At 33.2% G+C, this 72,089-nt stretch overlaps 1 long non-coding RNA gene and 1 pseudogene across 4 annotated transcripts in view; both read left to right on the top strand.

Annotated features, from left to right (window-relative positions):
- The first annotated feature begins 11,538 nt into the window (after nucleotides 1–11,538).
- Nucleotides 11,539–56,923, top strand: LOC143224804 (guanine nucleotide-binding protein G(q) subunit alpha-like; annotated as a pseudogene). The gene is made up of 8 exons (XR_013013452.1): nucleotides 11,539–12,673; nucleotides 20,791–20,974; nucleotides 28,314–28,468; nucleotides 41,277–41,405; nucleotides 48,216–48,345; nucleotides 48,854–49,007; nucleotides 51,358–51,465; nucleotides 53,888–56,923. The product of XR_013013452.1 is annotated as a guanine nucleotide-binding protein G(q) subunit alpha-like (transcript).
- A 12,869-nt stretch (nucleotides 56,924–69,792) lies between these two features.
- The window catches only part of LOC143224803 (uncharacterized), a 15,236-nt gene continuing 12,939 nt past the window's right edge, over nucleotides 69,793–72,089 (top strand). For 2 of the 3 annotated variants that reach the window (XR_013013449.1, XR_013013451.1), the window contains exon 1: nucleotides 70,003–70,152. This is a non-coding gene — a long non-coding RNA (uncharacterized LOC143224803). Of the gene's footprint in view, nucleotides 70,153–72,089 lie in introns of all 3 variants that reach the window. The other variant, XR_013013450.1, reaches the window with a different exon arrangement.

Genomic DNA, 72,089 nt, shown 5'->3' with positions numbered 1-72,089 from the left:
GCCTTAACCACCTGACCCTTGCTGGGCCTGAAAATATTGTATAAAAAGTCTTAAATTGCTCAGAATACCCGATTTTGCTTATTAATCTTTCAAAATTACTTCCGATTCTCCCCTATACCACACATGCGCTTATAGCTTAATTTCTCGCGTCTACTTGTCAACACAGAAATCAGCGTGTGTTGTCAAAAAGATTGAAAAATGTTGCCCTACCCAATGCACACTTTAGGATGGTGAATACAATCCCAGAACATAATCTGAGAAGAAAATTTTACCATTTATAATCAATGGAATAATTAACGCTGATACAGCGATTGGTAGAAGCAAATTTCAAAGTTTATATTCATTCGTCTGATGGTTACTATGGTTTCTAAACAGTAAACGTTATTTAATCCCGATGTTGACTTTTGTCTTGTAAATTTAAACTTACCCATGTTACCTCCTAAGCAGTGCAGTGTTTAGTTTTTGTTATTAGCATTTCATATACAAACGAGTGTCATGCTATTAGATTTAGGCCCGGCGTAGCAAGGTGGGTTAAGGCGTTCGACTCGTAATCTGAGGGTCGAGGGTTCGAATCCCCCTCACATCAAACATGTTTACCCTTTCAGCCGTGGGGACGTTATAATGTGACGGTCATTTCCACTATTCGTTGGTAAAAGAGTAGCCCAAAAGTTGACAGTGGGCAGCGATGACTAGCTGCCTTCCCTCTAGTCCTACACTGCTAAATTAGGGACGGCTAGCGCAGATAACCCTCGTGTAGCTTTGCGCGAAATTAAAGAAAAACAAAAGCTATTAGATTTAACTCAAGATACAGTAATACTTATATGAATTTTAAAATAATAATAACTCAAAAAATCCAGTTGTCTCAGATTTTCATCAATAGAATAAAAAATGTAAATGTTTCAGCCACGTCTCGTGTTTAAGTTTACGCAGAATTAAAATTCAAAATGACGATATCTTATACAAGAGCAACGAGCATTGTTTTGTTTTTTGTTTGTTTTTTGAATTTCGCACAAAGCTACTCGAGGGCTATCTGTGCTAGCTGTCCCTAATTTTGCAGTGTAAGACTAGAGGGAAGGCAGCTAGTCATCACCACCCACCGCCAACACTTGGGCTACTCTTTTACCAACGGATAGTGGGATTGACCGTCACATTATAACGCCCCCACGGCTGAAAGAGCGAGCATGTTTGGCGCGACGGGGATGCGAACCCGCGACCCTCAGATTACGAGTCGCACGCCTTAACGCGCTTGGCCATGCCGGGCCACTACAACGAGCAATAAGTTGTTTTCATTCAGCAAATATAAGAAATTGACTTTTTTATTTTAATAATAACAAATTGTACTTTACCAAATCCACTGCATATGTTTTTCTATCAATTTGAAACATCATGATACACTACTAGCGTCGTTATTCAAAAACTGTATCAGCGATTTTGATATGAGCTTTGTGCCTGACAAGATTCGTTCTCTTCTGGTAAGTGCAGGTAGAATAAATAATTGGATTTGCCTAAACATTCCAAGGATTTCTAACGAAACCTTACAGCAGACAGTAAAGTAATACTTCGCCTACGTACTGAAGTAAAAGCACTGATGTTTAAGAACTAGGGAATTACTGAGTGTTTACAGTGGATAAAATAAGTTAGGGACCAACAACTTATTTTGATACGTTTTACAGTTAGCAAAATTATAACTCGAAAACTTGATAGACGCAAAAAAAAATGATTGTTTTCTTGAAAGACACAATGTCTTTGGGTCAGTCTGTAAATATGTACTTATTGGAGACACGAGCTGGCCTGTACACAAAATGCTTGAAAGGGGGTTCTAATTTGTGATATCAAAAGCCTTCATATATTGTGCAAACTATAATCAGTATACAAAGTATGGTTGTGCTACAGAGTTGAGAGGCTTGCGACTAATTCGAGTCTAAAGAAGCAAAACTTCATTAAAATGAAATAGACGCTGAATAAAACATTGAACAACATAAGCAGCAACGTCATAACTATATGAACATAATTTTTACACCATAAAAACAGGGGCTTCTACTGAACCCCCCTTCCTACATGCGTGTATAACTTCCCTCCCCACCACCACTCCCTTTTCCAACGTCTAAAGTGAAAATAGAACTAGACGCCTCCTAGTTTAGAAATTTATTTACACTAACACTCTGAATTAAAGATATATCCAACATTTTGCTCCGGCGTGGCTAGGGGGTCAAGGCACTCTACTCGTAATCCGAGAGCGGCGGGTTTGAATCCATTTCAGCCGTGGAGGCGTTATAATGTGACGCTCAATCCCACTATTCGTTTGTAAAAGAGTAGTTCAGGAGTTGGCGGTGGGTGATGATGACTAGTTACATTTCTTCTAGTCTTACAGAGCCAAATTAGGAACGGCTAGCGCAGACAGCCCTCGTGTAGAGTTGCGCGAAATTCAAACCAAATCAAACATTCTAGCGAGTAAATCTAAAATCTACAAAACGTACATTAGACCAACAATAGAATATGCATCACCTGCCTGGATTAACATAGCACCCACACATGTACAGAAACTTCAACGTATACAAAATTCAGTACTAACTTCAGCATATAAAGTACCACGTAGCACCTCAACCACATTCATGCACAAGTATGCAAACATAGACACAATATCTGAAAGACTCTTGCATAATTCTCTAAAATATTTCAATAAGAATTGGCATAAAAATGACTTAATGTGTGATCTCGACAGATATCACGTACATGATGTAAATGGTCCTAAATACCTCTCCCCTTTTAACATATATTTAAGAAATGTAACACAAGCTGGCCACTATGCACTAGACACTTAGTCCTTGTTTCTTTTTTATTATTATAATTATTATTTTCTTTTTTTAATCATTATTATTTTTTTCTTCTCTCTTTTTGAATTATTATTCAAGTATTGTATAATAATAATTATTATTACTTTCTTTTGTGTGTGTGTGTGTGTGTTACTACAAGTAGTAGTAGCATTCTCTCTATCAGGAAAAAGGAGAAAAATACAAAAAAATATATATATATATGAAAATACAAAAAAAAATAAAAATGAAGAAAAAAAAACACAAGAGAAATAATAAAAGGAAAAAAAGAAAAAAAACTTCTTGTTCGTCCATGCATGGACTGAGCCCTGAAATGGGCCTGAGTATGATGTCATACTTTTACTCTGGCCCAAAGCTTAAAAAAAACAAAACAAAAAAAAACCTAAAGACAGACTCTATAATCGTTCGGGAGGGAGGAAGATGTCAAATGTACCTGACCCTCCTGGGTATTTAACATCAATACCCAAATACCGACACAGTGAGTAAATCTATCTCTATTGGCGGCTCAGTGTGGACATACGTGGTTGCTATTATGGCGAATATGAAAATCTCGAGAATGTGTAAATTCCCGAGTCATGATGTACTGCACAAAGATGCGAACTGCCAGAACACGGTTGAGGAAGAGCTCCTTTAGTGTTCTGTGGCTTTGTTTTACGCAGGAGATAAATTGGGGCTGATTTGAATGTTAAAGTGGATCACAGGTGGGAGTTCTACCTCTTTAAAAACCCAAATTTAAATATTTAAGTTTTATCTTCATTAATAGTTTTGTACAACAATTTAGCTGTTAAAAAAATCCAAATTATGTTGACCTTAAATTTCTTCTTATTTTAGTAATACGTAAATACATGTACTCATCAGAAGGAGTGCGTGTGTGTGTTTTCTTATAGCAAAGCCTCATCGGGCTATTTGCTGAGCTCACCGAGAAGAATCGAACCCCTTGTTTTAGGGTTGTAAATCCGTAGACTTACCACTGTACTAGCGGAGGGCTTGTCAGAAGGAAGTGGACTCTGTAGAAAACGTTAAGTATCATTAACAGCAGCATTATAACTATGTGACCATAATGTTTGGCATCATAAAAATAGGGGGTTCAACTGAACTTACCCTCCCGCATACCTCCATAACATTTCTCCTTCCCCACCACATAGATTTATGTTGCTATATCTAAATATGTATTTAAAGATGTGCGAAATTGCCTCAAAAATATCAACATGCCAAAACTGTTGCAGCTGAAGCGAAGAGCAACACATAACTATAAAAAGACACTATATATATGCATCATTTAATAAAGTTTGACAGCATGGACAAGGAACTATATTAACGTAAATGGTCGTGTGTAATGATGCTTATATAATTATACAGTGGGAAAAAAACGTTTCACCCTTCCCCTGATAATGCCTGATACCTATCCTGTAGGTACAAAGTTGATATCACATGATATACTTGCGTAATATAAACAAATATATAGTTAGCTGCGTGTAGCCAGTCCTAATTTGGCACTAGAGTGAAGGAATCTAGTCATCACCACCAACTGCCAACTCTTAGACTACTCTTTCACCAAGAAATAGTGGGATTGACCCTCACATTATAACGCTCCTACGGTTGAAAGGGCGAGCATGTTTGGCGTAATGGGGATTCGAACCCACGACCTCGGATTACAAGTCGAAAGCCTTAACGACCTGACCATGCTGGGCCTAATTTAGAAAGAACTACCTTTACACTTCAAATATACACTTTTTTAAAAAAAAAATCGATGTTTCGCCATTGCAGCTTCCTTAGGGTTAACGTACACAACTGTTAGATATATTTGTAGGGTAAAAGTCGTTTTTTTCTAAACGTATTACCAAAATCCAAGGTGATTGTCCATTAGGCCGTTTACAACTGTATTTTATCATTTCATGTGTTATTTCAATAAGTACAATGCATCACGTGTTTTAAAAGCAGAGTAGACTGACAGCAATGCACTGCTGACAAAAGTATTTGGGTTTCAATGCAATTGGTCATCCAGCTAATAGAGCTCTTATTTTCACCAATTAGCCGTGGGGATTTTTTTCGCTGGATGCCACCGTCATATTATTCAGTGCAAGAAAAGACTGCTATAGAAGTGAGCGTCTTTTGATAGCCGTCGTTTCTATAAGAAGTGACAGAAGGTAGATATCCAATTAAAATTAAATTAATGTATTCGATATAATACAAAAAATTATGTATGCATATACAACCAACATAAAAATATATATAAACCGAAACCGAACAACAGCAAATATATATATACTCAAAGACATTCCTCTCTTCGTGTGTTATTTCTGCTTATGTTAATATCTTCGCAATATTTCTTTTAATTAATTGATTTTGAAATCGTTATGGCAAAAAATAAGTAATATTCCTGTAACGTCTGCGTGTGTCTGTGTGTTTTGAGAATTGATAACAATGTTGCACGATGGACTATCTGTGTTCTCTTCCACTGGTATCGAAACACGATTCTAGTAGTGTAGTAGTGTGCAGGGGGTACCTATATCCGTAATGCTTTATTTAAAAGACGCATTTTGGTATATGGTTTGTTTTCTGCGATAAACTGCTCAGGAGATGGAAGTTGTGACAGAAACACATTTGGTTACTACGTGTGAGTGTGTGTACATATATATACACATAAATATTACTGAGTGTACGTTTTTCAGTATGTATACTTTGTATCAGTACTTTTACTCTACTGTTATTAGTTTCAATCATTTCTTTTCTTGTTCGTACGATATTGTAGTTCGAAGGAAAAAACAATCATGTGTATTATTGCCTTTACATTAGAAAATATGTTCATATATATGCGACCCCTGGCAGTTCAGTATAAAGCAGAGGGCTTGTAGCCCTGATAATCGGGTTTCGATACTCGTGTTGAGTAGCTTAATGTTAGACCACAAACAATCATTTATGTGAGTTTTTATTACCCTCATACTATGATGGGTTCGAATCCCCGTCACACAAAACATGCTTGCCCTTTCAGCCGTGGGGGCATTGTAATGTGACGGTCAATCCCACTATTCGTTGGTAAAAGAGTAGCCCAAGAGTTGGCGGTGGATGGTGGTGACTAGCTGCCTTTCCTTTAGTCTTAAAGTGCTAAATTAGGGAAGGCTAGCGCAGATAGCCCTTGTGTAGCTTTGCGCGAAATTCAAAACAAACCAAACGAAATTATACTATAGACCCCTCGCCGGCCATGAATAAAGTTGAAAAAAATTCAGTACCAAATTAGAATTATTTGAAATGATTACCCTACAACACCGATAAAATAAAACTACTGTCGTGAACAGAGGGTGTTTAAACCTTTACAAATACACGGATCGTCCATGTACAGTGAAGACAAATCATTTATGCGTATCAATGTTAATTTAGAGCAAACGTTTATTTTATCTGAACGTTCTAACGCAAAAACCTATTTGTTACAAAGACACAATGAATTTGCATACACATTAGCCTCCCTGGTGATTCAGGGTTAATCCTGAAGACTAATAACGCTAAAAACTAGGCTTTCGATACCCGTGGTGGGCAAAGCTCAGATAGCCCATTTTTTGTCTTTGCTCTTAATTGCAAACAAACCAATCAAATAAGAATCAAGATAATATATTTTATCAATTTATCGTAACTTTTGTTTTCTTCGGGATGAAATGAAAAATAAAATAAATAGCAAAATTAAAAATATTTATTATATGGTAATGTCCACTTCTCATTAGTAAAAGATCAGCTCAAGAATTGGTGTTTGTTTGTTTTGAATTTCGAGCAAAGCTACTCGAGGGCTATCTGCGCTAGCCTTCCCTAATTTAGCAGTGTAAGACTAGAGGGAAGGCAGCTAGTCATCACCACCCACCGCCAACTCTTGCGCTACTCTTTTGCCAACGAATAGTGGAAATGACCATCACATTATAACGTCCCCACGGCTGAAAGGGTGAACATGTTTGATGTGAGGGAGATTCGAACCCTCGACCCTCAGATTACGAAGCGCACGCCTTAACGCGCTAGGCCATGCCAGGCCCATTTACGAGGCTAGGTCATCTTCTTCTTTAAAATGTCTATGAATCGTTAAACATGCGTTACTGGCTTATTATTCGGTATTCATGTTATGTTTCATAACATGTTAAATCGCATGAGCAGTGGTCAAGTAGTTATAGTAAGTGACGAATCCGTGCAGTTTTTAATCAAGACCAAATAGGGCGGTGCTGGGAATAGTGCAAGTGATATGTTTGTGCAGGGCGCTGATCAGAAGAAAGCAACAATTATCCAGTTGACAAACAAAGCAAACGGTAATCTCCGTGTGCGCACGATAACATTTTTCAAAACGATTTTGTAACGGGTTTAACAATTTGCATAATGTATTGTAACTGTTTAGAATAATAATCTTTTTAGAGAGGTGGGTGACCCGAATGTATGTATTGCATAAGGCGCATCAAATATTGGTAAGACCGTGGGGCTAAAATTTGCCATTCTTTGTTCATAAGAAATGTAAACGTAAAATTCATATTCATCCAAGATATCCAACTTCCAGTCTAAGTCTTAACATTTCTTTTCAGTCAAGAAAATAACAACAACAAAACAATAAAAACAAAAGCGCATTCCACTATATCTTATACGATGCCCTAAACGTTTCGGGAATAATTTTGTTACCATTGAAAAGACTTAAATGCTACCATTATAGGAATTTATCATTAAGATTACTTCTATGTTTTCATACAATAAGTTTATTTTAATGTCAGAGACTTTCAGGCTAACCAGAAGGATGGTTTGGTTTGGTTTTTGGAATTTCGCACAAAGCTACTCGAGGTCTATCTGTGCTAGCCGTCCCTAATTTAGCAGTGTAAGACTAGAGGGAAGGCAGCTAGTCATCACCACCCACCGCCAACTCTTGGGCTTCTCTTTTACCAACGAATAGTGGGATTGACCGTCACATTATAACGCCCCCACGGCTGGGAGGGCGAGCATGTTTGGCGCGACTCGGGCGCGAACCCACGACCCTCGGATTACGAAGCGCACGCCTTAACGCGCTAGGCCATGCCAGGCCCAACCAGAAGGAATGAAGCCACCAGGCAGCACCCGCCACCAACCCTTAGGCCCGACGTGTTAAGGCGTGCGACTCGTAATATGAGGATCGCGGGTTCGAATCCCCATCACACCAAACATGCTCGCCCTTTCGGCCGTGGGGGCGTTATAATGTGACGGTCAATTCCACTATTCGTTGGTAAAAGAGTAGCCCAAGAGTTGGCGGTGGGTGGTGATGACTAGCTGCCTTCCCTCTAGTCTTACACTGGATTGATCGATAATACTCTCACATCGCGATTGGTCCAAAATAAATCTATAGTTGGTGGCTGTTAACATTTTAATCACAACAAAATGTCACCCGATTTCAATGAAAATTGTTAATTTATGTAATAGCGCATATAACGTTTTGTGAAAATTTTGTATGCGATGGAGACAAATGGATTTTCGAATTCAGCGTGTAGCAATTATCATAGAACATGTAAATATTTCAATACAATAAAACTATCGCAGGCCTGTGTAATGAAACCTTTATACATCTTGAGAAAGGTATTAAAGCTCAGACGAATATGGATCCAAGTCTCTTGTAGCTGAAAGCTTTTGCAGAAATTATGTAAAACATTTGTGAATAGAAATAAGAACGGTTTCAAGAACCGACTAAAGTTTGTTTTACTGAGTTTCGTTCAAAGTTAATTGAGTGATATCTATTTGTAGCCATCTCCCCACTTTTCAAGCAACAAACTAAAGAGAAAGCACCTAATTATTACAAACCACTGTTCACTCTTAGACCTTATTTACTCTCCACCAATGGATAATGCAATTAGTCGTTACATTACAACGCTCCTATGGCTGAAAGAACGAGCATATTTAGTAATGGGTTTCAATCCCGCGACTGAGAGAGTACAAAATGAGTACCTTAACTACCAAATTCCGATCAAAACAAAAAGAAGTCACAGAAGTATCCTCCAAATAACCTGGTAAAATATAATAGGCACTGGAAGCTGTAAGGTGCAAAAAAACTGTAAGTTGCTTCTTTCTCTATGGTTTTAACAAAGCTGGATGTGATGACATTTTGTTTAAGCATCTAAAAAAGAAATATTTTCAGAATACGAAATTCCTTTAATCATCCATATCCATAGTTCAAGGTTTCTTCAAGACAGTGGTCCAGCCGAGATAAAAGAAAGTCCATGAGCATAAATAAATGATGTATTTGTGATAGGTACATTTGTCTTGTTTTCCTTCAATTTCTTAAATCTTCTGTTTTTCAAGCGAGAAACGTATTGTGATCGTCAAATTGAGAATTACTTCTCAAAGCTACCGTTATAGAAGAGTACGCATATTCGTCACAAATAAAACAAAAAAGGTTAATAACAAATTTACCAATGACCACAAAAAAAAAGTTTAAAATACAAAACACAGACCTCTATCGATAGGAAATTAAGAACACGACACAGATATATTTAAGTCATTCAATGAAAGATTTATATAATTACATCTGTTTCTGAAGGATAGGTAATTTAATGTGAATAAAAGTAGTTAGTAACATCCGAGAGAAACTAAAAACGCAGTGAGAAGTTTACGTGCGTTTTACTGTGCAAGTTGTACAAAGAGATATAATGCAGAAAACCACTTTTGAAAACAAAATTATATAGTATTGCGAATATATTCATAGAAAAACAAATATATATATGTAATTACACCCGCAGCTAGTACAGAGGTAAGTCTACAGATTTACAACGCTTCAATCAGGGGTTCGATTCCCCTTGGTGGGCTCCGCAGATAGCCCGATGTCTCTTTTGCTATAAGAAAAACACAAAGTTAGATATAAAGAAAAATAAAATCCCCAAAACAAAACACCAGTTAAAAAACACAGAAAAAAAATCAATCAAGTCACGCTTATTATAGCAGATGTAGAAAAACACTTAAAGTATCGAAGGTATCAGATGTGGTGGGTCCGGCATGGCCAAGCGTGTTAAGACGTTCGACTCGTAATCACGGGTTCGAATCCCGGTCGCAACAAACATGCTCGTCCTTTCAGCCGTGGGGCGTTATAATGTGACGGTCAATCCCACTATTCGTTGGTAAAAGAGTAGCCCGAGAGTTGGCGGTGGATGTTGATGAATAGCTGCCTTCCCTCTAGTCTTACACTGCTAAATTAGGGACGGCTAGCACCGATAGCCCTCTAGTAGCTTTGCGCGAAATTCTACACAAACAAACTCAGAAGTGGCCTTGTTTGGACAAATACGTAATATCACTTTGGGAAACTTGTTAAAATAAAATAATTATTTAAAAGAAATAGAAAAATGTGAGTGAAATATAATTACAAATTTGAAAATTTGCTTACGGGTGTGTTACTGTAACTAATCAAAGCAGTGAGAGAAATTTCACTCGTTACTTTCATAAAGAATATATTGTTATAATTTCTTTTAAAATGTACACAGTAGGACAGCGTTAGCTTTATGGACTTGTAACGCTAAAATGCGGGGTTCAATTACTCATGATGGTTTGGTTTGTTTTGAATTTCGCACAAAGCTACCCGAGGGCTGTCTGCGCTAGCCATCCGTAATTTAGCAGTGTAAGACTAAAAGGAAGGCAACTCTTGGGCTACTCTTTTACCAATGAATAGTGTGATTAACCATCACATTGTAACGCCCCCACAGCTGAAAGGGCGAGCATGTTTGGTGCGATGGTGATTCGAACCCACGACCCTCAGATTACGAGCTCATGATGGAGACAGTAGATTGCCCAATGTAGCTTTGCTTTAAAAGAATCTTAATAAAAAAAGTTATTGCTATTATCAAACTTTAGCCTGACGGTAATTAATTATTGTTCTCACAAAACAATTGGCCTGGTTAAAAAGGTTCTTGCTCGTTTCTAGTTGGCTGGTATGTTTGATAAGCTCAAGGTTTGAATAGTATTAACTAAAGTAATGTTGAGAAAAATTGTTGGTTGGAATTTCGCGCAAAGCTACATGAGGACTATTGTGCTAGCCGTCCCTAATTTAGCAGTGTAAGACTAAAGAGAAGGCAGTTAGTCATCACCACCCACCGCCAACTCTTGGGCTACTCTTTTACCAGCGAATAGTGGAATTGACTGTCACTTATAACGCCCCCACTGCTGAAAGGACGAGCATGTTTGGTGGGACGAGGATTCGAACCCGTGACCCTCAGATTACGGATCGAGTGCCTTAACCACTTGGCCATGTCGGGCCGACGAAAAGAGTAAGACGTGAGTCAACATCTAAATATTTGTAAAAATTTAGATGAGCAGAAAATTAGTTTCAAAACAGAAATTTCAGTCTTTTAATTGCTATGAAATGTTGTAATTAATAATCACTTATTTTGTTTTTACAGAATTTTGAACAAAGTTGCCAACGAAATTAATTCGCAAATTAATGACTAATTTAAGTATTGTTCATTTACCGTTGGCGTTCACATATTGCATCATTTTGAGTAACTTCATGTGTTTTCCTGTTGCAACACGTACAGTAAAGAGTTGACAACAAAATTATGTGGACTCACTCATTTTCCTTGTAAAATACGTAGGAAACACTAACATTAAATTAGTGGTAACGTGTTTTAGTCACGATATTTTTGCGTCCCTCACATTTCATTAAAGATTCTGTAATCAATGAAGTTGAGGAATGACAAGCAAGCTCGCACATAATTAGTTTAGAAAACGTATCAATAAAAAGGTTTGATTTTTGTCCATGAACCACTTCGTTAACTTCATGGTAAAAACAAGCAGTATTAATAATAATTTAGTTATTTTCAGGAAATTCAAGTGCGACGAGTATTGACTAATAACGAAAACTGTAAACTTTTGACTGAAGATTAATATGATACATTTTCTCTGTATATCGTATACAGAACTGGACTTATACGTTATTTTTTTTCTGAAATATGTTTATGGTTCGTTGATGATGTTTAATCAGTAATTTTCATACTAAAAATAACTTTTCCCTCAGAAAACCGAGGTGCATAATATTACAAAAATGTGTTATTTTAACCGTCTCTTCACTTTTGTCAAAGTTTGATTGAAAAACAATAAACGTGTATTCTAGTTTCTTGAAAATATTTTATTTTCATGTAAACCTTAAGAACAAATGTGAAGTCGTATGCATTTTCGTGATTTCTTAGTTATAACTGATAAAACGTTCTGCTCTTAAGTTATCGCAGTATCACCACTACTTTTTCCTAAGTCTCGACAATCCCATAATAGCATGACAGAAGGAAGATTGCTGTTACATTTTTCAACGTAACTCCCACTTATATAAAATTTCGTTCGTCGTAATTGAATTAGGGTCGAAAGAACATGTCTATTCTTTGCACGATTTAACAAGAACTAAGGGCAGCTGTCGTACCCATCCTACTGAAGTAATAGGATTAGCTTTACCAATGTCTTGGCAAATGAATGCTTGACTAAAACTGCTTTACAACGAATTGTCATTACTCCCCATTCACCACACCCAGAGTATGAGGCTAAAACAGCAGTTGGCTCTAGTGAATTGATGTTTGCGTGTTTTTAAGCCTATAGACTGTTTGAGAGAAGAAACTTGAATATTGTTTGTGCGTTCGTCGTAAGATAGTAGTTAATACACAGTTGTAACCTATAGTATGATGTTATAATTTCTCTGCGTTGAATTTATGATTAAGGTATAAAAAACTTTCTCGATAAATTATTGTAACTCTCGCGCTATTCGCCGACCATCATGGCGTGTTGTTTAAGTCCGGAGGCGCAGGAACAGAAGCGAATCAATCAAGAAATTGAGAGGCAACTTCGTAAAGACAAACGAGATGCTAGAAGGGAACTTAAATTACTTTTACTAGGTGAGTTTATTCAGAAGTCAAATCAAATGATTCGTGCGAAACAATCGAAGTAAAGTAATAGATAACCTTATATTACGCTATTAATAGTTAGGGCCTAACTTGTAAAGTAATACGAGTTTTACCTACTTAAACTCTCACGGTATACTTACAAGATTACTATTCCACATCTGTCTTAATAATAGCAGTAGCAGTATAATCACAAGTATTATATTCACCTAAATCTTATGACTGTTATCTGTAAGCTTTCTAAATATTTGATAGGCTTAAAAGTAAAACTGAGTTTGGCTAACTTAATTTTAAAAAATAAACAATTTATGGTAAATGACAGTCAAATTTAGTTATTACAATTAAAATAATATATCTAAGTAACGTTTTGAAGTTTTTGGATCCAAGAAGTGTCTGAACTGTTAGTTCAGTGATAACATACTTAGTGAAATAGCACTTGGATACACATTAACTTATGCTGTTATGGTATAACACTAACAAATTCGAATTCAAAGCTGTTAATGGTTTACTAAGTAATTGTGCAGTAATGTATGGGATGCCCTTTTTAATTATCAAATATTTTGTATTATTAATAAAATTATTATTGTTATATCTATATTTGGTAAGTACAGTAACAGAGAGCTTGCTAATAATTTTGTTTACGATTACACTTAAAGGCAACAAAATTGTTGAGAGGTAAATTTCAAGCAAGTTCTTGAATTATAATTTATAATATAAGTATACAAACATTGAGACTTCATATGTAATGTTACTGTTAGACTATCAGTTCAGAGGTTTTGAAATATTACAGTAGTATCACAAATTAGTTACAGGTAAGCTTACTTTAAGAACAGTTCTTATCTTGTCATAAGTTCTTTTAGAAATTGATTAATATATGCTTTTAACAACAAAAATTTTTTTTTTCTACAATGAAACAAATTTACTGAACTGTTTTTAAAATGTTATGGGTTATTACTTAACATTTTATGATGTTCTGTACCCATCATTGGTTAGTTCTTGCTCATTTCTTATATTAGTTATTGGAGAAAGCTCAGAGAAAAGCTACTAGGATGATACAAGGTTTGGAAGGGGTTACGGATGGTATGTTAAACTGCTGTTCACGAAAAAGTACATGTGAATTTGGTACAAAGTCAGCAATTAGCTGAAAATATAATTACTACCATTTCATGGATGTTTGATACATTTTTGCATGTCGACACTACTAAAAATAATTGTTTTACGTATCTTATGTTGAAATTAGTAAACGTTCTTGTTGTACATGATAGATAATATATAATTCAGTGAAAATAAATTTACTCTAGTCAAAGAAAAACAAAGTATAATGTTAATTATTTGTTAAAAGAAACTTGTGGGGATACAATAATATCATTTTATAGAGATTAAAATGATTCGTAAGGTATACTCTGAAATATTAAAATCAGAGTAATATAAAAAAGATCGTTACAGATTTATCAACATTTTGTTTTCATAATTCTATCATCAGAGTATAAACTTGAAAAATAATTAACTTAATAAATCTAATGGAAGAAGAAATGGTAATTCTTCTTAAGATATGATTAGTTTTCAAGTGAGTTGTTGATTCTGAAGAATGTTTAGAAAGTACTTGTTAAAATGTTTTATCTATTTACATTGTAGTCTGTGAAATGCATACATTAAGTTGAATTAAAGAAAAAACTTGAATACCTATTATTAAGTACATTTGCCACATTAAAGCATTTGATTTCATTCTGAAAACAATTAATGTAAATATTTGAAAATAATCAGTAACCAGGATCCTGCTGAGAAATTCACAAATCAACTATAAAGCTCACAATACCAAGTAGTGTTTAAATCTTACATTTTTAATTTTTTATTGCTTCTTATCCATCTATAGCTAGTTGTAAATAAACAGGAATTTTGGTGATGTAAATAGATTAACATGTTACATGTTTTCAGACTGTTAATAATCTGTCTACTGATTTTACACAAAAACAGTTAAATAATTCGACAATAAACTTTGTGCACAAAAATAAAATACTAAATATTATCTTGCCTTGAGCTTTGTATTAAAGCAGTCATGGTAAAAATAACACTGGTTATGTGTGCATTTTTTATACAAATGAACAGTATTAAGTTACACTGTGATTTAATCCAAACAAAGTAAACATGAACAATGAACATCATGGGTTTTGATATTTTGATTGCTTTGACAGGTGGAATAATTATAGGAAGAAATCTAATTTGAGTTGTTGTTTTTTTAATCAGTTGTGATAATAATTGATTTTAGCTGAATGAAGTTGGATTTAATCTAGAATAATAAAGAGAAGTCACAAATGCAATATTTTGTAACTTGCATAGTTGGAATTGAAAACTAACTTTGATAAGTTGATTGACATTAATCACTTAAGCTAAACAAACTTGAGTTAATGAAAAATTCTTGACGTCAATTACTTGCATGACAGAAGTAATTAGAAACAATAATTTTGGTTAATATAATATTGCACGTCATCTATTAATGTAATTGATGCCCGTAGGTAATCATTTGCTTGATTATAGTTTCAATGGTATTATGTGTAAGTTATTAATGGTATGAAAGAAAAACGTTCAGTGTTTTTGACCACCTTCAGTTCCCTTTTCATTTGAGCTCTCTTGATTATCTAGTCTGGCACTTTGTTATAAACATTTTCTCTCTGTCTGTTTACTTGTGCAGGTAGCATGTTCAGCCACAACTGACACATTTTCACATGTTCAGCCTTTCACATTCACTTGTTTATCCAACAAAAATAAACTGATGGTACACAATGAAGTCTTAAAATGTTTTGAAAATATCAAGTGTTTTTTTTTAGCAGTTCTTTTGCAGGTGGATTATCTGAGCCTTTATAATTCAAAACCCTTTGTTTTTTGTATAGGTAACCATGTGAGCATACATTATATAACTTTTATTGTAATAAGTATATATTTGTGAAATTTTAAAAGGGTTAAATAAACATTTACATGTATTTTGTGCTTGATAACATTGAATTATTTAATAATTTTTCTTAAGATTTGTGTGTGAATTTATGGAGTCAGGTCTGAAACAGACTGAATAATATTGAGTGCAAGGTGATTTTCATGTTGTGATTAGAAATACAGGTTTTCATTACAAAGTTTTCATATTTCATTTCTATAAACTTTAGAACTTCTTGAATAAATATTAAAAGTTTTTTTAAATAAACAATAATTTTATTATTTTCTATATGATAACATTGTAATGAATGTTTTTTCTTATTAATACTATATCTACTATGTAACAAAATTGTGAATTATAAGTTCTTTCTTTGTAGAATCTCTGCACATTTTAACAGACAATTATGCTCTTTATTTTCACAGCTGACATGTACAGATTGTTTTATGTAGTTTCTTCATTTGTAGTTGCACATGGATCCTCTTAGACTAAGGTGATAGCTATTTATTGTGTCACATGTGTAGACAAGGGATTTTGTTACCAGCATTCTTGGGTTGAATTACACAAAGTTTTCCGCACTTGGCACGTATTATCATTGATCATAAATATGTTGTTTGTTTAATTTCATTAATTTTCTTTATCTAAACTTCCTACTTTTTACATTTTTTAGTTACTTTTGTAATGATAAACAGAAAAATGTATTAAAAACAAACGTAATACTTAAATTTTGTCATCTTCAGCTTCTTCACTTATACAATGGAAGCAATGTTAAAGATTAGTTGTGATTATTAGTAATGATAATACAGATTAAAAGAATTTTTTTAAAAGCTCAAGTATGCAATGTAAGATAAATATTGCCATATATATAAATTCCTTTAAACTAACATAATTTATTTAAATTTCAAAATAAGCTAGAAATGGTTTAAATAAATCCTATTCATATACTGGTTAAAAAGAGCTTCAACTGTGGCAAAAAAAAACAACAAACAATTAAGCTAAAATTTCAGATTTGTTTCTAGCCCTGTAGGTGTCAGGAAATTTATGTCTTTGCTTTCAGTTGGTTACAAATAATCCAGTGCCAAATATTAGAGAAACTGCTTAACAATTTCTGAAAGTGGGGTGTTCTGAGAGGTGTATAAAAGGTGGCCTTTGCTTTATTGTTTATTTATTTGTAAAGGAAAAACACTTGTTACAGGTTGGGGTTTAGCTTGGGGTGGGGACATGTATAAAATAACAGTGAAATTCCGTAGAAAGTTCAGATGTCATGGGTAGAAGAAAATCTCAAATGAGCAGTTCATTGCAAAAATGTGTTGTGATAAAGACAAGTGAAAATTGAGTACTGAAATCTTTCTTTTTCAAATTAAGAAAATAAAACTCGTGTTGAAAAGTGAACTATCAACATTTTGATGTCAAATCTATTGATATACATAAACAGTGATGTAGCTCAATTGAATTTTGAAGATATCTCTGTAAAGATGTCATAACATGCTCGCTCTGACCCCTTGCCTTACATCTGTAGGTATAGAGTTAAGATACAACTTTCAGTCTTTATCAACATTCACCTGAATCTCTCTTTGCTGGTGCACACAGAAGTACATTATTTCCAAACTTCCATATTTTGAGTGAAGTACCTTACACTTCTCTGTGCTGAAAATAATTTTCTTTGTTTCTCTCTCTCTCTCATGTAGTTAGTGTTCTGTTATTTACATTTTCACAGTTCTAGATGTAATAATGGTAGAAACCATCTTCTGGATAAGAACTGGGTTTTGTAACTTCAGGAGAAGAAATTCTAGCATTCTAAAGTGGAATTATATCCACCAAATGGATATTGATGTGTGGAAAAACTAGTAGCAGGACAGTGTTTTAAGATCAAGCATTATAGCATTTTGTTTTTACTTTTTTTTATTCAGTTGCAGTGTGAAATGTATCTATAATAATAGTGGTTGTTCTCAGCATATTACTTGTTTTGGTAAATTTAAAGTACAATGTTTAAGAATTTAAGCACGACAAATCATTAATAAACTGACAACAGTTTCTCAAAGTGATTTAGACCAGTGGTTCCCAACCTTTTAACACCAAGGGCCCCTTTTATAATTTTTTTCCCACAGAACCCATGTTTTTGAAATATTTCATCTGTGAAATAAACTCTTTTTATTAATTTATAGTTAACCCATTTTTCCCTATCAATTGAAAGACTAAAAGAAGTACAGTATTTAAAATATTTTGTGTTTAATGAGATGGTATTGCCTTTGTTGACCACAACTTTGGAACTACTAGTTTGAACACATCCACCAGTTATGTTTCTACAGCTGAAGAGACTGTTTAAAGAGACAAAAAAAATTTTTTCTCCTTTCTTTATTAGAAAACAAAATGATATAAAGACTCTTTCCTTTGTAGTTGTTACTGTTAGACACATCTGTAGTTTAATCTGAGGTTCGCGAGTTCGAATTCCCATCACTCCAAACATGCTTGCCCTTTCAGCCGTGGGGCGTTACAATGTGTCGGTCAATCCCAATATTCATTGGTAAAAGAGTAGTCCAAGAGTTGGTGGTGGGTGGTGATGACTAATTGCTTTCCCTCCAGAATTACACTGCAAAATTAGGGAAGGCTAGTGCAGATAGCCCTTGTGTAACTTTGCATGAAATTCAAAACAAACCAAATCACATCTGTAGAATCAACATTGGCCTTGTCTTTTTTTTTTTTCAGCAGTATTTTCCAATTTATTAGTAAATGTTATGTAGTAAGTCTGTCATGTTTTGTTTCAGTCTTAAATATACTGTTCATCCATTTCACAAATGTTTTGAGTTAGTTTATGATGACAGTATAATGACAAAATTGTAACAGGTGGTTTAATACATTCTGGTTGCAGGGGGGGGGTTGATAAATATTGTATAATCTTTGTTTTCAAGTCAGGTAAAGGTGGTTTAGTTTATTTTTGAAAGAGCTGATGCTACTTCTAATAGTTTTAGTTTGGAGTGCTTCTAATAGGTTTTGACATGTAAAACACATTGGTTTTATTAACTTTATGACTCTGCAGTGATGAAAAATAACTTTGTTTTGAAAATTTCTTTATTTTAACTTGCATGGTTAAGGAGGATTTTTAAATTATTCATATGATAAATATCCTCTTCATAATGTATTCAAAAATAAATTCTTTTTAGCTGAAGTCAAATAACCTTTTCATTTTTTTTCTGTGAAGTTGTTATACCTATTTATTGAGTGGAATCCACCCAGCTAGTAACCACAAAAGTAATTGTATTATGATATTTGATGATGCACACATATCTTTTCAAAGGTTTGCAGTTTACTGATGTACATTACAATGCTTTCAAGCACAAAATATCGGGTTTTCAAATTAAGTGTTAAAATTTTTTTAATTAAATATTTTGTCATTAGCTTTATTTTCAAGATGTTGGCTGTACAGTGTTCAAAGAAATTTTTATTTTCAAATAGAAAATACTTTTATGCCACAGAACATCTTCAGATTGCATGTGTGAAATCTTTATAACCTTTGGATGATTATGAAGTATATTTAAAAAAAAAACTATATCTGTTGAAAACAACAGATAAAATATAAAGTATGGGTTAGTGTGATTTGATTGACTTTGTAACCTCCATAAAAAAAACACACAAAAAAAAACTAGAAAATAAATATGAATATTTTTTCTTTCTTTCTTGGATGACTATGAGTTATAACACAAAAACAAATGTTTATTCTAAATAAATTAAATTTCTTAACATTATACATGTGTTTTTTGTCTTTTTTTATTTACCTTTCAACTTCTGGCTAACAATACAGAAGATAAAATGACATGGCATATGTGCACTGTTTTGGCTATGTTTTAGTGGACTGGTATTTTGTAGAATGCAGTTACATTTTAGTTTTATTACATTATGTACCCATGTATGTTTTTACTGTTTTCGAGTAAGTTTATAGAAGTAAAGCAAGCGATTATCTCTTCTGGTTATGACCTTTGTACTCATTTGCTGCTTTTCATAGGTTAAGTCATAAAATTTTGCATGTGTAGAATAAAATTTGTGTTGATGTCATAACACATGGAAATGATAGAGAAGGCCACTAGGGGACATTCTGTGATTGGTTATTTACATGCCATAGACAGAAATAAGTGTATGTATGGGAGCACTTTCAAAAATGGAAAGAGGCGAGTGAGACCAGTGTGCTTGATTCAGCAAATAGAAAGCAGAGGAGATTCTTATTTGCTACTCTAGTTTGTAAATATTGCTAATGTGAACATCTAATTTGTAAAAAACTATAGACTTTTTGGAAATCACCAACATCTCATTTGAATTGATGATACATTCAATATACTACAACATGCACAAATCAGTATTTAGGATTTGTTTTTAAATAGTTATTTCTAAATTAAAAATTTACAGATGGATCACAATAAAATTTAAGTTATCTACAATTTGATACCAAACTTACTGACATATATTCATAAAACAGTAGTTCAATAACATTTTGAATGAGAGTCAACCAGTGCAGTATGATGTGACCTTTGACCTATGACTTGTTGAGATAGGGTTAATTTATCTTGGTCATTTTCTGGTTGAAAGAAAATTTTAATGGGTACAATATGTGATAAATGTCAGCAGTAGTACGTGAGATAAGACTGGTTCTTGAGTTTGACTTTAGAATATTACAATATAGAACTGTATTTATCTCTATATAATTCATACCCACAAGTGTACATATTTTTTAGAAACAAGTTATAAAATATCTGAGTATGTTTTATGAACTGACACACCTTTCTGTGATATTAACTTTAGATTTTCGTAATTGTGGTGATTTAAAGTAATGGTGTATTTTCAAATTTTTTCTTAAAAGTGATGTTCTTGTTTCATTAAATACCAACAATTATTTTTAACTCCTATGGGGTTTAGTAATATTATTCTTGATAATCATCTCTGAACTGTGTGTAGAAGTTATAATACAATAAAGTTAGTATTAGAACAGCAGTTAAAGTAACCTGGTTCTAGATGTGGCCAAAGAACCTAAATATTTGAGATTGTGTAACTTGATTTGCATTTCTGTATAGGGGAGTAGAAAAAACAATTGTTTTTCTTAAATATTTTATTGTTTTAGGTATAACTTTTTTATATTAATAATCTTGTGTTTAGCTTGGTTTGTTTTTAAGTTTGCACATTGCATATTTCTTTCTTCCAGGAACTGGAGAATCCGGTAAGAGTACCTTCATTAAACAGATGCGTATTATTCATGGATCAGGATATTCTGATGAAGACAAAAGAGGTTTTATCAAGATAGTTTATCAAAACATATTTATGGCCATGCAAAGTATGATAAAAGCCATGGATATGTTAAAATACCTTATAAAGACCCAAAAAATCAGGTGAGTCAAAAATGCAACTGATGAATTTTGTGTCCGTAAAACTTTTAACTTGTATTGTTTTTAAATCAGTATTTTGCAAAAAAAAAATTTTTTTTTTGTAGTAGATGTTTTATTGTTTGGTTAATAAATAGTTATTCTTTGTTTAAAGTAATATAGAAGTTTAGTTTACATGTATATGTTTTTTTTTAATTTTGTGCAAAGCTACATGATGGCTATCTGCTCTAACCGCCCCTAATTTAGCAGTTTAAGACATGGGAAAGGTAGCTAGTCATTACCACTCACTGGCAACTTTTGGGCTACTATTTTACCAAGGAATAGTAGGATTGACTTTCACATTATAACAACCCCTATGGCTGAAAGGGTGAACATGTTTGGTGTGACGGGGATTCGAAACTTCTACCCTCAGATTACAACTACAGCAAAATTATTCTTGTGGCTGAATATTAACCACTGACATGCTGACAAATACACTTCAAAAATAGTCAATGAGTTAGTTACGTGACTAGTTTATATTAATGCTCATAAAGTTTAGTAATAAATAGTTCTTACCTTACACACTGGATTATATTCTACTAAAAATATATTTTTATGGCTGAAATGAGAACCATTTCTTATGTAGGTGATTTTAATGCTTCCATTAGAGCCGTTTTCCTTCTCTCAAAGATATCTCCACAATCAGTTGTAAGGAATTGTCACCTATTCAATTGCTCAATGAAGGTTGATTCCTTTGTACATAATTATAACAACACAAAATTTCCCTTTCTAGGAACTGTCTTTATTGTAATCTGACTTTTTCAATTAACTTTATAATTGTTTAAACTTCAGTTTAGATCTAACTTGAAGCCTAACTGTAAAAATACATAGTATTTTCAAACATTAACAATCTGTTTTATAAGAGATTACCTCAGAGCAACACTAGTGCATATTACTCAAGTATATAGAATCCTGCTGTGAGACAAGAACAAAAACATTTGTACTCTGTGGTATTAAAATGTTATCTATAAGGATTATTCCATTCACAATACTAAAAGTGCATTGGTTCATAAAAATACCAACACATGGACATGTTATGTAAGTTATTTTGCTATAAACGACAAATATATTTTTCTTACAATACAGTTCACTTTTTATATTGTTATATCACTGATATGTTAAATCAAATTAATATTGTACATTTATATATTTTCATAGTACAATCCTTTTAGTCTGTGCATATATGCATTTGTTAAAAATTATGATTATCTTCATATAAGCAAAATTAGTATGTATGTTATGTGTGTTAGTCTTCTGTTGTTTTTTTTTAACACAATTTTGGGTCAATTTCATTGTTTTCTTGAACTTGCGTGGTATATATATAGTTAAACATTTTGCAGCAGGTGTTTTCTAAACGTTCTGTACACGTAATTGAAACTAGCCAATCAGAAGGAAGAACTTTTTTGTTGAAGGTGAGATGAACAAACAATCTCCCTGTGGAGAAATTGGAATCATAATAAAGTAGAGCAGGAAATGGTTGGTTATTAGCAAAGCAATATTAGTAGTAAACACAGTGCCAAAACCTGAAATTAAATAGACGTTTATAGACTGCATTGGGTGAGGCAGTAATAGCTACAGTACAGCATTTGTACATCAAATAACTAATTCTAGGAAATGGTGAGTAAACTAATATGTCAACCTTGTTACATTTCCAAAAACAGTTCTGACTTATTACTTAACAATTATGAAAAAAATATTTTGATCAAGAAAAAAATTTTTTTTTTGAGTCAACATATTTGAAATGAGGGTCACCAGTGTGATGTTATAGTAGGAAGTCACAATTTAACTTGATTGGAACTATAAAAGAAATTCCAGTCAAACTGAATTTTATAGAGTAAGCTAAATGGAGATTCTCTGATGCCAATCCTGGATTTAAATGAGAATAATGCATCTACAGTTATTATTAATGTTAATCTTTATGTGATGTTTTATTATGTCTGTTGTTGCGTCAGATTTGATGTTACTTCAGTAGCTGTAATGGTTACTTACTAGCATATCTTATGAGTGTATACTACAGTATGTTGAAGGAATAAAGTCAACATAAGTTGAAATTTAAGATCATAATATCATTTTAGTTGCAACTGCCCATCATACCAGAGAAGACTGTACAATAAACTGGTATAATACTAAAGTAAGAGATGGAATCATCACAAGGATAGGCAAATAAAACTGTATGCATTAGTAACTGATGAAGTGCTTAGTGTAAGATATATCAAAACTTTGATAACTTGTTGAAAGTGTTCGTCCTAATGGGTGTGATTCCAGGTTTAATGGATAGCATACCATCACCTGCATCAAGAAGAAACAGGTTAGAATCCCAACCAGTACCACTATGGTACTTTTTCAGGACTTTTATGAAGATGAGAGCAGATTAGAATATAAATTAGTGAGTCATTAAAAAAAACTAGCAACCCATTTTAAGTTAGATTTGTATGATCATATAGGTCATGAAACACTTAATATTTAAAGACCACAGCTTTACTTTAAGTATGTAAAGATCTTATACAGCTTGAGACCACCATATCATTTTCCTCCATAAAAAAACATTAATGTTATTCATAAACCTGACTCACTGTGTTAATGGCTTAATTAAAATCATTGTTAGAGATTATAAAGAAAATAATAACCTCACTACAGAATAATTAGCTTTGTTGTATACACCCTAGTCATTAATGTACCCACCCCCTGAAATATGACAGTTACTTCACCAACAACTTGCAAATGATAGAACCCTCAAGAAATGCATCAGCTTGCAGTCTCCACAGTAAAAGAACTCAGAGCCAATTTACTTTCAACATGGAGGTAAAGATGCTTACCTCTATCATTAGTACTAAATAACCTTTATATAGAATGGTTTACTTGTGTGTTTTTCTAGGACAGTCTGCCTAGAAAGAATGCTGGAATGTTTCACAGATTTTGTTGTTGTTTTTTCATGCAGACAGTTTATTTAGAAATACACACAATGTATATCATCTCACATTAGTAAATTACACAGTTTTCAACATGTCGTTGAGTAAATAACTGAACATATTATCAAACTGCTGTCAACGAGGATTTGTTAGAGAAAATAGGTTAAGGGTTTTGTTCTATAGGAGTAGATTATCCAGTGAAATTGATATTTATTTCAATGATTCATTCAGATTTTTAAAAACTTGCATTCTTATATACATATACAGAATTAAAGCCATAAGCAGGTGTGTGTAGTTTGTATTAGATGATAAACTGACAGTTTACATTTTATTCTGATAAGCAAACTAACAGATTGGCAGATATCAGTGTGTGAAAAAGAAATCAAATTGCAATCAAAACTTGTTTATATATCCCTCAACAACTGGTCTAACAGTTGGTTAGCTTGATCATAGCGTGTATTCCATGCTTGCTGGCACATTACTTGCACGTACATGGATATTTCCACTGGCACCACTTAATGCAGGTTTGTAACAAAGAACTATGTCAGTATGTGGCACTGTAAGGAAAATGTGAAAAACATAAGTGACTCCTTATTTTTTAATTGAATTGAAGTAGTTAAATTATTTATGATAATATTAAGAAATAAATTACAGCATTGATAAATTGGATTCCTGTTTTAAAAATTGTTACTATATCTATACCTATGCAGTTACTAGAGTACTTTGCAAAAACACACACCTATTATTATTATAATTTTTTATATTAAATAAGCAACTTAGATTTGTAGTCAAACAGAAGTTATAATAACATCAATTTATGTTGTAAAATAATATCCAGAAGTTATAACAATATCTTAAGTTTTGAAAACCTATGGAGAATGAATAAGGTTAAAACAAGGTGTTTGGATCATGTTGTGTTATTGTGTTAACAAATAAACAGTGGTGTTTAACTTCTCTGCACTAATGTGTCAGTCTTACAATGATGATATGATACCAGTTAATTCTTTTAGAGTTAGCTGTTTAATACTGTAGTTAAGTTTTCAATATTTTATATGAAGGAAGACTGCTACTATAATTATATTGTATTTTGGATTAATCACTGTCAGCCATATAGTTCTCACCTAAAAAAGCCTCACAGAATTAAAATAATGGTAATATATTTTGTAAATAATTAACCCAGTCATGTAATAAGCCAGTGTTTTTATAGGTTACATTTTTATTTCTAGTAAAGTGATTGATATAAAAATAAAAACATAAATAAACATTTCAAACATTTTTAATTGAATTGAAAATATATTCCTTTATGTAATCATAAATAATTATAAATTACACAGTCATACTATTTGTATTTTCACTTGTGTTTTTCGCATTAATTTTATCAAAAATTTGTAATGAGAATTTTAACCTCTAAACAATGTAAAATCAGTTCTGTTACAAGTCTGTGTTGTAAGCACTACAGATATTCTAAACAACACACATTTTGATGAAAATGTATCTCTGAAGGCCTAATATATTGTTAAAACATCTGAAAAAGTTCGACACAAACGTGCATCATGGCATAATTTAATTAATGTTTATTTTCAAGTATTAGCTTGTTATTAATCAGTAATTGGCTGAGGCCTAACTACATGGCTGTAGACTCCAACTGTGTTGGTTTCAGAAAATCTCAAAAATTGTTTATAATAATTAATATCCCAGTTAGATAAAAACACTGACATATGATGTTCCTTTTTGGTACTGTATGGCATTGAAAGAAAGACTGGATGTTCTTCTATTAATTTGTGAAGAAATGATCACATAAATCAGCAAATAGCATTTAAAAAAAAAATTTTTACTTGCAAAAATACTTTCCCACATCGTGCTCTTGATTATTTTTTTATTATGTGAACTGATAAATTTCATTAGTTCATCCTAACAGCTGAAGTAACCTAGTCCTGCAAAACTATTAGTTTTACTACTGTGAAGTGCTGGTACACGCAATTAGACTAGTCGCCAGGATATAGTTTTTATACTGGTGTGTCTCATACACATTCACTGGAGAAAATAAAGTTTGACTTTGTGATTTCTTTTTAATAATAAATTTTATTTTATCAACTTTTAGTAATATTCTCAGTGGAAGCAGTGCAGTGATCTGTAGTAAGAAAACAAATATCCACACATATAAAACAGCCAAAACTTAATTGGAACATATGTTTGTACAGGCCTGTAAAATCACCAAAATATCTTTAAGGCACTGGTCTTTAAACTTTGAAGTCTACTAACTGTTAGTTTCTGGAAGTTGTAGACATACACCTTGTACCATGTTAAATAAAGCAAGAATTATCTTGGTGATTGAAAATGTCATATAATCCACACGTGCACATATAATTGTACCTGACTTGTACCAGTGTGTATATAAAGGTATTTAAATGTGGTTTTCATCAAGGAACAATAATGATATGCTAATAATATTGTTGTATTTTGTGTGCAGTTGGAGATAATATTTATTTCCTAAGTTGAGGAAAAGCAAGACAGTTGTGCATTTCACACATGCTTCATTTATTCACAGTCATGGTTTCCTTAATTGTAAGACCTGTCATATACAGGAAAATGGAATTTCATCTGTTACATACTGTACATTTTTTATCATTTAGGGGTTTGTGGTGGTACAGTGGTAAGTCTGAAGGCTTATAATGCTAATGAATTTTATATATATATATGTATTTGTAGTGGCTAGTTTGCAGATGACCCATTATGTAGCTTTGTGTATGACAACAAAACAAACAATTTTTAATATACTTTAATGTTTTTTTTTTTAAAAAGTATCTTCACATACATTGCATGTGATTTAGGCAGCCTTGAGAACAAGTTCATGTCAAAATATAGTTTTACAGTTTTCATTCTCAGTTTTGGAAATTATCAGTAGCACTGAGTGAAAAGAAAAAAATGTTGGAGACATAAAGCAAGTTTAATGTGACTTACTTGGGTTTGTTTACACAGCTTAATGTAGACATGTTGCACCAATGTTTACTGGCTATTTTGTCTTCTGGATTTAGAACTCTTGTATTATATCTCATATAAGGGTGTTAAAACCTGATGTACAGAGTATTTGCACATATCTGTGAGGGTAAATAAGATAATTGAAAATATAACGCTTTTGTTTCAGTCTCCTGTGTTTTTGTGAACATCTGTAGTTATAGATTCAGTTATAGAGTGCCCCAAAACTACTACAGTAATGAAGACCTTGAATCATCACCTTCATACATCTGCACTCATTGTCATTATATGGCAATGTTCCTTGGCACTACAATGGCAACTTTTGGAATACCATACACGAAGATAGAAATCTCGTACAATTACCACTATTAAGTTTTGTAAATGAAATGTATGATTCATACAGTTTCCCAAATCATTGTGGATCATGGCTTGAAGTATATACCTCAGAAATTTCCATATTTGTTGAAAGTGTCACTTTTTTATTTATTATAGATGTATGATAATGCATTATTCAGTAATTCATTTTGTAAGTTTAAACATAACAATGAGTGCTAATAATTATTTACGTTAATCATTAACACTTGTATGTTGCTATAGTTACCTGCAACGTCAATGAACATTTCGTTTGTTACTCTCTCGGGTGCGATGTAGAAATGAACAGAAACATGTCTTCCTAAAGCGTCTAATTTTCAGCTTTGTGATTATTAAATCTTTATTATAATTTTAGTTGAGTAATCTTTTGCCATTAATCTCCAGAGGGCATTGAAAGGGCAGGAGCTCATTGAAAAACAGGAAATTCTAAACAGTTATAATGCAAGCATGTCTTTGTGGGATGGGGTAGGGTGTTTGAGCTCTCTTTGGTACACATGGGGTAAAAACACAAGAAGCAAACATATCCTTATCCTTGTTTATTCTTATTCAGTTGGTCTTATAAACATCTTTATGATTTAAATCTAAGCAGAATTATTTCACTATAACATATCAAAAGTATTTTTTTGTTTAATGCTAAGAACTTGTTTCTTTTCTCGAGTAACACTGAGAAAACTAAGGTACATAATCAGGTGTATTTTTTCATAGTTGTTGACAATCTTTACATCAGAGAAGAAAAAGGTACTTTTTGAGTATAAGGACAGGGGTCCAAGTACCTCCCCCCCCTCACATTACCACCAATTATGTGTCATCATTCTTTTCTTCAGGGAGAGGGAGCATATATCTTGGTGCACGGAGCTCCTACTAAAGTGAAAATAATTCCTGGGATTCTTCTGATTTAATAATACAGTGGCCCAGTAGTTAATATTTTGCTATTCAAAAACATTGCGTGTATTAAACTCAGATTTTGTAGAAGAGATGAATATTTTGTTTTGTTTTGATAAGAATATACTTGTGTTTTTATTTTTCATTTTTGCCACTTTTCTTGACAGGAAAATGCAGAACTTGTAAGGCAGGTAGACTATGAAACAGTCACAGTGTTTGAGAGCCCTTATGTGGAAGCTATTAAATCACTCTGGGCAGATCCTGGTATCCAAGAATGTTATGACCGAAGAAGGGAATATCAGCTCACGGATTCAGCGAAATAGTAAGTGCATACAGTATAGAAAAACTGGTTGTTATTGCATCTGTTAACTCAGTTTTATGGTTACTAAAAACAGAACACTTACCAAAGTTACACAAGCATCAAAGTGAGACATTGATCTGAAAAGGTACTTTCTATTTTAATAAATGTAATTTTAATAAAATTAATGTATTTAAGAGAAGAAAAACAACAATATGAAACTAAATTATGATATCTTATACATCTAATTAAATTAGAAACCAAATTAATTTTTGTACAAGAATAGAGTAATTAAAGTAAATTATAGGTTTATAGCTCTATATTCAATGAAATGCTGTAACAAAACTGTTACGTTGATTAATGATGTAAAATAGCATTTTATTCATGCAGCTAAGTGGCTTGATACTTTGTTCTGGATATTGAATACTGTATGTTTTTGTTGTTGTTTTTTTAAATTTATGTATGTATGTATGTATGTATGAGAGTGTGTGTTTAAAAAAGTGTTTTTGTTTGCACACTAACTCTTCCAAACCTATGGTCCAATCTCAACCAAAATGTTTATGTAAACACAGTGAGCTGTGAGAAATGTCCTAAGGGATTCAAAACTGAACTTGACCCAGTTTTTAGTTTTTAAATCTTGTTGGTTAATCACTCTCAGCCTGTTGAGTCAATATCAAACAATCTTGAGAGATTGACACTTTAGACAACATTATATATTTTAAATGGGTTCGAGGTCAAAGTATGAAAGTTGCTGGACTGTTTCTGAAACAACCATTCTTTTCTCCTTGTAAAGTGTTCAAAGGAGAGATCATCTCAAAATCTTTATTTGTTGATAATAAACTATAAGTGTTTATGAAGAAGCTTTGTTATAATTTTAAAATTTTGAGATAAACTTTTATTTTAAAGTTATTACTTTGAAATATATCATACTGTTAAACTTAAATTGTTTTAATTAAGTTTTTCAAACATACGTATGTCCCCTCACACTATAGCTATTACTCAGCTGCAAGGATTTCCTTCCTCTGCCCATCAAGTCATTGGGTCAGATTATTTTCTCAGTTGCTCCAGTCTTTTATTTCTCACTTAATTGCCTTTGGAAATACCTGTATCATGATATTCTCCACCTACACCCTCTATCCTAATACTATTTATATATATATAAGAACTTCATACATATAATATTATCACTTTTCATTGACAAAGTGTTCACTAACAGGTTTCTCTGCACTACGACCATTGAAAGTACTTTGTGCTACATAATTGTTATTCATTCTTCAAAAAAAAATTGTTTAGCAAACCAATATATGGTATGAATTCCTAGGTTATATTATACTTTTATTATATCTATTATACTTTTTGCTATGGAGGAAAATCAGGTCTCTCCTATCCCACACCTCATATCTAGGATTGCTCGACAGTTGGGGAGAAGAAATCATTCTCAACTGAGGTTGTTTGTGACCTTATATATAAGGAGATTAAGATGTACTTGGTGGTGTTTCTCCAGTGGTCTCTGAGGCAGTGCTTGCAGGTAATCCTAGAAATTCTGGAGAGAATTCAGATTAACCTTTTTCCAGTGCCTTATTTTATTCTGTTGGCTTCTCCAGATGCCAAACTGGGATCAGTCACCTCCAGGTCCTTTTCTCCAGTTAGTAAATCAAGTATGTGATGTTTTGGGTATTTCCTGGTTGTTTTTGAGTAGAAATTTTTCTTTACAGCAAAAAGTCTAAGGGTGAATACTTGTTTCTCTCTCAATCGTGCATAACAGTTGGGCTCGGCTGACTCCTATCCAGTTTCATGCTATGGAGCAAGCGGTCCAACTCCTAGTCACCTCTTCTTCTCTTGCTGCATGGATAGTTTTTATTTTTTGAAGATGTCAGCATCACTTGAATCCCTTGTTCCTTCACTGGGCTATATTCAATCAATGGATAATGAACAGCAGTTTGCTGGATTCCACAATCTCTTTATTCAACATTAACATTTTTAGTCACAAATGGTGAATAGATTGGAATAATACTGTGGTAGTTGTTCCTTTGCCACCCTTGTCTAGAGATCCATCTTCTCATGGATGCCTTGCTTCAGTGATTGGGTGTATTTATCAACAGTTGGGAATTCTGGACCCTTTAGAAAGATGACAAGGCTTCCCTACACAATGTTTTAGAACTTCTTGCTATTCAAAGGATGATATATTAAGGGGAAAAGATTATCATGCTTCACTTGGATAATTTCATGGTAGTGTTTTATATTTACACTCAAGGGAGCACTCTGTACAGGTCTCTTTGTTTCTGAATCTTTATTGGGGAGGAGGGGAATTCACTTCCTGCATAAGTGCCAACCAGAACTTGTTTTTTTACCTGGCTCTTTGACATAGGTTTTGCAGTTGTCTTATATAAGGTGACCTTATTGACGACCAAAAGATACTTGAGATGAAATTTATTTGAGTCCCCAGCGTTCACCAGCCTCCTCAAGTCATTTTGGGTCCTTCATCCTAAACAGTTGTTTCAGTTATGTAACTGGGATATTAGCTTCATATACAATGTGCAACCTTTCCATTGAAGTTTGTCTTTTGTTGCTGCTGGTCTGTGGACCTCACAATTGGAATTGTTTATGCTGAATGTGCACGGGATGCTTTATCATTGTATGCATATCCTCCGATATCCAGATAGGTTCTTCTTGCCTAAGACACTAGCAGCCAGGAGAGGGTATAAATCCTTTTCACCAATTCATGTGACTGCTGTTTCTCACTTTTATGATCATTTGGATAAAAATTGTTTATGTCCAGTGATGGCCTTGAGTTGTTAAGTTGCCAACACTAACACTGTAGAAGTGCTAGACAGAGACTTTTTATTCACTGGAATCCTTCAGTTTCCTGGTATTTAATGCTGGTTACTTTGTGGATGTGGGTACAAAAAATTATTCATATCGCTTATTCTGGGCTTCCTTTGGATGTGAGGATACTTCTGTGAATCATGTCTCATCAAATTCATCACATTTTCATGCCTTTAGCAGCCCTGTTGAGTTACCCATTGAGGTTGTTGTGCAGGCTGGTATGTGAACCTTCTCTAATTATCTTTATCTCATTATTTACATGATCTAGCAATATCTTTTTTTGAGAGTTTTCAATTACCTTCTGTAGCTATCTTAACCACATCTATTACAAGAAGGTGAACCTTCATTACTAATTTTGTCGTCTTTACTTTCAGGGTCTCTTATAATGTTTTCACAAGATGCTACTACAGGTTGCAACAGACTGTATAGATCTGAGGTGTTCCATAGGACCACTTAGAGGCAAACTTTGTGGTATGGCTGTTATGCTGGACCATCACTCGTAGACTGTCCTGAGTGAAGCATAAGATGATTACCCCTATTTCTGCTTATCATTGGATTGAATGAATTAAAATTTGTGTGAAAAATTTAGGGAACTTCATCTTATTGCACCATTTTCAGAAAATCGTTCCTCAGGGCTCCCAAACATACATCATTACCCTGTTATTCTACTATTACAGCTTGGGAGTCCTTACCATGCCCAGTTTCCAGTCACTGAGTTGGTGGATGGAGGTTTTTCTCTCCAGAATGTTCAAGTAAGTTTCCTCCACTCTTGGAAAAGAAGGTGAAGTTGGGGGCCTTCCTCTCCAAGACCCTGGAAGTTTCTTCTTGTTTTTTTCCCAGACTTTGGTAGAAAAGACACCAGCCTAAGCAGGAGGCTGCTAATAATACTGGATCAGATTTGACACTTGACTATCCAGTTGGATTGAGTGTAGCCCTTCTTTTTAGTTAATACTGGTTCAGTACATTGTTTGTGGATCCTTGGTTGAACATAGTATGTACCATGCCATTCCCATAATTCCAGGGACAAGCAGATTTACCTTGTCCACATAGATGTGGAGTCAGGATGAATGTTCATAATTTCAGAAAGTATGAGTTTTGTTACTTTGGGTTGAGTATGATATACAGGATCCCATCATTTCTAGTTTTGTTACTTTGGGTTGAGTATGATATACAGGATCCCATCATTTCTAGTTTTGTTACTTTGGGTTGAGTATGATATACAGGATCCCATCATTTCTAGTTTTGTTACTTTGGGTTGAGTATGATATACAGGATCCCATCATTTCTAGTTTTGTTACTTTGGGTTGAGTATGATATACAGGATCCCATCATTTCTAGTTTTGTTACTTTGGGTTGAGTATGATATACAGGATCCCATCATTTCTAGTTTTGTTACTTTGGGTTGAGTATGATATACAGGATCCCATCATTTCTAGTTTTGTTACTTTGGGTTGAGTATGATATACAGGATCCCATCATTTCTAGTTTTGTTACTTTGGGTTGAGTATGATATACAGGATCCCATCATTTCTAGTTTTGTTACTTTGGGTTGAGTATGATATACAGGATCCCATCATTTCTAGTTTTGTTACTTTGGGTTGAGTATGATATACAGGATCCCATCATTTCTAGTTTTGTTACTTTGGGTTGAGTATGATATACAGGATCCCATCATTTCTAGTTTTGTTACTTTGGGTTGAGTATGATATACAGGATCCCATCATTTCTAGTTTTGTTACTTTGGGTTGAGTATGATATACAGGATCCCATCATTTCTAGTTTTGTTACTTTGGGTTGAGTATGATATACAGGATCCCATCATTTCTAGTTTTGTTACTTTGGGTTGAGTATGATATACAGGATCCCATCATTTCTAGTTTTGTTACTTTGGGTTGAGTATGATATACAGGATCCCATCATTTCTAGTTTTGTTACTTTGGGTTGAGTATGATATACAGGATCCCATCATTTCTAGTTTTGTTACTTTGGGTTGAGTATGATATACAGGATCCCATCATTTCTAGTTTTGTTACTTTGGGTTGAGTATGATATACAGGATCCCATCATTTCTAGTTTTGTTACTTTGGGTTGAGTATGATATACAGGATCCCATCATTTCTAGTTTTGTTACTTTGGGTTGAGTATGATATACAGGATCCCATCATTTCTAGTTTTGTTACTTTGGGTTGAGTATGATATACAGGATCCCATCATTTCTAGTTTTGTTACTTTGGGTTGAGTATGATATACAGGATCCCATCATTTCTAGTTTTGTTACTTTGGGTTGAGTATGATATACAGGATCCCATCATTTCTAGTTTTGTTACTTTGGGTTGAGTATGATATACAGGATCCCATCATTTCTAGTTTTGTTACTTTGGGTTGAGTATGATATACAGGATCCCATCATTTCTAGTTGCCTTTTGAAATTCTTCAGGTTGAGGAGAAAGTTTGTCCACTTTGGTGTTGGTTACATTCTTGTCTTGATTCTGGTAGCTTGGAATACATCAGTCGAGAGCTAAAGGTTGAGATCCGCTCATAACACAAATATGTGTGTATCTGTTCTGGTTCAAATGTCCTAGCTACCACCATGGGATATAGGGACCATTTACCTATAATTTCAACCCTGAGTAGTGGAACCTAGGTTATCTAGTTAGAGTCTGACCAACAGTGGTAACTGCTCATTTGAAATTTCACCTATAGTGCATGAATTAGGTGTCAAACAAAGGGCATAGGCGTCCTGGATTGTTTTAAGTGTTGGTGTTAGAGAATACAGATTTGGTCTGTCTAAAAAAGTGACAGTATTCTTATGTACAGTTTCAAGATAGAGGGTACTTTGAAGTATGTGGTGAATGTCAGGATTCAAATATTGCTAAGTGTAACTATCCTGTTTTGCAATGGGCTTAGTATAAAGTAAGAGTTAAGTATTTATATTGTAACTTTTGATGCAGTATGGGTGTCTTCACAAAATTTGATACTCTTAGTAAAGTTTGCACAAATTTGTTTTGTGCACAAGAAATCGGATATTTGAAAGAAGTATTTTTACTAAAGATTTGTTTGTTTTGTTACTAGACCAAGTGCAAAATGATTTTTGTGATATTGTTTTTGTCCCAAAAATCTACATTTCAAATATTTGTTTTTAATTGGACTTTATATTTTGTCTGTTATTTTATCTACTTTAACTGCATAAATTTGACTGACTTTGTAACCACCCTAAAAAGTAGGAAACAAATACAAGTTTTTTTTCATTGGCTACAGATTATAACAGATTATAAACTAAAAATACATATTTAGGCTAAATTGCTTAAATCTCAAAACATTATATATTTTTATGTATACAGATGTATTTTATTTATTATATTGACTTCACAGCCATGCCTGACTAACATTACATGACTTGCTTTGATGCAGTGCACATGCATTCATGCTTACTGTATCCAATAATGTAAAACTGATCTTTAGTCTTTACAAAGTAACCTCTGTTGGCTGTGTTTTAGTGGACTAGTATTTGGTTAAATAGAGTCACATTTTAATTATCACACATTATATATAAATTATTACTATGTACAAATAAGTTTTTAAATTTATTTTTCTTAGAACATAGAAGAGTAAATAAATAAACAACCTCCTTTCACCCATTCAGTGTGGATTCCAAATACATCACTTCACTGTGGACCTCCTGATTGGACTTAAAATGCCAATCAGGGAAACCTTTCTCAAATGACGACATCTTGTTTGTGTATTTTTTTTTACCTTGAGAAAGCTTATGGTACAACATGGTGGTATGGTGTCTTGTCAGACCTCCACTTGTATGGGTTGCAAGGCAATTTACCAATTTTTATTAAACATTTTTTTAATGAATCAGCGATTCCAGGCCTGTGTGGGTTTCACACGTTCCCATTCTTTCCCAAATCTCAACCACAGCACCATTTTAGACGTGTTTTATCCTGAGGTTTACCCATAACGTTGGACAGCATCATCAGCAATGGCGACACTGCCCACCTTAGAAATGTTTTCAGTATTTTAAAGACCATTGACCTTTTTAACACTTTAAGTTTTTAATTCATAAATTAAACCATATTCTAAATTCCTTTTTGAAGTACAACTATTTTGATATGAAATTAGAAAATGGCAGTGACAGCAAATAACTCAAAACCAGGACTGGAAAGGCCAACTTCATATGACTAATGCTGATGTTTGTACATATGTTAGTCATCCTGGCAAGTTATGACCATTCAACTTATGCTACAAAATATCCTTTAAAACTAGTATTACTATAATTTCTCTCGTATTGCTGTACACTAGACATACAAATTGGATTTTATGCTGTTTCAGTTTCAATTCAAAAATTCAACTTTGTTTTACCTTGATTCTATTTTATGAATTTTATCACTTTTACTGTTATCCTTTTACTGGATGTTTGGAGCAGATAGTCTAGTTACTTTGCACCATAAAACTCCAAACTCACCACCACCTTCCCACGACTGTCTGCTGGCAGTGAAGAGTGATATAGATGTGGGACATTGTGGGCTTAAGTACCCACATATTGTTCTCCTAATTCCTAAGTTTCTGATCTTCTTATGTGAGACTAGCGAATTGGAGGTTAAAACTTAATAGATGATGTATCCCCACAACAATGTGAAAGCTACTTTTGCAGTCACCTCCCAAACCAAAGATACATTTTATAATTCCACATTGTAGCATGTACCCTAGGATCTTTTTTAAAATGTGCAGCATAGTTTATTTAATTTTAATGTGTTTTGTTTATGGCTTAAAATTTATGGTTATATATATAAATTCAAGCAGACTAAAGATAATCTACCTTCTTGATATCTTGGTTCAGAAGAACGAGATGACTGGGAAGCACTTTAAAATGACAGAGAGTGACTGTGGGAACATTCTGAACTTTTAATTGGTTATTCACGTGTCATATATTTAAGTAATTATATGTAAGGGATTGTCACCAAAAATAGAAAGAGGTGAGCTGGATTACTGGGTTTTGTTAAGTACATAACCAATATCTCAGTGCATAGGAAAGATATGGAGTTCTTGTGTTAATATTCTAGCTTATCAATATTGGTAATTTAAGCTTCTAGTTTGTATGAAACTATGAAATTACTATTTTAACATCACAAACATTTAATCTGAATCAGTATTGCATTCAACATATCACGTGACTCATATAAATCAATATTTAAGTGTTTTTTTTTATATTTACTTTTAAGTTATGAAATTAACAATCATTTAATACTGAAATTTGAATTATATTCCACAATTTGATACCAGACATATTGACATAAATTTATAAAATAGCAGTTCAATAAAGCTTTGAATGCATGCCAGCAAACATGATGACATGGTTTTTGAGCTGGTATCCATCGGAATAGGGTTAAGTGTGGAATGATAGACTGAAGCAAGCAATTAAAAATCAGACCAATGCATAAATGAGCAAACGAAGAAACACTAGCAGTCCAGTAATATCTTCAGCGTGAGGGAAGGTAAGTATTATTGGACGTGTATTTTTTATTTGAGAAAATGTTGACTTAAACGTTCTCTATCAGGTGATAGGTATTTCAGCTTGTGAGATAGATTAAAAAATTTTTATTAGTGCATAACGCAAATGAAAAAGCATGAAAGTTCAGAACTGAAATTATGACTACAATGAAATCTAAAATAATTTAAGGCCTCATTTCAGTACCAGGTTTTCATTATTTGAAATACTTAAACTACAAATAGGGTAACTAACAGCAAAATGTTATCATAAACATTAACAGGTGTTTAAAAACTGTGAAGACTAAAAAATAATCCTTCAAAGGTATTATTATTCTAAACACCTAACTAGAAATTAAATTATTGTTTTTAATGCTTTCTTTATCCAAAATAATGAACCACTCAAAATTCAGTATTCACTTCATACTTTTTACTGTTAGTAGTATACAAAATACTGAGATGATCACTGTGTAATTAGTCATTGAAATTACTTGAGGAAAAATAAAGCTTATTGGAATAGTTCTTTACTAAAAGGGGGTTGCTTAAAAATATTATTATTCAATAAATCAATTAAAAACAAAAAAGGAATCCTCAATAATCACAGTTGTAATTAGATGTCAAATTGGACAAGAGATGGAGCTGTGAGATAAAAGTTTGTATATTAAAAATAAAACTGGTATGAACTGCTATGCTGAAGCTATAACTTGATGAAATAACACAATTACAATTAAATAGGTAGTTAACTGTTAAATTTTGGTATTTTTTTAATTAACAACATGGACAGTAATTTTTGTTGTTTTACCTACTCGGGCCATTTGGTCTTATTGTGAGAGCAAAATTGAATTTGTGAATTGAAAAAGAAATTGTAGAGAATTTATCTTTTAATGATTTTTAGATTTTACTTTATGCAGATAGTTAACATTTAGTTATGTTTACTAATTTGTATTACTTAATGAAGGGTTGGAGGTGTTATAATGTGATGGTCAATCCCACTATTCATTGGTAAAAGAGTATCCCAAGAATTGGCAGTGAGTGGTGATGACTAGCTGTCTTTCCTCTTGTCTTACACTGCTAAATTAGGGACACCTAGAGCAGATAGCCCTCAAGTAGCCTTGTGCAAAATTCAAAATTCAAACAATACGTAATGAAGTTTGAAGAAACATATAATAAAATCCCAAAATATGTTTGAGGCTATAAGCACCCACCAGGGAAAAAGTTTTTCATTTCACTCTAGTGCTGATTCCATGATTGGCACGTAAATATTATTCTAGTCTGTTTTCTTTATAAAACAGCATGAGGGGTTGTTAAACCTCAGTTGTAAAAGTTGTAACCAATCCTAGTTTATGGTGTCGATTTCAGTGCTATGTTATTACAATTGCTGCTTATTTCATATTTGGCCAATCATAGGACGATAAGCAAAGCACATGATGAAACCTTTTTCTCTGGATTTTACTATATAGCATGGGTGGTGCTTTTTATAGTAGCTGCCATTTTATACAGAGGTTCTGTTTGTAGTGGTCAATAGTATTTTATTTATAAACCTCAGAAAATTTATTTGCTTTTTGACAAAACTTCATGGGATGTGTGAGACTTTTTATTATTCTATTGTAGCTTAAATCAAGCTGTATTGTATCTATATATATTTATATTAATCATTTTATTGAAAACTTAAATTAGGTATTTCTTAGGAAAAACGTTGATCTATGGATGTTAGGGTTAAGATCTGTCAAGTAGATGATCGTTAAGTGAATTAGGCTTAGTAATTTGAACTGAATGAATTTGTAATTTTTTATATTCTTTTGCATTAAAATTAGCAATTTTAAGTTCAGTAATTGAGTTTAACATTATATTTAGTTCATAATAAAAATGATTGTGTTTCAAAAAATAACCTTATGTGATATGTATGTACTATTGCTACTAGTACTGCATAAGTTTGTATTTTCCTTTTTCCTATCTTTACTTTGTAGTAAAATGCACACTTTTGTTGTTGTTGCTTTATAGTTAAAAACAGTCACTGATATATAAAAAGTATTCTGATATTTTGCAAAGGGTTTAAAACTTGAGTACAATGGCAACAGTAAAAGCCATATGTTGGATGCGAAACACACTAAACACGTTTGTCTCAATAATAGAGGTGAATCTGTGTCATTCTCGCAGTTGGGGTGTTTATACACTGAAGAGCTTGAGTTTGCAATTCCAGTATAAACTTTGCCTATAACAAGAGGAATGCGAATATGACTAATCTTTCAAGAGCTGTAAAGTGATTTTCTTTGTAATTTAGGATGTCTGTATCCTTTGATAATCTCTTGTAACAGGATGTATCATGTTAATAGTGTCAGATGGTGTTATTCAAACTGCCTGTATGGTAACTACTACATATGTTCACTGTTAGTGGCAGTTAAAGTTTTGTCTGTGTAGTGAAACGGTGTGCAAGGATATGAGTTGAATGAAATGACATTCAAATACTGAATGCTCTCTTACTTTCCTACTTCAGTAATTTCAAATTCACCTGTGCTAGACTAAACACAAGTAACCCAAAACAGTTGTGATAACTTATGGAAAGCCTACAAAGTTCATGCTGCTGACTTCAGGTTTTTATTGGCACAATAAGCAAAAGTAAGGCTGCAATTAAAAAACTTGAAATAACAGTACATTTATGAAAAAAATTCAAATGTTTTTCATGTGCATATATAAATGTGAAGTGCTATTTAAGATACACATTGTTTACGTTCACTTTTAAGTATTATTTTCAATTTTGTATATTTGAAAGTATAAGGAAGGTATATGGTTATAAAGAAGTTCTTAGTGATTTCAAATTAATGTACTAAAACATAAGTAAGAATCTGGAATAAATATAAATATCATAATCATATCTCATAAATACCACTTCCTAATGTGTCTAAAGTAACGTGCTTTATATTTCTTAAACTATGTGTGTTTATGAAAGTTCTTAGGAAGTTTCAAACAATTTCATCCACTAATTTTATTGTTGGAACAAAATATAGCAAGACTTGCATTAGCTACTCAGAAACTTGTAGTGATCTTATTAAGTCAAGTTTCACAGAGTATATTGTTTAAAATGATATGAAAGAGTGACTTTAAAATAAGAAATTTTAGGTCTTGTGTATGTGAAGGTGTTTGTGAATAATAAATAAAATTAAAGTAATGAAAATAAAAACGAAACAAGTTTTTAATATGCTCAATTGTACTGCATTTTGTTAGAAAAACAGAAAAAAAATCTTTAAATTGATACTAAACTATTCTTATAGGTCACCCTATAAAAAGGTCAGAATTTGTTTTATACATTTAAAACACATTTTCACCATGTAGAGTATGAATTGTAGAAATGTTCTTCTCACCAGTACTCTCTTTATCTTTCATATGTAGGGTTTGTTAGGTGTAGGGTGTCAGATTAATTACCAACCTTCAGATAATTGTCTCATCTACCCAGGTACTTAGGCCATAAATGCGACCTTTCTAGCAGCTTCTATTTTAGTTTGATAATGCTCAGTCGTATCTATCACATTAATTGTAATCTTTTTAACTTTCTCTTGTCCTTAATGAGCAAGAAGTGAGGAAAGTTTTGACTTAAATGTTACAGCTATATACTTCCATCATACTTTGTATTTATAGGAAAAATTAAAAAATTAATCTACTGGTTTTCATGTCTGGATATCCATAGCAATCATCTGAGTTTTCTTTCTAATATCCTTGGACAGTCAAGTTACCACCTCACCAGAATCTGGTTGTTTTTCGTGTCGCTTTCAGGTTATCTGTTAGTATCTAAATGGTGTAACAGTTTTCACAGTAGTTAATCATATCAGTGAAACTGTGTAAATGTGATAACGTCTTGTTGACTCTATAAAAGGCATGATAAGCTTTGTAACCAAGTAATGATTTCAAAGGAACATGAAAATGTTACTTATAAATACTTGTTTGTATATAGTGGTGAGTACAAGATGTGTAGATATTCATTTGTCAGAGCATGCCTTAAAGTAAAAGTTGTGTTTTCTTGTGTCAAACATGTTGAGTAGTAACTCATCAAACTATATTAAGATGATTAAACCATTTTATGAGGTACTGTATATGTTATACCTGCAGTATAACCAGAATGGGGGCCATTCATTATACTGCTACTTTAATGACACACAGACTTGATAATTGAACGAAAATTTCTTTATTTCAGGTAACTGATTTTAATAAGAAAAATCTGAATATTCCTTCAAATGCTGATTTCCATTATATCTCTTTTCAGTTTTCTTTAAATGCTTTGATTTCAGTTAAGTCTTCCTGTAGCTTTCAGTAGTGTTCTTTACAAAACTTTGCAAGAATGATTTTCAGTATTTATGATTTCTAAATATTGTATGAAGGAATCAATTTTTTCTGTCTTTTGTGCATGTGTGTGTGTGTGTGTATGTATTACCAAGTGTGTGTCTGACGTTAAAGATTTTTCCAAAAAGTATGTTGTCCATCATGTAAAGCTATTCTTAAGCCTTATATTTTTTCTTTTGTGCAGTTACTTGAGTGACATTGACAGGATAGCACAACCCAACTACCTTCCTGAACAACAAGATATTCTTAGAGTTAGAGTACCTACAACAGGCATCATTGAGTATCCCTTTGACCTCGACTCCATTATCTTCAGGTATCGTTTTTTTTTGTTTACAATTACTCTAATGTAAAAGATATTTTCTTTTGTTTGCCATAAACTGCTTCTTCCTAGAAGAAACAGTGAACGTAATTTTAAGGTTTAAATTAATTTTTTATCCTTAATGGGGTGATACTATTTTAAAGGACCTGGTTTAGACATCAAGAAATGTCCACACATACACACACAAATAAAAAAGAAAGATATAAAGAAATAAAAAAAATAAAATAGCCATGCTTGCCTTTGTAATAATTGTAGTGCTTCACATAACCAAAGCTAAGGCTTATATAACATCTTGAAAAATGTCATTGTTTGTTTTGGAGCATTAAAAATAAAGTTCATGTGGTCAAGATGTATTTACCTTTATTTTATACTGTCAAATAAAGAAATAGAATAAATTGACCTCTAAGTACTATTTTTATGGTTTAATATAAAGTTTGGTTTTAGTGGTCTGCATAGAAAAGTTCTTAAACTTCAGATTGCTGATTGGTGCACAACTTCACAAATTGTGAACTTGAAAATGACTGTACTAAAACTTCCATGTATATATATACATAGAGAGAGAAATCAATGTTTATTGTTCTCTCTGTAACCATTCTTCTTTCAAGCTACTTGGAAGGTGTAAATTTCTTGGAACTGGTGACACCCACTTCCTACATACAGTTATAATTTCTCATTTGAATACAGTTAATTGAGCAAGATGTTTGAAATCAGTAAAGACCACCTTTTGAAATACTGTCTCCCAACAGTTTAAAATTGGCACAAAATATTCTCCAGAGAACTTTTCAAATATTTTCAGTATTGTTGCTGCTTTTGCCCAAGCATTATGGCATGTTTCTCACCTATAAATATGTTTGTTAAACAGACATTTAAACTGTATTTATCTTCAGTGTAGTAGGTAAGTGTCCCAACATTCTGTTGTAGGCTAAAAGATTAGAAATGAAAACAAAACATCAAAAATAAACTGCATATGTGTAACCACTAAAAATATAGCCAAAAGAAGATTTTTTTAGATTATTCTTTTTGTTAAATTAAATGGTATGTACATTTTTTTCCAACTTTTAAACATTTCACTGGACAGTGCATTAATTATAATAGTCAAAATATTCAGAATACAAAATAACAAATCTTTAGTTAAACTACTTAACTAAAATATTGTCATTCTTCATGTATTAAATACTTGTAATATTTAACAAAATCTTACCAACTGTTGTGAAGATAAAGCTCAGAGTTATACATTTTCTTACATCACTTTCCCATATTGGGTATGCTGATTGGATATTTGTCCTCTTTCCTTAGGGTTAATTTGATGCAAGATCTGATTAGAGGGATCATTTGTAGCTTCTGAGGAAGGCTTCTTTGATTGTTATCTTTTTTGTCAATTAGGTCTTTTGGCACATTGTTCTGGCATAGCACCAGTGTTCTGTTGTTATTTTTATTAAATATTATGTTATTTGCAGATAATACAACTGATGAATTGTCAAAGATTCTGATTAATGTGGTAAAAAATATGTTGACAGTTTCATGAAGCAATTTGAATGGAGAATTTAAGAACAATACCACATTCACGAGGAGAGCAGTAGATACCGAAGGTTACATTCTTCCATTATAATGAGAAGTATCATTAGGATGTTACAGCTGCAGGTTTTACTGAGTACGCTTTGTAAGACCTTTCATATAGAAACTGATTATGCATTTAAGATATTCTATCTTTATTATTTTAATGATGGTCAAAGTATGATCTGCAAAGGATATTTAAACCATAATTTATTATCTGACCCATATGGGTAAGAGGGGGGGATTAGTCTTCCATAATTACTTAACCGAGAACTCTTTTAACAAATAATACACTAAAGTTAGCACAAATTCCTACACCACTGCTGAAAATCAACATGTGAAACCATCATTGGATAAGCAACAACTCCAATTTAGTGGATATCACTCATCTTTATGGTTCCCGAGGCTTCAGGTTTGAAGTCCACCAGCAGTCATTCTAAGGAGTGCACATGTTTGAATCTGACAACAAATTGGTAGTCAAATGTAGTGTTTATTGGTTAAAAAGAAAAGATTTTATTTGTTAGAAAATTATAATAATAAGAATAAAAAGTTTAAGATAAATTTGGAAGGAGCTGCTAGCTTTTTTAACATGTTCTGTAATCATTCATCCAAAATACATCACATTTTGTTACAACTCTAAACATATAGTATGTTTTGAATTCCTCTTACAAGAAATATTTGTATGTGATAGTTTTTTTTGTATCATAAGCAGAAAAAGTTCAGTAGTTGCCATGTTGCATTCATTAACTGATATTGTTACATGATTAATTATAACAAATTTCACATAAAACTCTCTGTTGTTTTATGACACATTTAATTAGTGTATGTTACATGATGTACTACATTGTTGACATTAACGTTACAAAAAAAATGACCAGTCTCCAAAATGGTCACCAACTTTTAAGCAGTGAATATGCGTGTATATGTATGTAACAAAAATCATGGCATATGAGAACATTTCAAAGTGAAACACCAATGTTTAGATTTCACTGGCATCAAATGTTGGCATGGACAAAAGAAAAAATTTGAATACTAAATTTTGTCACCAAGAAAAGTAAAAGGTCAGTGTGTGTGTGGTCTTGAGAACTTCACAGCAGGTGGTGCTCTTGACTTTGTTAAAGTTTTATTTTGTTGGTTTTTTTCTTAATGATTAACTGTACACATAATAAACACAAGTTTAAAAAAGGTGTAAGTGATTAGAAATACAAGAAAAAATAGTGAAAAATTTTGATTAAATGAAAGCCTATGAAAACTCTGGAACAAAGATTAAAGGAACCATCCACACTCAGAAGTTTACGAACTACAACAGAAGGCTTGACAAACAGCATTTACTTAGGTGATGTCATTCCATTTTTTTCTCTATTATTTCAGTGTGTTTTAGCCATTATTGCTTTTAATGACAAAATGTAAATTATATTTTTGAGTACACACACAAATTGGGATTAAAAGTGACAATAACTGTTTATAAGACAAAAATATTTTGTGGTTTATTATTAACTTAAATTAGGTTGTACATTACTTTCATGTGTTATGGGTTTTGATCTCAAAGTAATAGAACTATATTAGTAGACTAGTTAGAGTACTTGTCTTCTGGATGGAAGTTATATACATGATTAATGAAAGGTTGTCCTTGGACATGAAAAGTTGCTTCACTTGTATGAAAATATAAAAAACATAAAAACTTCAAAACACAAAATGTGAAACTTCAAATTTCCATGTATTTCTGTATTGATCCATCAACCCTTCATGCCAGATTTGGTAAAGATCCATTGACAGGGGGCAAACTAGTGGCAAAAATCCAAAAACAATCATAAAATCACGAAATGCAGAACTGAAGATTGGTATGTTTGTTTTCCTGGACTTTGGGAACCTCCATACAAATTTTGAAGGCCAAATCCGTACCCTATGAAGCAGTTACATGGGTGTAACGGACAGTACTATTATATTTATATAGATAAGAACATTAAATTACCTTTGGTTAAACGTTAATACAAAATGAAATAATTTTCCAAATTCAGTTTCAAACCTAACTCGTTGATTATTATACATAAGTACCTACTAAACTAAATAAAACCACTGATCATTATACATAAGTACCTACTAAACTAAGTAAAACCACTGATCATTATACATAAGTACCTACTAAACTAAGTAAAACCACTGATCATTATACATGAGTACCTACTAAACTAAATAAAACCACTGATCATTATACATGAGTACCTACTAAACTAAATAAAACCACTGATCATTATACATGAGTACCTACTAAACTAAGTAAAACCACTGGTCATTATACATGAGTACCTACTAAACTAAATAAAACCACTGTTTTCGTGGCCATTAAGTTTACTGTTCAAAACAGTTTCCATAGTATTATTTTTAGATGGTCTTGCATTAACCACAGTAATTTATTTTGTGTGTTTCCACAGAGTGAAGTGAGTTGTATTTTAAATTCATTGGTTATGTACAACTTAACACTTGTAATTATATGGTTTGAAAATTCAAGTGTTCATTATGTGTTTACATGTTTACTTGTATATAGTATTTTAGATAGTTTTAACCCTTTCATGTCATGTGAGGAAAAGTGCACATTATAACCTTTTATAAAGTTGTATTCAGAATGTAAAATTACTTTTCTCTCAAAATATAGTTAATCAAATTTTACCATTATATATGTTTTAAATTGTTGATTTTATGAGGAAATATTTTTTAAAATGTTCAGCCTTCCCTTGTATGAAAATTGTGGCATCTATTGTTAGATCTTCCCCTCTTCCCTAATTTACTTACAATCTCTGCAAGAAGTATGAACTTTTACTTAACTTTTACATGGATATTACTTAGACAAAGCATAATTCTTATAGCTTTCAATTTTATATGTTAAAAGAACCATAAACTATAAAATCAAAACCCACTTGCCACAACCACCTGTCATGCTTTCTTCACAAACTACCAATAAGATATAAGGCATTGTCTGTTTCTTCACAAACTACCAATAAGATATAAGGCATTGTCTGTTTCTTCACAAACTACCAATAAGATATAAGGCATTGTCTGTTTCTTCACAAACTACCAATAAGATATAAGGCATTGTCTGTTTCTTCACAAACTACCAATAAGATATAAGGCATTGTCTGTTTCTTCAAAACTACCAATAAGATATAAGGCATTGTCTGTTTCTTCAAAACTACCAATAAGATATAAGGCATTGTCTGTTTCTTTACAAACTACCAATAAGATATAAGGCATTGTCTGTTTCTTCACAAACTACCAATAAGATATAAGGCATTGTCTGTTTCTTCACAAACTACCAATAAGATATAAGGCATTGTCTGTTTCTTCACAAACTACCAATAAGATATAAGGCATTGTCTGTTTCTTCACAAACTACCAATAAGATATAGGCATTGTCTGTTTCTTCACAAACTACCAATAAAGGCATTGTCTGTTTCTTCACAAACTACCAATAAGATATAAGGCATTGTCTGTTTCTTTACAAACTACCAATAAGATATAAGGCATTGTCTGTTTCTTCACAAACTACCAATAAGATATAAGGCATTGTCTGTTTCTTCACAAACTACCAATAAGATATAAGGCATTGTCTGTTTCTTCACAAACTACCAATAAGATATAAGGCATTGTCTGTTTCAGATTTGTTCTTACAGGAATCTTCTTGCATAGTTAGAAAGCCATTAAAACTGTATAAGTTATAGTAAATTTATTTTTCTGTTTTTAGTTATTCTGTGTTATGTATGCATTACTTAAATAAAAAAACTATTTAATGCAGTTGTACCATTCATATAAAAAATAGTAGTTTTAAGTTTCATCAACAGTTAACAACAAAACCAAAAAAAAATGTGGTTAAGTACATTATTTCTTGTTTTTCAAGTATTCTTTTTTATTATTATTATAAAATTAACTAAAGTATAAAAATTAGGAACTTGTTAGTTTTGATTGGGTAAGATGATTAAAACGATAAATATTATTCATAAGTTATATTTAAGAAGAGCTCGTATGCTGTGTAATTTGATACAGCACAGTGTGCTATACGTGTTTATCAAGTTATTTACAGCTTCTGTGGTGGGATAATTAGTTAGATGCAGCTCAAACTTCAATAAAAGAATAAAACTAGATGTATTGTTATGAGGTCTAAGATAAATAATTGTAGCTTTGTGTTACAATTTGCAGCTGTTCTAGATAGAAAAAAAGGTAACACATATTTATTTCCTATTTCCCAGTATAATTTTGAAGTAGGAAGTTCAACCTTTCAGAGCACTCAGATTATAGAGATTTTATCAGTTTTTATCAAGTCGTTTTGAACTTTTGTCTGACATCTTAAATTTTTCCTAATTGTATATGGTACTTGTAAGGTCAGTTAAATATATGGACCTTGTATAGAGTTGTGGTGGAAAAGATAACAGAAAATATTAAATTTTTCTGAGGAAAAAAAGTGTATGAAGTTTTAGAGATTAAACAAATAAAATTTCAAAATTTTCAGGTGAATAAAAATACTTTTAATCTCAACATGGAAATAACTTCACACAGAGCAGTTAACACTGTGACACCACATAATGAACACATTTTATGAACAATAGTTAATTAATTTTTTATTTTTATTTTTTGTCAACAAAAGACATGTAATATTGAAAGTAAGTTTGATCAGTTTTGTGAAGTCACATTAGTACTCTGAATTATAATTACATATATTTTCATGGTTACAAGCTGATGTAAGATATACAAACCCATTAAGAATATGTTAGGTGTATCTTCATATTTAATAGGTGATTAAGTTTTAATAACACCTGCTTAAAACAAAATGCATCTAACAAGCTAACAACTTGTGATATTTACATGCTCTTCATCTGTTTTAAGATCATGTGCAGAACAGATATGTTAAGAGCTTTAAGGGATAATCACTTGCTAGAAACTTGACTTTAATCAACAATGTTCCACAACCACTTTGTTGTTGCAAGTTTAATTTGGCAGTTTTAGAAAATTATATGTTGCAAAAATGTTTAGAGGTTGTTAATTTCAAAAATTACTTTTCAGTGTTTTACCAAGTTTTGTTCAGTGTGTTAAAACACTTTCATGTATCGTATGCATTGTAAGGTGATATTTCAAAAATTTAATGGCACCATTATATTCCTCACAGATGTCACATGAGACCGTTAACACACGTTGTAATCAAAAAACTTCATTATGATTTTGAACATTTCTTTATATAGCAATCTGTTATTTCTGTTTTAGAATGGTTGATGTTGGGGGACAGAGATCTGAACGAAGAAAATGGATTCACTGTTTTGAAAATGTCACATCTATAATTTTCTTAGTCGCCTTAAGTGAATATGATCAAATTCTGTTTGAGTCAGATAATGAGGTAAGAAGTAAGTAATCAAAGATGGACAAAACAATTATATAATATTTCTCTTAAAGACAGCATGTTGGAATTATTATTGTTTTTAATTTTGCACTTTGCTAGACACAGCATTGTTTACTAGATATTGTATTAAGTATATCTTGAGCTCTTAACAAAGAAAATTCCTGGATTTCACTGCCTTTGCTGTTCTTGTGGAGTATATGTGGGTTTCAGATATCATAGGATTATATAAAGGTACTTGTATAATTTATACCAGATTTATGTGATGCAGTTAATTAAAATTTTAATGGACCAGTTACTTAGAAGGTTAATTATTGTTTGAAATCACAGATGTTAGTGTCTAGAACAAAAATGAAATAATATAGTTACTAGATAATGAAACTCTTAAAAATAATGCAGACAAATAAGTAGGAAGGTTCTTGAACCACATGGAGGATGAATGCAAATAGCTTTATATTTTTAATTTTGTATCTGTTTATAACTTACAAAAATTTTTGTTCATTGACAGAATCGTATGGAAGAAAGTAAAGCATTGTTCAAGACAATTATTACATATCCATGGTTTCAAAATTCATCTGTAATTCTATTCCTAAACAAAAAGGATTTGTTAGAAGAGAAAATCATGTATTCACATCTTGTGGATTATTTTCCAGAATATGATGGTGAGTTGAGAAAATGCTTTATTGTTCTACAAGCTTATTTTTTGCTTTGTTCATTTACTTTGAGCAAAGAAAACTATTGGGTTGAGGAATAATTCGTGAGCTTTTTTTCAAGTTAAAAAAAATATATTCATAAATGAAACGCTTTCGCAAAATATTTCATGTCATTTGGTAGATAATTTTTTGCTCTAATAGATGGTGTGTTTGATTTTCATATGTCTTTAATTTTTGCTTTCATATTCAGCTCATTCAATGGAATGTCAAGTGGACAAAATCGAGCATTTTCAACACCATCTGCTTTTCGCATTTAATTTCTTGCAATTTCGTTTAAAACAATGCATACTATATACCTAGGTATTACATGAAATAAAGTATCATAATAAATGTTTTGGGTGTAATGTGTTCATGTATTGAAGTATTGAATAGTCTTGCATGTAATGCTTGAATGAAATTATTTAAAAACACTCACGAATTATTCCTCAACCTAATATATATCTTTTTTTTTTTTTTTTAAATGAGCATATAAAAACATTTTGATACAAATTGCAAAACACTTAGTTTTGTTTATATACACTTTCACATGTCTGAATTAGATTTTGTTTCAAAACTCTTAAATCCATAAAAACGTTCCAAGTCAAGCATGAATAATGAGGTGTGTGTAAATAATGGCTATTTTTTCCTTTCATTTTAAATAAAATATGAATTGTAAGAAGCTGAAATATTGGACAACCTTTTTTTGAATTTATCTTAAAAAATCAAGTTGGATATTTTTCATATAGATTTGATTGTAAAATTATTTAAATTATGTTTAATAATAAGAACTGGACAATTAATGATTTTTAAAAATTTTCTTTTTTCTCAAAGTGTGGAATTAAAAACCTGCATAATACACATTGCAATTTTTGTAAACCAAGAAAGATTTTTCTGAACGTCAAGTGAGTATTGTACAGCACAATATTTATTTCTAAAATATATACATATTTTCAATAGCAATTCTCAGTTGTGTTAATATACAGTACAACAGCACTGAGAAAAGGCACTAAAGAAGATTGCAAGGCTCACACTGATTGGTTGAAAAGTGAAATTTTCACCAAAGAAGACCCTCATTCTTGGTATTTTAAATACAAGCTTATTGGCCGAGACTGAGCTACTTCAACATAATACATATCTATTTTTCATTAACTATTACCTAAATTTCTAGTTATTTTGTAATTATTAAGTTTGTAAATATTTCTATTTTGCTGAAATTTTTAATATTTTGAGATTCAGAACAATATTTTAACTGAGATACAAATGAAATTAATATTACAGAAAACGTAATTACAAAACTCAAAAGATGTAGGATTTTTATTTTCCATTGCTGTAAGTCTGTTTTTTCGAAGCATTAAAAACAAAACAAAGAGACCCAAAAATTTAATAAAGCACGACATCTCCTAAGAAGAATTTTCAGGTTCCAAAGTTTCTTGAGAGTTTAAAATATATTAAGTAATGTTTATCTTTCTCAAGATTCACAATAGAAACATGGCCCATTTTTCTTAATAAATATATGCTTCAAAGTAAATAAAAATTATACATATGTACTGCTCTTCTAACATAACATCAATATTTTTCTCCATTTATTATGTTTACTCCAAGAGTAATCTGATTGAGTAATATTTATAGAAACAAATCTATAAACTTTTTTTTATGTTTGTATCTTATTAAACCCTTCATGAAAACTTTGAGGAATCTTGCCATGTTCTTATAATTTATGATCAGAATTGTCAGATTTAAAGCCAGTTATGCAAGAAAAATTTATGGACCAGTGATTCAAATGCTAGATTTCTGTGTGGTATTAAGCTTATAAAAAAAGAACAATAAACGATTCATTGTTACAAATGCCAGCCAGACCTGTACAACAGTAAATGGTTATTCATCATCTTTAAATAAGTAACACCTTCTTAAAAGAGCCAAATTTCATTAACTTGATTTCAATTTAATTGTCAAGTTTTATTACCATTCCACAAGTATAATCATGGGAAAAGTATGAAACTTCATCTGTCATACAGTTATTAACCCTTGTTTTTAATGATGTTTTCCATTGATATAAATCAGAAGAGGATTCTTTAAATGATAATACCCTGATATATTTATTACACTGTTAATCTTTGAAAGAAGATTTCTGTAAGAGGAACTTGAATGGTTTATACATACTGGATTTAGGTTTAAATATCAAAGCAGGTTTTCTTTTTTCGTTATGTCATTCTAAAAGACAAATGATACATTTATTTGTTTTTCAAGTCAAATGTGATTCCACGTTTTCTCACAAAGAAAATCAGTTTCAGAGAACTAATTTTGGAATTAATTGTTATAGGCCCCAACCAGGACCACATTGCAGCCCGTGAGTTCATCCTAAAGATTTATCTGGCTCAGAATCCTGACCCAGATCGTATGATTTACTCTCACTTCACTTGTGCCACAGGTTAGTTTAGCGAGCAGACAAGTGCATCTAAAATAAGGAGCCCTTGCCAATAGATTGCGCAAAAATGACATTCCCTTTGCTATTTTTCTCAAAGTTATATTCCTTAACTTTGCATTTTTCCTGTCTTCTTTGAGTGCTGTGTAGTTATGAAGGTGCTTTAGTGCTGTTATGGGCAACCTTTGACAACCCATACTGAACGTATATATTGGTGGATGGTTGTGTCAAAGGTCTATAAGAGGCTGCCTCCTGCCTCCAAACCTCCACAGACATTGAACTCTTAGTGCCTTCTGATACTCACTGAAGCACTTCTTCCTCTCCCCTTTGCTTCTCTAGGGCCAAAGAAAGATGCCATTCACGCTAGGGAGTTCATCCTCAAAATGTTTGTGGACCTCAACCCAGACAGTGAAAAAATCATCTATTCACATTTCACATGTGCAACAGGTAGGAACAAACTACCTGTGCTTGTGATAAGTAGATGTGGAGGTTTGGCAATGGCAGACTTGAGCATCTGACCCCATGTGCATGCTTACTTGTTTGCTATCACTATGTACACTAAGTCTGCCAGCTTTAGAACCTCTATGTTTTTTAAAGTCTTTCAATAATTTTACTAGCTTTTTTTGTGTGTGAAGTTTAAAAAGTGAGATATTTTCTGTGGATGATATGAACTATCTCTTTAATTTAAATTACAATATTTCAAGTTTGCCTTTCTTATCTCTCCTTTTTTTATGGTGTTTTTCATGTTTGTTGGTACGTGTTCAAAGTGTGTGTGACTACTTAGCATGTTACTTATTGTGTCATTCTTATAAGTCATACTTGCTCTGTCACTAACAATTCTGTTTTCTTGTGTCTTTCTGCTTGCATGTATAATAACACAACCGTGCATGTAGATACCGAAAACATTAAACTGGTCTTCTGTGCTGTCAAGGATACTATACTGCAGAACAACTTGAAGGAATACAACCTTGCCTGATGTGATGACAATAAGAAGTGTTGCAGATGATTTAGATCCAATAGTTATCAGGATCTTTTTCACTATTGCACTCGCTGAAACACATTTATGTTATTTTACTGTAGAGAAATTGATGCATGTGTAGTTGCACAAGTTCGTTATCTTGTATAAGAGTTGTACTATTTGGTTTGTTACAGGTTAACTGTTCACATGATTGATTGATTTGTTTGTGAATTGTGTTTCTAGTTTCAGTTTATACATATATAATTTTCAATGTTCTCAAATACTACTTATAACATGCATGTATTTATAATTTCTTGGAAGTAAACATATGCATATTTATTGAATTTTCATGTATTTACGTGAGAAAGTTGCATTTGGAAGTTTTGAAAGATAGCTCATTACTATTATGATGTTATGCCAAACATAACTGTTAGTTGATTATATGTTTTTCTAGTACTAACTAATTCATAGGATGAAACATTAGATTAGTCAGTGTCAAATAATTAAACTACTCGAAGCTTGATCTGTTTTATGGGCTAAGAATATTGTAGGATCTTGATGTTTTCATTTAGCAATTGTCAATCAAAATAACCATAACATTATTCATAAGAAAACTTGTGGTGTTTCAAATTATTTGAAGCAAAATTATTATTATTATTAAGAATTAAAGGTAACTATATTTCAGTCAGTGAATAATTTTATTAAAAGAATGAATGAATGTCTATAGTTAAAATGGGTAGTTATCCCTAACAAAACATTCATTAAATTATACTCGGTTGTGTGATGCAGTGTTTACAGGAAGACGGTAAATGTTTGAAAGGAAATCAGCATGCCTGTATGTGTATATATAATATTATCAGTAGATAAAGTTTGTGGCAAAAGGAAGAACATGTTAAATAAGAGATCATATAAAAAACTAATGAACAATGGCTTTTATATACTCGTAGAAGAATAACGGGACAAAATTCAAGGTGTTATTCGCACTATTTGTTTTGAGTGATGTTAATAATAAACATGTAGCTAAGTAGAACAAATATTTAAAAAAAATTAATGTCCAGTTGTATTTATGGATAAGTGTTCTTTGGTTCTTTTATTTTAATCTGTTTTGTACTTGTAACAAGTGAAAGTTAGTCAACAGTAATGGAAAATTTATATTTGATGTAAGTTTGAGATATTCATGCATATAGAAAAATAACTAAAAATATGTGTCCAGAGTAGACAGTTAAATTGCTGAAAATGATAAACTACAGTTTAAAAGAAAGATATACCCTTAACACACACTAAGAGATTCAAAAAAGTTATTGGTGTGTGAGAGTATCTTATATTTTGCTTCTAAATTAATGGTATAGAACTTGAGAATGATAATTAATCTGTAAGAAAGCATTAGGTCGTTTGTGTGTTTTGTATGAATAGTTTGTTTAAATTTCAAGATAATGCTTATGGATTTTTTATTTTTATTTTTCTGGGCAGACACGGAGAATATTCGATTTGTTTTTGCAGCAGTGAAAGACACCATCCTTCAACTAAACCTGAAAGAATACAACCTGGTATAGAAAAAGAGAGACTAAATCACCCTGTTGACTGACTTCATCTGCTTTTCATTACTGATGCCACTTTTGCATATTTGGTATCACTCTACTGAGAGGTGGACAGTGAGCTTGTGGTTTTGAAGGGTTTGTGTTTGGATGTACTGGGTGGCACTCTTCCTATACACACTCTTTTTCCTCTTGGGCCCACCAGAAAGACTTAGTACTCTGTAGCATAACCTAGCACTCTGATCTCAACCTCTCCAGATCCTTGATTAATCAGACAACTTTGAAGCATGCAGGTTCCTAAATGCACAATGATTTTTTTAAATATATTTTTTTTTGTTTTGCACTTCAAAATAATCCTTTTGCTTAATATGTTTTGTAGACGTGAGAAAGCTTATGGGTCTTAAATTGTCAGTCTGTGCCAAAAGTCAGCTAGTAAATTAGAAGCGAGATAAATGTGGTACAGTCAACAGTGCTTCGAGTGTCTCTGTGCTGTTGATACACCTAAATATTCTAGTTAATATGGCTGTAAGACTGGCTCATAAGTTGGCTTTGGTTGATTTAGGAGACTTCGGTAACAAATCCGCCCATTACTGGATAGAGATGTCCTTTATCCTAGGTGCTGATAAGTCATCTAGTTGAGTCTGCCACTGTGGAAACATCTCCACTTCAGTACCTACATGCGGTGTATCTCCTTAACCAAGCAGGAGTTATACATGAAAATGTAACACCCTAAAGGCTTCAGTCTCAGTCTTGAACTAGTCACTGTTGTCTGTGTAATCAAATATTTTGACATACTGTTAATAGATGTGGTTTCTGAGCCAGCTGTAAAGCTGTCATTTTAAAATGGTACTCTGTTCATAAGAGTCCTAGTTTGTCATGTGCTTTGTCACAGGACTGCCTTTTGTATACGGGACCTGGCAACACTTAAGTATATAGTAAGGACTAAATTTATAATGTAAGCTGTGTTGGACATGTTCAGTTATCGTCTGTAGGCATCTAATCAATTACAATTGTAGTGTCTATTCAATTTCATTAAACATTATGCTCTTCATATATAGTTAAGTGTATAAATTTTATGTAAAAGTTGCACTTTCAAAAATGCATGAATGGTTAATTTGTTGTCATGGTACACCGATTATTTAAAAAACAACCAACACATTCTCAGCTAATTTGGGAGTTGATCACAAATCTAACACTTTTTTTTTATGTTTTATTAGAGTTATGTAAACATTAAATGACTATCGTTTTTTCCACTTCAAAGGCAAAAGTGTACTTAAACCTGAAGATTCCATTATGGAGACTTCTGCTTTTATTTATAATTACTACTAGTAATTTGTTCTTGAGATTTGTTACTGTGAAATATTTGATTAGTGGAGGATGCAAGTTATTGTTGTGTGTACAACTTAAACATTTCAAAAAACAAATCCATTGGTGATGTGCTATAATATTCACTGTTCTAATTATGTTTGAAATAATTTTTTTTTTCATGTAGTATGGATCTGTGGTTTATCTCTGGTTTACTGTTTTTGCAACCTAAAAGTTGTGTAGATACTAAATATATGGTCACCACAAGCAAGGTTTCATACTGATCCCATGGTAATTTGTATTCTGGAAATTAAAATATGCTTCCTAGCTCTATCGAAGCTGTGTAATGTGCATTTTAAATATGAACTCGTACAGACTATGGTGCCTGCTGTGTGCGTGTGGTATTCCAACCTCACCCCTCTCAAGACTCATAATGTATTATTATAAGATAATGGGCCATGCAGAAAACTCGCAACCAAAGACCAATACCAGTGCTGGCACTTGACTTTATAAAAAAAAATTTATGTAGATCCTGTTAGAGGGATGGGGGAATTTTTTATTATAAGAATGACTTTTTTAATTTATATAATTGTGTAATTGTTTTCGACTTTTATGTAATGATGGTACTTGTTAAGGTACGAAAGATCTTGCATTCACAACCATGTTACTGAGATTTGTTTTAGCATGAAACTTACTAATTTTAGTTTTCTAATTTGGTTGATGCCTAAATATTTGAATAAAAACGGAGCACATGTTGCTAGAGTGTAGGGTACGTATCAAACAGTGTGCGTGGTTTCTGTAAGAAATATAATCTATAGTAATATGCAACTTTACAGGCTTTTAGTTTATTTGTTAAAGTTATACTATTATTTGTCAACTTAAAACTTGTCTAAGTAACTGATCAGTATTGTGGCATTATTTTCCATTCCAGAAATAATAAGTTTCATTGTTTTTCAACGAATTTTGTTTTATAATAATTATGCCATACGTTTAGCTTTAAAAATCGTAAAAGCTACCAATAAAGTTATTAAAAAAAACATCCTGTTGTTTGATCATTTTTAATCATAATTCCACTGTTGTACAAAAAATTAATTTTATAGAAAAACAATCTACTAATTTCAATCTCTAGTCTTACACTGCTAAATTAGGGACGATTTGCAGAGAATAGCCCTCGTGTAGCTTTGAGACAATTCAAAAATAAATAAACAAACTTTACACACTGTTACAACGTTGTATATGTTTTGGTTGATTTTTGTATATACGTACGATCATTTATTAAAGAAATGTACACACCATAATGTATTAAATGTTCTATTAAAATGCTTAAAACATTTCAAACGATATTTAAACGATGATAAGATGAAGAAATAAGCCTAAAATAAAGCATATGGTCAACATGTTATTGTTCAACTTAATTTAAAAATTAAAGTTTCAGTTAAGAGTTTGAATTTTAATCACTTTTGGTAACCTGACCTGTCCAAAATATGGCAAAGCTGAAGATATTAACACTTCAAAACTTCAATTTTTATAGATTGTTTTTGTATTACTTCGTAATCGGAAGTGAGAGACTGTTGTTATAGACTTCATCACTTAGGCCTAATTTCGTAAGGGATGAAATGTTTATAATTTCTACGTTAAAAGGAAACAAACTGTAAGGAAAGAAAAACATAAATTTAGACGAGTTAAAGTATAACTCGTTAACTTCGAATTATTTTTTTGAAAGTAATCGAAATTAGTAATATATCATATAGCAGAATAAACATTTTATCCGAAGCCAGGCTTTACGATGAAACATCTGGGAGAAATTCAACGAGAGTACGTTTCTGACTTCAGTTACAGAGAACTATCCTGTTAGAAAAAAATAAATCGCAAAGTTGCTTTTATTTCAAAGAGAGAAAAAGTGTATTTTACTGCTGTAGGTTATTAAACTGTTTCTGTGCCAATAGGTGTAATATATCTGTGAACAAAATTAACCTTAATCCAGAGACAAACGACAAATAGAATTTCAAACTTTTATTCACCTTATATATTTGCGGAGCACGATTTAAGACTGATTAAAATATATGTAGTTTAAAAGTGCTTTACGTGTAATGCGCTTAAATGTACATTGGTCGTGGTTAACAGAGATATAATGGTATCAAATTAATATGCTAAGCGACAAGGGAACAAAAAATTACTTCTGCAATCCTGTACAGGTAAAGCAGAACATTTGTTGAGTGCTAACTTGTTTGACGAGGGACTTTCGCTAAATAAGAGAAAGGGTGTTAAAGAGATGGTCAATGATGCGTGATCATTGTATAATGAATCTATGCATATATGTAATAGAACTTTTGACTCAAATATTTTTGTTCTTAAAATTGACTGAAAAGAAGGTCTAAGACAAGTTAATGTGAGCATAAGAATAGAAACCATGTTAAACTTTTGTTGTTACCAATTGAACTGAAACGGTGCATTGTATGTGTGTGTGTGTGTGTGTGTGTATGGGAAGTAATTTTATGCTTTTAATATCGAACGTAACTTGCTTGACATTAACTGATTTTATACAATTCAACCCCTCGGTGTGGATTCCTGTACGTGGTGAGGGGACCTCCTAGGGAAGGTTCTGTTCTTTCAGTTTACTTCCTCTGGGATCTAAACATCCACCCACGTGTTTGTCGTGACTCGTGAAGGGAGGAGAGGATCCTGGTGGTTGAGGGATTAAACCCTAACACATCACTTTGGTTTTGAATTCCTGTAGATGGGCGATCTTGGGATAGGCACCCCTGTGGTCAACCAAGTACCAGCGTTGGATGTTCTCAGCAAGTGTTGTGGACGCTATATATGATGCTGTGTATAGTGCTCTCAAAACGCTGGCTCTGCTGCACTGTCCTTTTTTGGCATTGTAGTGCGTCTCCTCGTAGGACTGTATGGTGGGTGGAGTCAGTGGTCACTGATACATTCTTTTTTGTTATTATGGTTCATCCAAATAAAAACTTAAATAAAATAGTGAGAAAACAGTCTATAGATAAACGACCACGTCTTGAAGATTTTGAGCAGCAATCTTCAACATCTGTAATATCTGCACCTCATTTTCTTATACTACATTCTTTTTCAGACAAAGCTTCAAGACAGATGTCTCCCTTTTCCATTCAGAAGGGACTTGCAGGTTCTCCAAAGTCAGTAAAGAAACTTTGCTCCTGTGACATATTGGTGGAAACATCTACATCTCAACACTGAACTCCTCTTGCATTCAAAGGAGTTATTGTTAAGAGGGATTTGAAAAACATCCCTAAGTTGGAGATTCTAGCTGGTATCTCCACCCAAGGAGTTTCTGTAGTGAGGCATATCTCCATTCGTAAAGATGGAATTATGATGCTGACCAATGTCCTCGTTTTGAGATTTACATCACTGCATCCACCTGCCACCATCAATTGCAAAGTTCAGCCATACATTCCAGACACTCGGATGTTTCCAGTGTCAGCAGTTCGGTTACTTGAAGATGACATGTCATGGTTCCTTGATGTCTGCTTGTTGCAGTGGCAAGGACCATGATGCCTATGGGTGTGAAATGGACCCTCATTTCATCAATTGCAATGGCTCTCACTCATCCTATTTTCATTCTTGCCCTAAATGGTTGGAAGAAAAAGAGGTGCAGCATTTGAAAATGATTCATAACATTACTTACCCTGAGGCTCGAAAGTTGCTGTCCACCACTTCATCTTGGATTATGCTGCTGCACTTCATTCCACTATTACAGTGAAAGTGCAGACAGATCTCTCTGTGCCTCCAAAAGAATTGTTCTCAAACCAAATGAAAAGTCTTTGATCTCCATGGTTAAAAAAGTTGATGAATCAACGTCAACATCCATCTCTGTCCCTAACATACATTCCAGCAAACCCCAAGATCCACTTCCTTTGGTTCTGGGTATGGGCATTTCCTAGAGTACATCTTCACCCACTCCAAGATGCAAAACGATCATTTGTTCACCTCCTCAGTCGCTGTAATCCTCTTCCAACAATAAAGACCTGCCCCAATTGACTGAGGGCAGGATCCATGGAGGTCGACAGACCTTCCTCGAATAAAGACAATAAAGAAAAAAAACGTGGTCGTAAACAGAAGGGCTCTCCACCCAATTCACCTACACATAAATAAAAATGGCCACCTTGATACAATGGAACTGTCGAGGTTTACATTCTAATCTGGATGACATCAAAGAACTAATTGCTTCCTTCCATCCTGTATGTCTTTCCTTTCAGGAAACATTTCTGAAACCTGCCAATACAGTCACCTTTCAGGAGTTTTCTTTGTACAGAAATGTTAAGCTGTGTGATGAACGAGCGCATGGAGGGGTGGCACTGTTGGTTGATTAGCATGTGCACACCCTGTCTTTGCCACTCGACACATCATTGGAGGCTGTAGCCATACATGTTTCCTTGGGTCATACCATCACTGTTTGTTCTCGCTACCTGTTGCCTGGAGACATCTGTGATCAATCAGACCTTGATGCTTTCATTGAACAGTTGCTGTCTCCCTGTTTAATCCTGGGGGACTTTAATGAATATCATTCCCTCTGGGGAAGTGCTGTTATTAATGGGAGAGGTCGCTCCATAGAGCATATGCTCTCTGATCACAACCTTTCTCTTTTCAATACTGATTCTTGTACTTATTTTCATTCACCTATAATGTCCTTTACTGCTATTTATCTCTCAATTTGCTCCCCTTCACTATTCCCCCACTTTTCTTGGAGGGTTGAAAATAACCCAGGAGCAGTGATCATTTTCTTATAATTTTGAGAGAGACTGGTTATGATAGATGCCACCTGACTCGCGTGTCCCAGATGAAGCTGAATCAAGCCAACTGGTCCTCTTTTACTACTCTTGCAGAACTTGATCCTGCCATTGTCTGTGTGGATTCGACATTTTCCTGTTATTTTATACAGGGCTGTGTTTTGAGTGTCACACTTTTCAGTATAAAGATTAATACCATCAATGAACAACTCCCCCTTACTGTTGAAAACGGGCTGTATGTCGACGACTTTCACATCTCATGTCAGTCGTCGAACATGAGGTATATTGAGCAGCAGCTACAAACTACTTTCAATCCTTTACTGTTTTAGAGAGAGATAAGTTAAAACTGTTTGCATGCACTTTTGCCTCCAATGGGGTATTCACCCTGACCCTGAACTCCGTATCGGTGAAGCTGTGCTTCCTGTGGTCCCTGAGACAAAGTTCTTGGGTCTTATCTTTGACTGTAAGCTGACTTTTATATCACACATCAAGTTGCTACGGGTCAAATGTACAAGAGCACTGAACATCCTCCGTGTCCTCTCTTTCACCACTTGGGGAGTGAATTGACGTTCTATGCTAAAGATATATAGTGCTCTTATTCGATCAAAACTAGACTATGGATCACTGGTTTATGACCCTGCCAGAACCTCGGCCTTAAAGATGCTGGACCCCATTCATCATTAAGGACTTCGGCTCTGCACTGGGGTTTTCTAAACTTCCCCAGTTCAGAGGTTGTACACAGATTCTCATGAATCTCCTTTACACCTCTGCTGTTTGCAATTGTCTTGACTATATGCTTCGAAAATTCGTTCCATACCAAAGCATCCCACCTGGGGTTGTGTTTTCCTTCCTTGGTGGGCTATGCTTTTTCAGAATAGACGATCTGCCATTGCTCCTTTTGACCTTTGTATCCAGGCGCAGTTGGATGAATCAGGTTTGTGCTTGTATAACATTGCTGTATCCACTAGTCAGTCCATCCTACCATGGCTTAATACAGTCCCCAAATGTGACCTATCTTTAAATCATCTAAGAAGAGCAGACACTCCTGACTGGAAACACTGTCTCTTATTTATATATTTTAAAAACGACTGGTATGGATAGAGAAAGCACTAGAGGAGCGAACAACGTTTCGACCTTCTTCGGTCATCGTCAGGTTCACAAAGAAAGAAAGGGTTACTAACCGGTAGCTAATCACATGTTTGAAGGCGGTTGTGTAATTGAGTGTAGGAATGTATAGGGCGTGTTTAGATGTTGGATATATTTAGTAATATAGGTATTACCAGCCGTTTTAAAATATATAATTTTCTCTACAAGTGGGTTTTCTCGTTATCACGAATTGTCTGTTATTTGCTGAACATCTTTCGAACCATCCTTCCATTCCTATTTATACAGATGGTTCGAAGTCAGGTGACTGTATGGGCTCTGCCGTGGTTTGTTTTGGTTCGGTAGTTGCGCCCAGAATCCCCTCTACAGCTTCTGTGTTCACTGCTGAACTGTATGTCATTTCTTTTGCCCTGGATCACATAGAAGCTAAGCAGTACTCAAACTGCACTATATAAACTGACTCGCTTAGTTCTCTACTGTCCCTGGAATCGCTTCACGTTAGTTCACACCCTGTTCTTACCAATATTCAAAACTGACTGGCCCATTTCTCTTCAACATCTATTTCTATCCAGTTTTTCTGGATACCAGGCCACGTTGTTATTCGCGGGAACGGGTTCGCCGACAGCTCAGCTAAATCTACCTGCTCTGGCACTATCACTGCTGTGCCTGTTCCATACATGGACTATGGCCCTGTATTCAAGACTCAGCTCCGTGCCAGCTGGCAGTTGACTTGTGAGTAACGTGAAGACAAACTTTTCTAAATATAATCCTATATTGGACTTTGGCCGTCTCGCTTCTGTAAGGATCAGAAAGAGGAAGTTGTTCTAACTAGACTACACCTTGATCACAGTTTTTAACTCATCGTTTTATTTCATCTGGAACTGATGCACCAGTGTGTAGTCTATGTAACACTCAGATCACAATAAGCCACATTTTACTGTCTTGCCGTTGTTACGACTCTCAACGACGGCACCATTTTAAACATGTTTTGTCTCGAGGTTTGTCCATAACGTTAGACCGCGTTATTGGGTGATGTCCACCTTAGAAATGTTTTTAGTTTTTTAAAGGACATTAATCTTTTTAATGCTATTTAAGTTTTTAAAATTTATACATTAGACCTTTTGTAATGTGATTCCCTGTTGAGAATCAAAGTATACCTAGTTCGATTTGAAATTAGAAAATGGCCGTGACGTCAAATACCTCGAAACCAGAACTGGAAAAGCCAACTTCAGGTGACTAACGCTGATGTTTGAAGTACCAGTTAGTCATCCTAGCAAGTTACAATAATTACAATTATGTTACAGAAAGTCCTCTACAACTTGTATTACTGTAGTTTTTCTCTTACTGCTGTAGACTAGATATAAAAATTGGATTTAATGTTATTTATGTTTTTAATTCAAAAACTAAACTTTGTTTTCTTTTATCTTAATTTCCTTTTATGAATTTTACTAATTTTACTTTAATTTTAACTTTTTAACAGATGTTTGGTGTAGATATCCTAGTTCCTTTGCACCATAAAACACCAAACCAGCCAATGAACTATGCAATTGAAATGATAAACGTTGTGAAACGATTCAGTTGAACAAGGTTGAGTCGTCTTGTGCTATAAAACCCCCAAACCAAATCAAGTATGAAAGCTACCATTTCAAATATTGGCTGAAGTAATAAGCCGAGTGTAACCAAAACGAATTGGAATTCATTAGAGGCTGACTTTTGTATGGTTGTTATAATTGTTTTTAACTTTTACTTTCCTTGAACTTGGTGATAGTTTTGAAATGTCTGTGAATTTACATGACAAGCAACAGAAGTTTTATGTGAAATATACACTGAGAAATAAAAATACCTTAAATTCAATGGAGAAAAGTTAAAAATGTGGAATGAGCCGTTTTGGAACAGAAAGCTATCTTTATCCACTTGTCTTCTCTGTATCTGTATTCAGTTACACGTGCACATCTTCTCTTAGATAAAAGGTAAAACCGTTTTCTATCTTTAGACAGCATTGTGAATTAGTTATTTTGTTTTTGTTTGTTTTTTGAATTTCGCACAAAGCTACTCGAGGGCTATCTGTGCTAGCCGTCCCTAATTTTGCAGTGTAAGACTAGAGGGAAGGCAGCTAGTCATCACCACTCACCGCCAACTCTTGGGCTACTCTTTTACCAACGAATAGTGAGATTGACCGTCACGTTATAACGCCCTCACGGCTGAAAGGGCGACCATGTTTGGCGCGACGGGGATGCGAACCTGCGACCCTCAGATTACGAGTCGCACGCCTTAACGCGCTTGGCCATGCCGGGCCGCTTAAAAGGAACACCGCATTGTGAGATTTGAGGAATTCATAAATCTGTGGGCCAATGAAGTTATGTGTATTAACTTTTCTTAGTGTGTTAAAACCTGATGTTTTCAGGGCATAGTTTTCATATCATAAATTCTCGTAATGTTACAGGATTTTCTTTCTCATAATTCTGTTTATTTATACCACAATTCACTATAAAGCATTTCCGGTGTCTGTAACCCTCACTTCCTTCTCCAAAACAGTGATGAACAGATGTAACTATCGATGTACTTCATCCTATGTGGTTCTCACGCGTCTGCTTTTACCGTCACTTCGTGAACAGATGCGAAATAATGTGCTTTTGAGATATGCGTTGTAAGGTACGTTTAATCTCTTTGCACCAATTTTATCTTGCATTAATTTGCGTTGCTGCTCATTAAAGCCATGCATATCCTTATGGGGAGATCTTCTGCAAATAACATATTTTATTATTATTTTGTTTTAAACACTAGGAAGGACTTTTTTGTTGTTGTTGTTTTGAATTAAGCACAAAGCTACACAATGGGCTCTCTGTGCTCTGTCCACCACGGGTATCGAACCCGGATTTTAGCGTGTAAGTCCGCAAACATACCGCTGAGCCACTGGGGGAAGGAGGATTTTTAAATAGGTATATGGTAACTATAACTTCAAACCCGGCATGGCCATGTGGGTTAAGGCGTTCAACTCGTAATCCTGGATTCGAATCCCAGTCGCACCAAACATGCTCGCTGTTTCAATCATGGGGGGCTTTATAATGTTACGGTAAATCCCACTATTCATTGGTAAAAGAATAGCCCAAGAGTTGGCGGTGGGTGGTGATGACTAGCTGCCTTCCCTCTAGTCTTACACTGCTAAATTATAAACGGCTAGCGCACATATCCCTCGAGTAGCTTTGCGCGAAATTAAAACAAAACTAACAACACTGACTTCAAAACAAACTGAAGCTTTATTTATGTCATTGCAGAATTGTTCCACCTAAGACAGTAATGTTGTTAGCTATAGTACTTTTTAATTACTTACTATTATAAGCAATATTTAAACAAGACAACCTGTTTAACTGGCTAGCATTAATCGTAATACTAGATCACATAACACATTTTGAGACTTCACTAAGTGTATGGTATTCTTGTAACCCATCAAGTAAAAACAACTTTTATCAAATTGGAATTTAGGATTGTGGGATACTGCAATAGAAATTTGGTATGGTAAAATAATTATTCTGATCTCTAGCTTCGAACTGAACAAAATTCGCTTTTTCTACCTCAACAGCGTTCAATATTGGACAGTAAGTCTAGAAATTTTAGATAAAGCCCCAGTGTCCTTTCTTTTCTATATGAATAAAAACAAATGTAAGTTTGTGCTTGTGAGTTTTTTCTTTGCTGTCTGTTTTGCATCCTGCATAACATTTTAAAAACTTTGTGTATACTTGATACTTTTGTGTTGGGCATCGATGTATCGAAAAACCTTAAGTGTACATCTCTAACACAACAGTGTCTTTGTGCTATACATAATATTTTTATAGATGTTGTTTTTACAAGATATATAATTTGATCTTTTATTGTAGTAATGTTTAAATTATTGTGAATAACCAACATACCTTTCACTTTAAGAAGGAAAATGTTACATGAAGAAAAGATAAACTTAATAATTTAGCAGATTAAAATAATGTTAATTAAATTTAAATGCTAATTATTCGTATAATTGAAATGATCCGATGAAGTTCAAAATTACATAAATGGTTAGATTTCTGCATGCCTTCTCAGTGGTTAGTTGCTGAGTCTGAAAGTTTATAATGCTAAAAATTGGATTTGATACCTGCAGTGAATAGCGCACAAATGGTCTGTTGGGGGATTTGAAGGATCTCAGAATTATATGATGAAAATAGATGAAAACCTGTTCCAGACTGAGAAAACATTATATACAAAAAACATAAAGGTTATTCTTTTCACGCCCTCTGTGTGAATTACCCTGTTACCATTGGTTATTTTATCAAAAACAATAAATATATGATGATATCTTTCTATATATACCATATTCAGTGTACTCAAAGCCTTCTACCAATGAGCCAATTGGAATGCACTATTTATTTTAGCAAATTGCATGTTTGATATTTTCAAATAAAAGTGATTTCCCTAGAAGTATTAAAAAGGTTAATTATAATAACAGCAAATTTTATTTTGGAATTGTGGGAGTTTTCTATAGAACTGAGTCATATTCCTGTATATGAAATAAAAGAGGCTTAAAAATAGTTCTTAAAAGTAAAAAAACAATATTTGTTAATTAATGACATAATTTTCTCTTCTTCATGATTAATATATATATGACTAAACACGCCCATAATGTACATAATGTACGTACAAGTGCGTAATTTAAATGCGCTAGAACTAGACATTTAAATTCGCTTTCTTTGTTTAGTTAACAGCATCACCTCACATTTTTTTTCTTACAGAATTGATCAACTGTAACAATCGGTACCCCTTCATGCTGCACATACCGTGTTTCTCCGAAAATAAGACAGGGCTTATATTAATTTTCACTCCAAAATATGACACTAGGGCTTATTTTCGGGGGATGTCTTATTTTGATATATTAAAAAAATGAAGTTACAAAGTAAAACTATTAAACTAACCATTTAAAATAAACTATTATTAAACTATTAAACTAACTGATTAATACTTAAACAAACTAATTAACTAACTATTAAACTAATTAATAAATTAATTTTTTTTTATTTCTTTCCTCTTCCTGCCACTCTTAACTAGGGCTTATTTTAAGGGTAGGGCTTATATTAAAACTATCCCCAAAAATCACACTAGGTCTTATTTTATGGGTAGGTCTTATTATCGGAGAAACACGGTATTACTAAAATATCCCCGTGGGTAGAAGAAACTACCAATTGTGGAGAACAAAGCAACTAGATCAAGGTAATCTCAACGACTTTCTGAACCACACATGTTGTCGCCATTATAGTTTGGAAACTAAATACTCCCCCCCCCCAAAAAAAATGAAAATTTTAGTATCACTAAATAACGTAGAAAACACGATATAACATAAGCACAGTAACTGTTATGCCATAAATAAGATTAAGAAAGTGAAGCACAGTTTTATCAAATTTAGATGACTCATTTTACACCCCAGAATAACGGTAAAGATTAATAACACAACATTATTCATTTATATTAACATCAGTTATATATTCATATCTAAAAATACTACACCAGTTATTTAATAACTTAAGAGAAAAGTAAAAAAAACAACATTGTATACATCTTTGTTCAACAGGTTGAATATTTGCCATAATTAGTGCCAACGAAGCATTTCGCTTCATACAAAATTTCATCAGGCTGACTGGAATGACACACAAACTAATGGTTGAGGAGGTCTACCTCACGAAACCTTTGTACCATGAGAAGGTGCACGTAATACTCCAGGTGACTGACTCAGCGTAATAAGTATGTTTTGTTTGTTTGTTTCTGGAATTTCGCACAAAGCTACTCGAGGGCTATCTGTGCTAGCCGTCCCTAATTTTGCAGTGTAAGACTAGAGGGAAGGCAGCTAATCATCACCACCCATCGCCAACTCTTGGGCTACTCTTTTACCAACGAAGAGTGGGATTGACCGTCACATTATACGCCCCCACGGCTGGGAGGGCGAGCATGTTTAGCGCGACGCGGGCTCGAACCCGCGACCCTCGGGTTACGAGTCGCACGCCTTACGCGCTTGGCCAACGTAATAAGTAACTGGGGCGAAAAGAATTAGTTACTTGTTTAACCGACGTTTTATGCTAAAACTATATATATTGCATGCATGAAAATTTTGTTGATATACACGTAGTGTGCCTGCATATTATGTAGATAAAGGTTAAGATCTCTTAACTGTTAATTCATTTTCTGATAAAAATAAATTATGTAAAATGACTTTATTGAAATTTGCAAGATTATTGGGCGATCATCGGGACAAGCCTCCCTCGTAACTCACCAAAACAGTCTGTGGCTTATAATACTAAAAATCAGTTATTTCCGTGCCAATGGTATACAAAGCACAAACAGTCCTTCGTGTATAACAACAAACAAACGTTAGGATAAATGCCTTTCGTTTCTTTGTGCTATAAATTGAGAAACACTTAAGATTTGGAAAAGACGAGCTAAGATCCAGTTAAGACAATTTTCTTTTAATAACAGTGTTTTTATTTTAAATTTCGCTCAAAGCTACACGAGGGCTATCTGTACTAATCGTCCCTAATTTAGCTGTGTAAGACTAGAGGGAAGGCAGTTCGTCATCACCAACTCTGGGGCTACTCTTTTACCAACAAATAGTGGGATTAACCTTAACATTATAACGCCCCTACGGCTGAAAGGGCGAGCATGTTTGGTGCGATCGGGATTCGAACCCGCGATCCTCGGATTAAGAGTAGAGTGCCTTATCCACCTGGCCATGCTGGGTCTTAATAGCAGACTGAATAGCTTATGAAATGAGTTTGTGTTGGCTACTGTGAATGGAAGAATTGTTGATATCCAGGACAAATAAAGGTGGATTTAAAACTTTTATTTTTTCTTACAGTTGTGGCAACCTTGTTGTGTGTATGTTGTTAAAAGTTGGCGTAATATCTTACATTATTATGATTCTGATTAAGAAATCATCCAGAGAACTATTTTTTACATGTTCAAGTTTTTCCTTTTTCGAATCGCTTGTGAATAACATAAATGTATCTAAATTTTGACTGTTCTTCCTTTTTATAAAATATATTCCTGTAACACAGAATTCGGGACATTTTATGCATTGATTATAAAACTCAAGTGATTTGTTAACTCCTTTGCCCTTGAAATGCACTTTACGTTCCTCCCTCTGTACAGGCCTCCCAGTCGCACAGCGGCATGTCTGCGAAGTTACAACACTAGACACCGGGTTTCGATGTCTGTGGTGAGCATAGCACAGATAGCCCATTATGTATCTTTGCGCTTAGTTACCAACAAACTCGATATTGGAAGCTACTTAGTAAGTCGTTCACCTCTTAGAAGTGCATATACTTGTACTTAGTTTCTATACTATTTTAGTTGTTTTTTTCAGTCAAAAAAAGCCACAATGAAACTATTTTTATCAAACTTAGCCAACAGTTTTCTCACTGAATGCGCACTATAAGAGACTTTATTAAGTATTTAGTAAGTGCAAGAGATACCGTGCTTTCTTTTAGTGTAGTAACCTCTTTCTGACGTTTTTATTGCGACAGATTTGAATTTTGTTATGACTGTGAGCATTACTTGTGTTTTGATCTTAAAATTTTGATAAAAAGTTGCTGTAATGTATTAACGTCTTGGTGAATTACTAAGTGTTGGCATTCAGTGACACAGCGGTTTGTTTGCGGATTTACATGACTAGAAATCGCATAGAATACAGATACGACGTTGTGCAGTTTTAAGTCTAACTTCAAATAATATCGGTATTAAGCCAGCTAACTCTTTATTACATTTAAGGTGGTTTCAGAATATATTTTATTTTTAAATAATAGGATAGAATAAAAGTAGAGAAAGATATTTGTCGTGAGTATATAGTATTTTATTGGTAATATTGGTATATTAATATTACTTTACCAGTAATACTAGTACTACATATTAATACTAAAATACAACTATCACTATTATTATTACTGACGAGGTCGCGGGTTCGAATCCCCGTCGCACCAAACATGCTCGCCCTTTCAGCCGTGGGTGCATTATAATGTTATGGTCAATCCCTCTATTCGTCGGTAAAAGAGTAGCTCAAGAGTTGTCTTCCCTCTAGTCTTACACTGAAAAATTAGGGATGGCTAGCGCAGATAGCCCTCGTGTAGCTTTGCGCGAAATTCCAAAACAAACAAACTATTGATGAATTATATATAATCTTATTATGATGGAGCATGCCAGGTATAGGTCCAAAATTCGAACGTCTGGAAATACCGCACCGATCATCGCCAATCATAACTCGGTAATAGTTCTATAATTAGGCAGTATTTTTAGGTGAGCGATAATTAAAACAATTGATTTTTTTCAGATAAAAAAGATAAGTTTCAAATATAAAAAAAAAACTTTAAAAAATTATTAGTGTTTCCTTAGGGGGAATATTGTGAGTGTTGAAACAGAAAAGCAAGTTATTTTCATTGATAAGTGCGTCCACAAAGAAATACTTCAATAAAATACACTTTGTGATGTGTATTTGAAAACAAATGACAACAAATATCTTAACACTGAACCATAAGGTAGCCAAATCATGCATTAATCCAGTTTGACTGGACTCCAATTATAACAGTTGTCAGTGCGTTGTTTATAATCAATTTATGTTATTTATCATAAATAACATAACTTAATATCTGACATGATCACAAACTTAAAATGTATTCAGCTGAAAGATGTTAGCAGCAGCATTTCATTGAACATTTTTTTTACTGTGCTTGGAATATTCCATTTGTATTACAGACTGTTTTTTTACTAAAACTTCTGAAAATAAATGTGCTAATTTAGTAATTATGATATAGTGATAAGGCGTAAGTTGCGATCTCCAAGTGTTATGACAGAAAGCAAAGGAAAATGTATGGTAAATATTATATCAACTACACTGCTGCATCCAGTTTTTACTTGGCTGACTGAGATAGGACGAACAGTGGCAGTTTAGATGCTGTTTGTATAATTAAATAGTATGAAAACAAATAGTGTTGTATGAACTGGAACAAGTTCATAAAATGTAATTTTATTATTTTTATGTGTGTTGTTTTAAAATCAGAGCTAAGCCCATGTAGGTAAAGGATTAATGGTATGATACTATGCAATTAATGGTCAAGATGACAATGATTTTATTAAAGCTGTGTTTCACTTTTGTTTGTCCGTATTATTTTTATTACTGGAATTTACCTTTACTTGGTAAACTATATTTGAACTGCACATAAAGCTACAGATATAGAGTTGTCAATGTTTAAGCCTAGTTCTAGAATACTGGATCAATTTTAACTTAGGCTTAAGCTGTCACTAGGAATAATTATACTAAGTACGTTGAAAATAATGTGTAAAAAAAGTGCATTGTAAGGGACGAAAAAAACCCGTCAGTAATATTATTTTTGTTACTATATGTTGATATAAAGTTACATACATATGTGTATCTGAAAAAACAACACGAGTTTCAGTGGATACTGTAACCCATTGTAAAAGGAATGGCTGTATGTTGAACATTTTCATTCCCAAATGTTTAAGATTTTTATAAATAAGGGCCAACCATCAGATCAGCTGCAGATATCCATCTTTGTCAGTTTGTGAAGGATTTACTAACGCTAGGCTTGTGGTATATTCTTTATTTCTTCTAATGTTCTATGGATTGTTTATGTTTTGGGAGGCATTTTACTGATGCATTTGAGAACCCCCTCTGCACCAACTTCTTCTTTTCTTGGTGACAAATCCCAGATATAATGGCCCTAGTGGTTGTCCTTTCCAGTCAGGGCTACTTATCCTCTTTCTGTTTGCTTATGACCCTCTTGAACTAGGCCCAGCATGGCTAGGTGGGTTAAGGTATTCGACTTGTATTCTGAGAACCATGAGTTCAAATCCCTATCTCACCAAACATGCTTGCCCTTTCAGTTGGGGGGGGGGTTGTCGATGGGTGGTGATAACTAGCTACCTTCCCTCTAGTCTTACATTAAGTTAGGGTCTGCTAGTGGGTTAAAGCATTAGACTCATAATATGAGGGTTGCAGGTTCGAATCCCCATCACAGCAAACATGCTCGCCCTTTTAGCTGTTGGGGCATTATTATGTGACAGTCAATCCCACTATTCGTTGATAAAAGAGTAGCCCAAGAGTTGGCGGTGATGACTAGCTGCCATTTCTCTAGTATTAAGCTACTAATTCTGGGACAGATAGCCCTCGTGTAGCTTTGCACAAAATTCAAAACAAACAAACTCTCTTGAGCTTCTTCTCAGAGTAGTTTCTTTAATTCAAAGCCCCTCTTACTGTTTTTTTTCTTGTCCTGCTTGGTCAGTTCAGTTGTGGGTTATGCATCTTTGTCTCTTGGCAGTTCTGGACCTCTTCCATCTTGGAAATTAATTTTACACTAGCCTTGAATGTCTAACTTTCACCATGACATTCCACACTTTTAGCTTAACATGTGACTTTTTTCTGGTTCATCGCAAGACAGTCACATTTTTCTTGTAGAGAAGTCACTTTTCTTGATACTTTTGTTGACCATCAATGCATGTTAATCCACTGGTTAATCTTTCTTGTTAAGGTCTTCTTCATCTCACTTCATTTTTATCTGGCTATTCATGAATGTTCTGTCCCAGTGGTTTCCAAGCTGTGTTTCACAGCAAGTTTTCACAAGAGTTTTGTCAAATAAATTACTATTAAGAAAATTAAAAGAAAAAACACACAGAAAATTACATTTGGCAACAGGGGTATTGTGCATATCAAGGTAAATAAATTAAGGTGTCATCAGTGAAAAACAGTTTGTAAGCCATTCTTATATCTGTTTCTAGGATTACCCCTTAGTGAGGGCCTTTGTTGACTACCTATCATCTCTTTTCTCCCTGGCCTTTTCCTTCCACCAGCTTATATGATCACTTTCAAGGCATTTCTACTCTTTTGTCTTCCTTGTTCAGTTCTTTTGGTTGAACCTCTTCTGAGTCCTAAGAACTATT

This window comes from Tachypleus tridentatus, chromosome 9, assembly GCF_004210375.1.
Source record: "Tachypleus tridentatus isolate NWPU-2018 chromosome 9, ASM421037v1, whole genome shotgun sequence".
NCBI classification, from domain to species: Eukaryota; Metazoa; Arthropoda; class Merostomata; order Xiphosura; family Limulidae; genus Tachypleus; species Tachypleus tridentatus.
Note: the sequence above shows the minus strand (reverse complement) of the source record. Positions and strands in the feature narration are given on the sequence as shown.